Source organism: Trichosurus vulpecula, chromosome 1, assembly GCF_011100635.1.
Source record: "Trichosurus vulpecula isolate mTriVul1 chromosome 1, mTriVul1.pri, whole genome shotgun sequence".
Classification (NCBI taxonomy): Eukaryota; Metazoa; Chordata; class Mammalia; order Diprotodontia; family Phalangeridae; genus Trichosurus; species Trichosurus vulpecula.
In genome coordinates, this window is record NC_050573.1 from 557686522 (window position 1) to 557747469 (window position 60948).

Consider the following 60948-nt stretch of genomic DNA (forward strand, 5'->3'; position numbering starts at 1 on the left):
CAAAAAATAAAAAAAGCTAAGGAACGAAATAAAAGGTGGACCAGGAAAAAAGAAACCCTAAATGCACACTTGGGAGAAAAATGATGAGTAGGAGGAGTAGAGAAAACCATTTAGAAAATGTAGGGTGTTATTGTGATGGCAAAGACTTAGAAAACATATAAATTAGTCCATTGATTGAGGAATGGCTGACAAGTTATGATATATAAATACGATGGAATGCTATTGTGCTATAAGAAATTATGAAGGGGATAGTTTCAGAGAAACCTGGAAAGATTTGAATGAACTGATGAAGACAGAGATAAGCAAAATTGAGAGAACAGGATACAATAACAGCAATGTTGTAAAGACAAACAACCGTGAAAGACTTAGGATATCTTATCAACACAATTCTAGAGGACTCATTTTGAAATATGCTGCCACCTCCTGATAGAGAAGTGATGAAGTCAGAGTGCAGACTGAGACATTTTTTTTGGACAAGTGCAATGTGAGAATTTGTTTTGCTTGATTATACATGTTTGTAACAGAGGATTCACTTTTATCGTTTTCTCAATGAGTGGGAGTGGTGGGAAGGAGGGAGAGGAGGATCTTTGTTTTAAAGCAAAATAAAATTTAAAGAAAAAAAAAGAAAATATTGGGTAATCTAGGACCATACATCACACTCTGGTGACATTCCAAGCCTATAGGAATAGGGATAGTCATCCAGATAACTGAACTTTTACATAATGCTAAGCATCAACAGTTCTTTTGGTCATTCCTCATATGACATGCCTTTTAGTTGACATTTTTTTTTCATTTCTGTACGGTCAATGATTTGCACAAATTAAAATCTTGGTTTATTGGCCATGATGCTGAGTAGGGTTCATCTCTAAAGTCAGGGACGTGAGTTCTATAGGAGGGATATTCTTCTCCCGTCTGTTCCTAGCATTACTGATGTACTGTCATCAAACAGTCTACATGGTTGTTGTTGCTTTTAGCTGGACCAACAATTTCATTGGCATCAGGAACTCTGAGTGAGGAAGCTCCCTCTACCAATGAGGATATGCTTACTTTGTAGTATGAAAGGCTGAATGGACCAAGAGTATTTGTTGATATAAACACTTTAAGCAGCTTTCTAGTGGAATATACTCTTTCCAGGGTAGTTTGACTCTTTGCTAGTCAAAATTTTTATTAATGTAATTTAATAGGGATATATGGAAAGTGGCTTTGGAGTTTTGAAGTTGAATCCAAAAAAATCAACTACATAAGTACAGAATGGGGAAAGTAGGATTAGATAACAGTTTGTATGGAAAAGATTTGGGGGTATAAATGGACTACAAATATGAGTCAAGAGTATGGCATGGCAGCCAAAAAAATCTAATGTGATCCTAACCTGAATGAATAGGTGCATGCATGGTGTCCAGAATGAGGAAGGTGATCATGCTCTTGGACTTTTCACTGATCAGACCACAGCTGGATTGTAGTACTCAATTCTAAATACTATTATGGAAGTATATTAAGGCCCCCCTGCTCCCTCTTTAGAAATCTTAATAAAGCATTTTTCTCAGAATCCTAATCTGAAGTCTTTAGACTCATCTGAATGATTATCAATCTTCTTAAAAATTATCATTTCAAAAACAATGTTGCACACCAAAGTCCTTTTAAATCATTTCAATAAAAAGACTAATGAATTTCTAATTCCTCTACCCTCACCCCAGTCCCTTCTTTTTTTTTTCTTTTTTTATTTTTAGTTTACAACACTCAGTTCCACAAGCATTTGGGTTCCAAATTTTCTCTCTCCCCCTCTTCCCCCCAACTCCCCTGAGACAGCATGTAATCCAACATAGGTTCTACATATACTTTCATACTGAACTTATTTACATAATAGTCCAGTTGTAATGAAGATTTATAACCAATGGAATGAATCATGACAAAGGGGAAAGGAAACCAAATTTTAAAAATGGAAAAAAAAAAGAGAGTAAAAAGTTTGCTTCAATCTGCATTCAGACTCCATAATTCTTTCTCTGAATGTGTAGCTTTTTCCGTCATGAGTCTTTTGGAGCTGTCTTTGAACCTTGCATTGATGAGAAGAGTCAAGTCTATCAAAGTTAGTCCTTGAAGATACCGTGTGTCTGTAATCGTGTATAATGATCTCCTGGTTCTGCTCCCCTCACTCAGCATCAGTTCATATAAGTCATTCCAGGTTATAACAAAGTCCATCTACTCCGCATTTCTTATAGCACAATAATATTCCATTACATTCATATACTACAGTTTGTTTAGCCGCTCCCCAATTGACAGGCATTCCCTTGATTTCCAATTCTTTGCCACCACAAAAAGTGCTGCTATAAATATTTTTGTACATACAGGTTCCTTTCCCACTTGTATGATCTCTTTGGGATATAGCCCTAGGTGGTATTGCTAGGTCAAATGGTTTTGCACATTTTTATAGCAGTTCCAAATTGCTCTCCAGAATGGCTGGGATCAGTTCACAACTCCATCAACAATGGCACAATGTTCCAATTTTCCCACATCCCCTCCAGCATTTATCATTTTCCTGTTTTGTCATGTTAGCCAATCTGCCAAGTCCCTTCTTGATCAGCCTAGGAAGGACTCAAGTAATTAGGTTAAAGGTCAGACTAAGAGAAGGAAGAAGTTTTTAATTTCAGTTAATGGAAGTATTTCTTGAGTTCATCGTTGACCACGTGAAAAGGAGAATTGTTAGAGCATTGGTTCTTGACCTGGGGTCTGTGAACTTCCTTTAAAAAATATTTTGATAACTGTATTTTAACTTAATTTCCTCTGCAATTCCTATGTATTTTATTTTATGCATTTAAAAAACATTCTTCTAATATGGCCAGTGAGATCCACGACATAAAAAAGGTTGAGAATCCCTGACTTTGAGCAGTCAAAGAAGGATTGAATAGTTTTAGGAAAAGAAATCTCTAGAGTGTGCTCACAATTTATTACTTTTTGAGACTGTTTCCTAAATTCTGAGCCCTGGTTCAATCTTGCCTGTGGAATTTTACCTATTATTTGAGAATTTTATAAATTTTAACTCCAAAATGGCTTATGTTAGAGAGATTTTTCAAAGGCATGGAATATTTCAGTCTTTGGACCTCTTTCAATCAAAATAAATGTTTAGAATTAATCTACATTAATAAAAATTGTCTCTGGCAGGCTTGTGCCTAAAACACAAAGCATAGGAACATACATTTTAGGAAGGAGACTGACCAAAGGAATACAGACAGGATTGTGAAAAGACTTGAAACTATGTCATATGGTCATCTGTTGAAGGAAGTGGGACTTTTTAGTTTGGAGAAGAGAAAACTTAGAGGTGTCGTGACAACTACCTTCAAGTATTCGAAAAATGTTGGCAGAGCTGTGGAGAAAGAGGCACACTATTATATTGATAGGGTTGTAAATAGGTGCAATTTTTTGTAAAGCAATATGACAATGAACAATGAAAGCTTTGTCCTTTGTCCTAGTGGTCCTACCAAAAGGACTATGCCTGAAGGGTGATATTAAAGGGGGAAGAAGGCTTATAGATTCACATATATTCAACAGTAGCTTAACTCATTACAGAAAAAACTGGAAACAACCCACTTGTCCAAAGCTAGGGGAATAACTAAATATTTTGTGGTATAATGAAACATAGAAAATGAAAAAAATTAAAAATATAGCTAGAAATATGTAGCAATAGTGAAGCAAAACCAGAACTGATACATCAATTATGCCTATACAAAAATATGACAGCAACAACTCTAAAATATACACACAAAAAAAAATCAGCAGGAGGAACAGACAAAAACAGGGTTTTCCTTTTATTGTTTTATTAAAGATGACATTTTTCTCAACAAATTGTACACTGGATATTGATGTATGATCTCATTTTTAGAACTGCGAGTATCTGAATATTTCTTGATGGATATTGAGTTTGTTCTGGTAGAACAAAAACTGAGGGTGGAGATCTCTTTGTTTTTGTGTTGTATTGGGAGCACCTAGGACAATACCTTGTACACAGGTGCTTAATAATTGTTTGCTGAATTTAGTTCAATTAGATTTCTATTTTAGAATGGCAGGAAAGGAAAGGAAAGGACTGGGGAAATAAGAGGGGAAAGGAAAGGGAGAAAGGGAGGGAAGGGAAGGGAAAAGGAAAGGGAAGATCTGTAAAAGCTAAGTTTGGTCATCCCATCAAATCTTATCTTAAATGAGAAAACATTTCTAAAGTGCTTAGCACAGAGCCTAGCACATAGTAGGTGCTTAATTAATGACTGTTTCCCTCTTCCCCATGTACCTTTGACAAAGGAAGCTGGGCTGCGAAGACAAAGTGAGAAAAGCAAAAAGTGTGGAGGGAAGAGCATTAGTCTTAGATTCAGAAAATCTTAGTTTGATTAAGAAGGCAACATGGCATGGGGAACTGAGGTCAGAAAACTAAGTTTAAATCCAGCTTCAGACATTTATAGCTTTCTGACTTTGGGCAAGTTATTTAATCTCTATTTGCCTCAGTTTTCTCAACTGCTAAACGAAGATAATACTGGCACCGACCTCCTAGAGTTGTTGTGAGGACCAAATAATATTTCTAAAGCACTTAGCAGGGTGCTTGCCACATAGTGTGTGCTATACATAAATGATGACAATGATGACGCCTTTGATATTTACCTGTATGACCTTGGGCAAGTCTTCTAACTTCCCGGTACCTGTAGTTTCTTTATAGATAAAATGAAAAGGTTACCCGCCTACCTCTGAGGTCCTTTTGGCAGCTCTAAATCTATGAACCTACGTCGTCCTTAGATCTGACACTTAATAGTAAATTACCCTGAGTAACTCACATAACTAATTACTTTAATCCTCCTATTTCTCCCAGGTAAAATGATGAGGATCTGTATAACTCATTGGGAAGAAAGCACTTTGTAGAATGAGTTATTGGTCTTACTGTCAAGGCATGGGTGTCACCTAGTGGCAAAACAAGTTAACGGCACTTACACAGAAAGTCCATTATGTTTTGGGTCTCAGAGCCCATATTGCTGAAATACCATTTTAAAAAATGCACAATAAAGATAATATATCAGAAGAAGTGATAGCTCCTGATTTATCAAACTATTTTAATGAAATTAAATAGAAACTGTAGGAGAAATACACATAACACACACACGCTACCATCATTCTCCAAATGGAGGAGGTTGGCTAGCCTTAACTGTCATACTTATTACATAAGCCTTAAATAGATGCAAAGCTAGAAGGGACCTCAGAGGCTAACTAGTCCAACCCTCTTATGTTACAGACGAAGAAACTGAGGCCCAAGAAGGTTAAGCAATTTGGTTAAGGTCATACAGACAGTAAGCATTAAAGATGGATTTAGAACATGTCCTCTGAATCCAGAATCAGAACTTGTAGCATGGTTACACACTGCCCTCCATCATGCAGACTCAAGGTGAGTTGAGCTGGTTTTGCATTATTCACTATCCCTATTATAATTTTCTTTTTTTCCCTGGTGCCCTTCCCTCTATTTACAGATGTTTACACCTTATTATTTATATTAGTATCATCAGCTTTTTAAAGATTCTTAATTTTAGCAAATAACTTTCTTACACTGCCTCTCCTACCCAGTGAGCCATCCCTTGTGATTAAAAAAAGTTAATCAAGGCTGATGAACACACCAAACAAGTCTAACAGGATGTGCAACGGTCCCTGCTTGCCTCTGTAATGGAGGGAGAGAGGGAATTTTCTCATCTTTAGGTCATCATAATTACACAACTTTCCATTTCAAAGGGATTTTGTTATTGTTCTTCCATTTACATTGTTAGTTATTGTATAGATTACTTTCCTATTTCAGTGCTCACAGTCATTGTTTCACAGTAATATTCCATAACGTACATGTACCACTATTTGTTTAGACATTTCCCAATTGATGAGCATGGAGTTTCCAATTCTTTGCTGCCACAAAAAGTCCTGCAATTAATATTTTCGTCTGTATGGGACATTTCTTTCATTTTATTTTGCTTCATGGTGGTATATTTCTAGTAATGTGATCTCTGGGTCAAAGGGTATGGATATTTTAATCACTTTCTTAGCATCTAAAACGACTTTCCAAATTACTTTCCAGATTGGGCCAATCCACAGCTCCACAAACCAGGAATTACTGTACTGGTCTTTCCACATTAACTCTGACATTGACTACCAATTTGCTGGATGTGAGGAGAAATCTCAGAATTGTTATGTTTTGCTTTTCTCTTATTATTAGTGATTTGGGACCATCCAATTCTTTTGGGAAATGTGTTCATGCCCTTTGACCATTTATCCACTGGAGAATGAATTCTTTCATTTAGTGGGGTGAAGAACAGTTAGGGGGCAGGCACACTCAGAAATGCTGGCATTCTATATTCCATTTAGGCAATTCTGCAAGTTCCCACTAAGGTTATCATATCATTCATATCATATCATCATGTCAGTTCCCTAATCCCAGGCAGAAAGTCTCAGCAGCTTAGGTGGTACTTTATATGTACTTCCCATTTTGTAACACCAAATATTAAAAGAAATTTTTAATGTCAAGGTTTAAATTTAATAAAACTAATCACTTTTATTGCTCTATCAAGGATATTCTTAAATGAAACTGGAATTAAGTTTTTCTACTTCAAGTGTCTGGCAGTAAAGAATATAGTGACTACTGGGTTCAGTTTGGTGCTACTGCCTTGATTCATGCTGAAGTGCCAGCAGCTTGACCTGCCATTTTTTTTTTTGGCACCATCAGTGCAAAGTTATTCCAGGATAAACCATGAGATTCAAAAAAAAGTTGTCATATTTTAATACCATTTGCATTTGTTGCCAAGTATTCACATAAAAGAAAATCTTGTTTGATGACTCATTGGTGCTGAGACTGGATGAATACAATCAAACCCAGCAAGTCTCATCCATTTGTAAGGCAAAGGTACAATTCCACAGGTGGAGTATTAAGTTTTTATGTTTACCACTAAATCTTTAAGAAGTCATGGAACCTCTGGAAAACTCCACTACATTCTTGTGAAAGAATTAGAGTGAAAAAGGCAAACGATATTTTAAGATTATTATGAGAAGAATTTTCATCTCAGACCCTCTAAAAGGGTTTCAGGAAACCCCAGACCACAGTTTATGAATCATGGGGCTGGACCACAGGATGTTTGAAGGTTAAGTTGTTATTCAGTTGTTTCAGTTGTGTCCAACTCTTCATGACCCCATTTGGCAAAAGATACTGGAGTGGTTTGCCATTTCCTTCTCCAACTCATTTGACAGATGAGAACTCAGGCAAACAGGGTGAAGTAGCTTGCTCAGGGTCACATAGTGTTTGAGGCCAGATGTGAATTAATGAAGATGTGTCTTCCTGACTTCAGGCCCAGCATTCTATCTACTGTGTCGCCTACCCCAAAGGGTAAGTGGTGTGTAATAATTAGCACTAATAATAGAACATAAATATGTCACTTTAAGGTTTGTAAAGCACTTTATATTGTAAGAAATGGTGGAAGCAGTTTTGTTTCCACAGAGTTGAAAGCATCTCCCCCTTCCCCCAGCTTTAGAGCAGAGACCAGGTTTCTGATTGGGTTAAAGGTTAAAGGCTTGTACACGTGCTTAAGGAGCTATTTGAAGGAAGCATGACATGGGCAGTTCAGGGGGTTGCATCTGGCCAATGAAGAGCCAGGCGGGAGATTCGAATTAGGAGCCAATAAAAGGACAGGCATTTGTCTGAGTCCCTTGTACTTCCCTTACTCTGTTCAGGGGACGTACCCATTTATTCAGGAGGAATAAATATAAGGTATAATTAAAACGTTCTTGGCCTTCCCACGAGTATTGTTTATTCCTAGACAATGTAAGTATGTTTCTAACAATATGTACTATCTCATTTGATCCTCTTTAACAATCCTATGAAACAGATGCTAGTGTTAGCTCCTCTTTGCAGATGAGGAACTGAGGCGGAAGGAGCTGAAATCACTTGGTCAGATACACAGCTGGTATCTGAGGCAGGATTAGAAGCCCAGTACTCTATTAACTATCTTGTCTAGTGTAGCTTATGCAGGACCTTAACTGCCACCTGAAGGAGTTTGTGTTTTCTCCTATGGGCAACAGGTGGTCATCATCTTTTTGTAGGACTTGTTCTAACAATGAAATGTTGAAATTTCTTGCTACTGATATTTTTCAGCTATTCATACAAGACTGCGAGTTTTTCATTTATGAATTTTACTGCAGCATTATTAGGCTTATAGATTTTAAAACTTAATCAAGGTCAGCCAGCCTTCATTTACCTCCCAGCTCAGTGCTTAGAGCCTCCTTGCCTTGAAACATTCCATAATCCTTGTGCCTTCTTACCCTGGAATATCCCTCCACCAGGCTGACCCTCTTTCTCTTATCTGTAATTTCTCCTAAGGCCTCCATTTTGTGGAGGGGCTGAGGCCTGCCAGCGTTTGTTCTTTTCCTGGCTTTACTCTGACTTTGAAGCCATGCTCCTATGCTTGGTACTTTCCTCCCCAAATACCCTTCTTAGCTCCCTTTTGTGGGTTGTCATCCCCTATATCTTTTTTTATGGTATTTGTATCCCCAGTTCTTAGCACAGTGCTTGACACACCCAATATGTACTCAACAAATCCATCCATCCATCCATCCACTTTTCCTTCCTTCCTGGTACACTCTAATTTTTAATAGGATCTTTCAGCATATATATGGACCTTTTAGCACATGTACTTGTTTGTCTCTTTTAAAGCTTCCTGTTTTGAAGTCAATTTTGCTTAAAATCATCATTGCAAAACCACCTTAGCTACATATAATCACACAAAATTTTATCAATAGACAGAACATTTAATTCATTTACAACCTTGCTACTTCCGTCTGCATACACAGAAAACAGATGAAACAGCTACCAGGGTCAAAAGAATAAAAGTGACAGGCCAAAGAAACAACTTCAGAAGTAACTTTGGTCTTCCCCTTTCCTCTCACAGAATGCAATGGACATGTATTATCCTCCAATACATGGTCCCATAGCCATGCAATTCTTTACTTGTTCTTTACTGTCAAATAGTAAACTTCATGAAGCTACTGATTAAAACTGAATTGTCTCCTTGTTTTACCACTCCAGCCCTAGTGACTTAAGCTAGTAACCACGCATTGAGTTTTTTCTGATCAAAGGCTCTAATATCTCGCCAAGAAAATGAAAAAAGGAGGCAACTAAAGACTCTCAGATTTTGGACCTTAACGTAAACCCTCTAAACTTCTGAAAGAATGTCATAGACTTATTTGGCCAAACCATCAGTGATTATAATGGTCACAACCAAGAGAAATGAAGTCAAGCTTAAGATCTAATTGATCCTGTTAGGTCCATGTACATACAGTATGTATTAAAAATATATATTTATATTTTAAAGGATTTTATGATTCTTATGGCAAAGTTCAATTCTTTATAACATTGCAGCTGAATTTTGTAGGTTTGATTATTGTTATTCATTAAGAAACACTGTAGCTCCTAAATTTGTTTTACAACCTTGTAAGCAGTCTTCCTGGTGGCTAGGTGGCACAGTGGATGGAGTGCCAAGCCTGAAGTCAGGAAGATTCATCTTCCTAAGTTCAAATCCAACCTCAGACACTAGCTGTGTGACTCTGGACAAGTCACCTACCCCTGTTCACCCATGAGCTGGAGAAGGAAATAGCAAACTACTTCAGTATCTTTGCCAAGAAGACCCCCCAAAGGGGTCATGAATAGCTGGACACGAATGAAAAACAACTGAAACAACAAGGCAGTCTGCCAGTTTAATGTCTTATAAGTACTCACTGAGCACTGTACAGAAAACTTGGGGATATAATATATCAGTAGAAGAAATATTCCCTGCAACCTAATGGGGGGGGGAATGATTAAGCACACATAAAAGAAGCATAAAATTACATACAAAGAAATCTACAAAAAGGATAAGGAAACAAAGAAGCTGGAGCTTGGTTCTGGGGGATGACAATTGCATCTGTTACCAAGCTTCAAATGAGTTAGAGTGCAAAAGCGCATCAAGGTTAAATACAGGAGTTCTTAACTTTTAATATCTGTGTCATGGATGGACTCCTCTGGAGATCCGGTGAAGCCTGCTGACCCCTTCTCAGAATAATGTTTTTTAAGAGCATAAAATTAAATATATAGGATTGCAAAGGAATTATAAAACTACAAAGGGTTGTTGCGAAGGTTGAAGGAGATAGCATTTGTACAGCACTTCGCACAGTGCCTCGCATGTAGTAGGCACTTAATACTTGCCCCACCCTCTGAAAACTATATTTTAATATGGTAAAAAAAAAATTTTTAAGAACAAGTTTACTGACCTCAAGTTCAGAAAACTGAACTCATCCAGTCCTCTTATTTTACATATGAAAAAACTGAGGTCCAGACAAAAGGACTTATCCTAGGGTCAACTATACCAGATTGAGGTCTCCTAACTCAAAAGGCAGTGTATTTTTCTGAGATACCATGTCACCTCATCCCTTGTGCGGACAAGTTCCTTCCTCATATCCCACGATTGAGGGTGCAATTGTAAGGGGGAGCATTTGGCTGTAATTTTATGAGAGCTATTTAGAGGCACCAGGTAGTAGTTAGGATATTGACATGAGTAGTTTTGGAGGGGTAAAGTGCTGTGTTTTTAAAAGGAAAAGGGCAGGGGCCATAATGAGTACATTCACATGAGACCGGAATATGGTTGCAGTTAGGTAGGTATTTCAGGTGTGGTCCAACAGATGAAAAGGAGAATGAGGGCAAAGGCTAGGAGCCCTTGGTACTATGGAACCACCTTCCCATGAGCTTCTCCTCCAAAATGGCCTCCTGGCATAGGTACATTGGGGTAGGGCCCGTGGTCTGGTTGTGAACGCACCCACCAATATATCAGTATGGGGTGATGATGAAAGCCAGAACTGTTTTAAAAATAAAACTAATGTGCATCATTGGTAGCTGAGATTGCCTTTGGGCTTGTGTCAGTAGGAGGTTGCCTGGGGTGGGTAAGAAGACAGGGGTGAAGTAACTTAAGAGTCAGAGGATCCAAAACTGCAGTTCTGCCATTTACAACTTATGTGACAGGGGACAAATCATTTAAGCTCTATGACCCTTAATTTCTTCTTCTATAAAATGAGAGGGTTAGACCAGATGACTTCTAAGGTTCTTTCTAACTCTAAAAATATGATCCTTTGCTGAGAAAGATGTTGGTAAGAATGAAGGGAACAAATCCAAACGATGAGAGTGGTCTACAGGTGGGATCCAAATTTGGTCATCTCCTTCCATACCTAATGATCTCTATGGAATATAGTAACATGTTTTCCTTTAAATCAATTTTAAATTATTTGGGATATTAAGTACACAAATTGTTGGAATGTTAAGTGAAAAGATAAGTTGGAGACCTCACCACTATTTCCTCCTAAACAGAATGTTTGTAGCTGGTTAGAGCCCTGGACCAAGATGAATGTCCTAAATCTGAACCCCAGGTTCATCATTTAATTCTTCTGTCTTCCACTGCCACAGATTATTTCTCTTACCTGACCCAGTGATCCATGTTGCTGGAATTTTCAAGATTGTAAAATCACCTGAAGAAGGTGCTCAAGAACTGCTTCAGGCAGGTACTACTACAGCAAATTCAGAGATAGCCTTACATAAAAGAGCTCAATTTCCTATTGGCACATTTTCCATTCTAAAATATGGCCACTACCCTGGCAGAGAAATTGGCTAGGAAGTCATGTTAAGCTTGTGACCTTGGATAAGTCACTGACCTTCTCTGAATGACCAATTTAGTGTAAAATATGAGATTAATGATGGACGTCTGAATTCTTCAAGTACCTACAGCCCATCAGGAAAATTTTGCTCAAAATACACTACAAAATTATGTAGAAAGATCTAACTCTAATTTTCATCTCTACCTTTAAGTAAGAAAAATAAAGAGGTAAAATTGGCATATTTAGCTTTAAGCGAGAGCTGGGACTTTACATTTAGTTCCTATGACAACAGCATTAGTAAATAGCATAATATACAACTCTCAAAAGTGTCACCAAAGTTATTGTCACAGTAACTTTTAATATCATGTGTTGACAATATTTACATAAATTTCATATTTAAGAAATACCAAAAAAATGTATAATACGAGTTTGTAATTTGGACTAACATCTCTGTTCTAGGATTAAAAGTGAGACTAGGAAAACCAGAGATGAGGCCACATAAAAGATTTCAGGATCATTTTCCAAACCAATATGTTCAAGAACATGAATTCTGCGGGTATACTAATAACAGTCTGATAAAACACCAAGAAGAATGGATGTTTTCTATAGCCAACCCTATTTGTTTAGAATGAAAAACGGCATTTCCTTAAAGTTAAGTACCTTTCGTAGTTTTTCTATATTCTAGTCTGGTCTCATTGTATACTTCATCCTACTTAAGAATAAAAAAAATATTTAAAGCAGTCAAACATGTTGGTATAAATAAACGCAGTGCATTACAGAATGGTTATAGACTGTGTACATAACATGCACCATTTATATACATTTCACCTGCATAGATGTAAAGTGCCTTTCTTGTAACAAGGCATGAAATACAAAATCTCACCAAAAAAAGTGAGTCATTGCTTAGCACAGAGTGAATCAGAACGACAGTAACTTTGGCAGTTCATTTTACAAAGTTATTTTCCCCAATGCAAACATTTTCCTTCATTCTGGGTCAAGCCGAGGTAAAACAGGAAGAATGAGATTTCCAAATGCAGAGTCCTGAGTTATGAAGTATCCCGAAGAATGTGCATGAGCATGCTGGAACAAAGAAAGGGAAGATTAACGATCATAGCTTCTCAAAACACGATTAAAATGACCCATCCTATGAAAGGAGCTCAGAAAAAAAAACATGGAAAGACTAGCAGGAGCTAATATAATGGAGGACTAATAATAAATAGTGAGGGAAACCTGAGCAGAAGAATATAGACAACGACCACAACAATATAAACAAAAACAGAAAAATTCTTGTCACAATAGTTTCTTAAATATGGTAACATTTATAGAGGTTTAATATTTAGATCACACTAAAAACTGTGTTAACAGTAGTAAAAGACAGATATCTCAAATTAAATGTAACAGTCAATCTTGGTGATAAAGAATTGATGACGACGAAACGCCTTTCCCTCTTCTCAGCAGGGACATGGCAGATTATGGGTACAGAACATGGTACACAGACATAGCCATCGCTGTTTGTTTTGCTTAACTTTTTCTTTGTTACACAGGCTATCTCAATGGCCATGGAGAGGAGGCCAGGGTGGGTGTATCAGGAAGTGACAATGGTGTAAAAAAAGTAGCCATCAATAACAGTTTTAAGATAAGAAAACAAACCCTCATCTTTTCTGAAATGAAATATTTTAAACCAGTTTTTGTGCTATTTATTTTGCCAATAAAACTTAAATAGACAGGAGAAATGTCACAATCTAGTCATAACATTCGTCAGCTGAACTAGGTACTTATCTACTTACCCTTGTAATCCCAATCACCAAAGGGGTAATACAAATGCTTTGTTCTCAAAATGGGGACAATTTTTAAACACAGATCTTGCAGTACCACCTCTTAGTGTGGCAGGCAAGTGAAAGATCCTGAGTTCATATAAAAAGATTCTGGATTTGCACAGCAAATTTCTAAGGCAACCTAGCAGTAGAAAGAACTAAATAAAGCAGAAAAGTGATGATTCTGAAATTAGGGAAGGAGAGAGGTCTGTCTTCAAACTCTCCTTCAGTCTTTGACTTCTCCTAATCTACTGGTTACTTCCCTACTACCTTCAAATATGATCAAATAATTTTTAAAAAGCCCTCACTAGATCCTACCATGTCCTCTCCTCCTTTTCTCTAACGTCTGAGAAAAAACTCTCTACCCTCATTGCCTCCATTATCTCTCCTCTCATTGACTTCTTAATCCTTTGTAGTCCAGCTTCCAGCCCCATCATTCAACTGAAACTGCCAAATCTGATGTCTTTTCTCAGTCCTCATCCTTCTTGACCTTTCTAAGGCACCTGACACTGTTGCCCACAGTCTCCTCCAAGATCTTCTCTCTCTCCAGGTTTCTGTGGTATTCTCTTCTTGTTCACCTATTCTCTGTCTGGCCATTTCTACTGTATCTTCTTTACTAATTCTTCATCTATATCACACCAAATTATGGGTGTACTCTCAGGTCCTGTCCTGGGCCCTTCTCCTCTGTCACTACACTGTCTTGATGACCTCATCAGCTCCCACTGGCTTGATGATCATTTCTATGCACATGATTCCCAGATTTAAATGTCCAGCCTCATTCTCTTATTTCAAATTGAATGTCCTAGAGACATGTCAAATTCAACATGTCCACAACAGAACTCATGATCATTCCCCTCCACACCCCCATCTCCCATCCTCCTCTACCAACCTTTCCTGTTTCGGTTAAGCTAAATGATTTATTAGAGGTCACAGGGCTAGTCAGTGATTGAGCAAGGACTAATGGAGTTGCCTAATTCCAGAACTAGTACTCTAATATAAAATGTTCATTGATGGCTTGTTCAATTACTTTTTCTGAAATGGGCTTAAGTATTTTATTTCCTCTTCTATTAATGTTGGAAATTTATATTTTTGTAAATAATCATCCATTTCACTTATATTGCCAGATTTACTGGCAATGTATGCAACATTTATATTGATATTAGATTCCAGATAGAAAAGTAAATTTATTGGCTAATATGCCATAAAAAAAAACCAGAGGAAAGGGCAAGGTGAAAAGCAACCAAAAACAGCACCTTCAGTCCATATGGAACATTTACAAAATAAAAAGAGTTTACATAAGCTGACATCTTTCTCTGAATATCCCACAAAAGTCTAATGTGTATTCAGAAGAATGTCCCCACGTGCATACCTTTAACCCAGCAATGCCACTTCTAGGGCTGTATCCCAAAGAGATCATACAAATGGGAAAAGGACCCACATGTACAAAGATGTTTATAGCAGCTCTTTTTTGTGGTGGCCAAGAATTGGAAATTGAGGGGGCATCCATCAATTGGGGAATGGCTGAACAAGTTGTGGTATATGAATGTAATGGAACACTATTGTGCTGTAAGAAATGATGAGCAGGCAGACTTCAGAAAAACCTGGAAAGACTTATATGAACTGATGCTGAGTGAGTGAGCAGAACCAGGTAACATTGTACACAGTAGCAGCCACACTGTATGATGACTGACTTTGATGGACTTAGCTGTTCTCAGCAATGCAAGGACCTAAAACAACTCCAAAAGACTCAGGATGGAAAATGCCATCCACATCCAGAGAAATATGGAGTGTGAATGCAGATCGAAGCACACTATTTGCTCTCTTTTTTTCTTTTGTTTTTCTTTCTCGTGGTTCCTCCCATTCGTTCTGATTCTTCTATACAACATGACTAATGGGAAAATATGTTTAATAGGAATGTATATGTAGAGCCTATATGAAATCGCATGCCATCTTGGGGATGGGAAGAAAATTCAAAACTTATGGAAGTGAATGTCGAAAAATAAAAATAAATTAATTAAATATTTTTTAAAAAGAGGAATTTCCCGCCCCCCCCCCTGCCCCCGCTCTTAGCAACATCTGCTCACCTGTAAGGCAGCTTTCTGCTGCGCAGCAATGTGCTGCTGTTCAGCATGATCACGAAAATCCTTATTAAGGGGGGGCCTGGAGAGGGCAATGCTGGAAAAAAAACACATTACTTAGCTACTTTCAAGGCATAGAACTAGTTATTATTTACAAGTCACACTTTTCATGACTACATATGGTGTGTTCTTTGTGGGGATGCAAAAGACCTTTCCAGAGCAAGGATTTGTTTTTCCAGTTTACCCAGCTAATTTTACTATAGTCATGAAATCAAAACCACATGAAATTTTAGGCTTTCAAACTATCACTAACTGTACTGAATTATTTTTAAAAAGCAGTTCATGAATAGTTCAGATAGAATAATATTCAGATAGAATAAAACCACATTTTTATTTGTGCATGTATTAAGCTGCATTTATAGTATGACACTGAATTCAGGTGGTGAAGATGGTGATCTATTAGGACTAAAAGCTGATGACAGCAAAACTCACCTCTCAGCAAAACTATCTCTATTATAGTGACTACAATTAAATTCCCACAAGCCCTTTTCACTTCTGAAAAGAAAACTGATAAAATGGCATATAATGTGATAAGCTTTTCTTCAAATTCTTCTAAAGGAAAAAACTCCCATCACGTAATTGTCTAGGTTAAAAAGCCAAATAATACTGTACTCCTGAAATGTGTTTAGAAGATGCCAAAACTGTCAGGTGAAACCAAATGATTCAATCAACCAGTACTCTGATTAGCGAAGGGCAAATAACCAGAATGATGACTTTTTCACAAAACTGACCAGTTGGCTTGGCACTGTATAAAATAGCCCTGTGATTTCTTCTTTAAAAATATGTGTGTTAAGCACAGCATCTTGTTTCTTAAAACATAAGTTTTTTTTAGTTCTGTGAAGGATCCCAATAACCTACTGTAGAACATGGCTTCAGACGTTGAGATACACTGGCATCCAATTAATATATATAGTACCTGGCTCCAGGATGATTTGTTGAAGATTGGTTTTGCATAAGTAATTTCCTTTTCTCCTTGTCTAGTTCTGCCAGGATTGCTACTCGGTTCTTATTTTGAAAACCTAGGAGAAATATGGAATAAGAAAAATTTCAATCTTATTTTATGACCCAAGGCCACCTATACCTTTGAAATTAAAACTTCTACTCTCTATGACATTGTGATGAATTCATTATTGTGTGTGGCTTGCTTATATTAAACTTGCTTTCCCTTGACAGGTATTATGTTTTCTTTCTTTAAGGTGTTATTAAGAAAAATTAAGAGAATTTTACCAATTTCAGTTACAAAACAGACATATTCTATACACACACACACACACACACACACACACACACACACACACATATAGTGCTCTGCTCTACTTTATTCTTCCACTAAACTTTCCTCTTCAACTTAAATTGTTTTTCTAAAATTTCTAAAAATTTTCTTAAAAAATCGATTTTCTAAAATCACCAAGGTAACAGTCATGCCTTTTGTGTCTTTAACGCTATGTAACTCTTACTAGACCTGCTCCCCACCCCCAAAGGGATCAAAGAAAGAAGAAAAAAAAAGAACCCATATATATAGAGAGAAGTATTTATGATACCTCTTTTTCTAGTGACAAAGAATAGGAAACTAAGAGGAATCCATCAAATAGGTAATGGGCTAAACAAATTATAGTATATTAATATAATGTAATGTTGCAAGGGCAGCTAGGTGGCACAATGGATAAAGTGCCGGTCTTGGAGTCAGGAAGACATCTTCCTGAGTTCAAATCTGGCTTCAGACACTTACTAGCTGTGTGACCCTGGACAAGTCACTTCACCCTGTTTGCCCCAGTTTCCTCAACTATAAAATGAGCTGGAAAACAAAATGCAAACCACTCCAGTGTCTCTGCCAAGAAAACTCCAAATGGGGTCATGAAGAGGTGGACAGGACTGAAAGGAATTAACAACACTATTATTGTTCCATAAGAAATGATGAAATGAACAGTTTCAGAGAAACCTGGGAACCTAGACTTATATGAAGTAAAAGTGAAGTAAGCAGAAACTGGAGAACAATATATAGTAACAACATTATAATGACAACTCTGAAACACTTAAGAACTTTCATCAACCAGCCATGTTCCAGAAGACTCACAATGAAGCATTCTAGCTATTTCCTGACAGACAGCTTATAGACTAAAGAAGCAGAATGAGACATACAGTTTTAGACATTGCCAATGTGGGAATTTGCTTTGTTCTACTGTACGTATTTGTTACAAGGGTTTTATTTTTCTTCTTTTTTTTGTCCCAACTGAGTGATAGAAGATGGGAGGGATCGGAAGAGTTGTGCTAAGCACCCCTCTCTCAGATCGGAGAACAAGAGAAAGGTCAGAAGGAATCACAGACAAGCAGGACAGCTTTGAAAGTTTATGTTGAAGTTATTTTATGCTTAAAAAGAAAAGCAAGCTCTATCTGACAGCCTTGTAGTTTCATGTATAATCAACCTCTCCTATTCCACAATGAATATGAAAAAGCTCATTTTATTTGGTGTATGAGTTCATTATTTTTAAAACGAAAAAAAATTTTAATGTTACATTCTATAATCCATGACTCTCTGTTAGTGGATAAAATATACTCCTCTTTCCCAAATCCTTGAGGACTAAGTTTTAATTTTGTTCTTCCTTGATTCCTTATTTTATCTCTATAACAATAAAAAAAAACGCCAATTTCAACAAATCTCTCAAACTAAATGGCATCTGGCTCACCTCCAGGAAGCAAACAGAATACTATTGGTTGTTCAGTTTATTTGGGGCAATCAGTCTATGTTGAAAAGGCTACTAACTGACATCAGAGACACAGGATTAGAGATTTAGAGCCCTCCATAAGACTTTCTAGATGAGGCATCTGAGGCCCAGAAAAGTGATGTAACTCAGCTTGACCATCTGATTAACTTTTTCTCAAACGCTATTATCCATCCATAATCAAATAGAGGCATCACTACTATTTGAAAATCAGCATTGAAAATGTGCAAACATCCAGTAAAGGAATCTTCTTTCTGTTACACGGAAACAGACCTTTATTAGAGTACTCCATTCAATCTACAATCACACAAACTAGAAGAAAACCACAGAAAGGGAGACTTTGTGACATGACCAATAAGATGGTAGATATTGTTTTCAACAAATGTTTCTAACCCAAAACAAAAAAAGGGAGGTAGAAGATAAATTCACAAGACACAAGGTCAGAGAAGTAACAAACAACTCAGCATCCCCAACCCCAGTCCCCAGATCATTCTGCACACAGGCACAGTGAACAGAAGCATAAGCAACTTTGTAGACTTTACTTCAAATGATAGCTATAGTCAGTCCTTCTCCTGCAGAACAGTGACTAAGATCACCCTACAATGAGTTGCAGACACTGATTCCACCCAATTACTGGAAGGAAGGAAAAGGGAAAGAGGAAGCAGAAAACATGAGAAACACAAAGCTCCAATCCAGAGGGAAAGCAGCTTCCATCCAAGGGAGAGGAGACTATAAAGCCAACTGGGGAAAGTATTTCCCCTGCCAAAGTATATTCTGGACAGAGATCTGTCCAGGCTCTCAGACTAATGAGCATCAGGCATCTGTGCAGCAATGAAAAGCGAAGGAGTCAAAACAAAAACTAAGACAAGTGACTGGGAATACAAGAAAAAGTCTGAAAGAACAAAAATTCAAGGAGAATGCCTAAATAAAAACCTAGCTCACAGGCAAATAAACCAATACAGAAACTCATAATGGCAGAAGGAACAATGAATAAAAAACTCAAAGACAGGCCGTGATGGTAGAATCCTAATAAAGCTGCCCCTAGCCTCAATATTCTAACTTCCTTATGGGCCTCACTGAACAGTAGGCATGCCCGGATTCAACCACACAATCTGGATTTAACCACACCCCTATCCCCAGATTCAATTATAGGCCTTAGTGAACAGCAGGCCCACTGCCCCTAACTAGCCACTGCCCCCAGACTCAATATAGCCACTTCCCCTACCTAGCCACAGCTCCTCTACCCCCTACCCTGCAACTGACCCAATACCCTGACTTCCTCATATATGCCTCATTGCCTCACGAGAACAGCAGGCATGTCTGTGAACTCACGCCACACTAGAATAGCAGGCATGTCCATGCCACAGCCTCTAGCTAGCCACTGCCCCCCAGACCCATTCCTCACATTTCTCACAGAAAAAGCAGGTGTGTCCATGCCCTCAAACCATAACCACATCCATCTAATTTGAGACAGGAACACAACAGCCAACCAATCAGAAAGCATCACCATCGGGATGCCTGAGCAGGGTGTGGACCCCAAAACAACAGAAGGGACTTTCCCTAAGTAGGCACTTGCACAGTAATACCAAAAGCTGTCATTCAGGTGACTTATGATGTATCATTATCATACGTACATGCCCCCGCCATGGGTTTTTCTGCATGCATTGTGGGTAACCGAATGCCTAGTTCCACTGAAGCTGGGACTCTTCGCCTATTACCTAATCTCCTGACAAATCCTCCTGTCTTTTTAATATTCATAATTTCTGTTGTGTAACATGTATCATTACACTATAAAATTTCCTGTCATGTCTTACTGAAATTGCAGTTCCTTCTTGGAACTCACCCCAATTCTGAGAGGCATCACTCAATAAATGCCTTTGCTTGGACTGGAGATGGTCTGAGTCTGAATTCTTTTGAGATGACCCCCACAACAAACCATGAAACCACAACAGCCAGACCCTTAGAACACGTGAGTTTTATTTTTCTATAAAGAAAAAATGAACCAAAATTCCTCTCTGCAGACTCCCCAAAGATCATGAAATACCAGTAAGAAAATCCAGAATGGCTTCAAAAGAGAAGTAAAACTATTACAAGAAGATAATAGGCATGCCAGTAGGTGAGAAACTGGAGCCTGACACACAGAATTGAACAAAGAAAAACAACAATATGAAAATGAACAAATGAAAAAATGTGAAGGAAAGCAGCCTAGCAGTTCCGGATTTTAAACTATATTACAAAGCAGTAGCCATGAAAACAATCTGGTACTGGCTAAGAAATAAAGTGGTGGATCAGTGGAATAGATTAGTTACACAATACAAAGCAGTAAATGGCCATAGTAACCTAGTGTTTGATAACCCAAAATCCCAAGATCTAGAGGCAAGAATTCACCATTTGACAAAAATTGTTGGGAAAACTGGTAAGCAGGTTGGCAGAAATTAAATACAGACCAACATTTCACACCATATACCAATATAAGATCAAAATAGATAGCCATGATTTGGCCATAAAAGAAGCAATTTAGGGGAGCACAGACAATTTTACCTGTCAGATCTATGGATAAGGGAAGAATTTATGACCAAACGAGATAGAGGATCATTAAATTTAAAAAATTTTGTACAAACAAAACCAAAGCAGCCAAGATTAGAAACAAAGTAGGAAATTGGAGGGAAATTTTTTTACAGCTAATTTCTCTGATAAAAGCTTCATTTTTCAAATACATAAGGAACTGAGTAAAATTTACAAAAGAGTCAATTGATAAATAGTCAAAAGATATGAATAGGCAGCCTTCAGAAGAAGAAATCAAAGCTACCTAGAGTCATATGAAAAAAATGCTCTAAATCACCATTGATTAGAGAAATGCAAATTAAAACAACTTAGAGGTACCACCAATCAATCAGATTGGCTAACATGATAGAAAAGGAAATGACAAATGCTAGAAGGGATGTGGAAAAATTGGGATACTAATGCACTGCTAGTAGAGTTATGAACTGATCCAATGATTCTAGAGAGCAACTGGGAACTATGCTCAAAAGGACATAAAATTGAGCATACCCTTTCACCCAGCAATACCACTACTAAGTCTGTACCCTAAAGAGATTAAAGAAAAAGGGAAAGGACTTATATGTTTAACAATATTTACAGCAGCTCTTTCTATGATAGCAAAGAACTGAAAGTTGAGGGAATGCCCATCAAGTGGGAAATGGCTGAACAAGTTGTGGTATATGATTGTAATGGAATACTATTTTGCTATAGAATGCAGTCAGAAAAACCAAGAAAACTTATATGAACTGATGCAAATAAAGTGAGAAAAACCAGGAAAACAGCAGCAATATTGTAACAATGATAAACTGTGAAAGACTAAACTACTCCGATCAAGACAATGATCCAAGACAACTCCAAAGGACTTAAGATGAAAAAAGCTATCCACCTCCAGGAAGAGAACTGATGAACTCTGAGTTCAGATTGAAGCATAATTTTTTCACTTTTGTTTTTTTTTTTGCATCATGGCTAATATGGAAATATGTTTTACATGACTTCACATGTAATTGATTCCATATTGCTTGCCTTCTCAACGGGTAAGACAGAGACTCTAGGGAGGGAGAGAATTCAGAACTCAAATATTTTTAAAATGATGCTAAACTAAATAAATTAAAAACTTTTTAAAAAAACACTCTAAAAAGAAAAAAGAAAAACAAATACAGAAATTAGAAGATGCAATGGACATTCTCTCCAAAGAAGCAGAGGTTCTAAAAGAGGAAATGACAAATTTAAAACAAACAAAAAAAAAAAACACAAGTGGAAAAAAAATTAGGCAAAAAGAAACGAAAGGGAACAATATTAAAAGTACACACGAATTCTATACAAGCCAAAACAAATGATTTTGAAGATAGGATCCAGACAGACAAGGATCATAGGTCTATAAGAAGAGCGTAACAAATTTAAAAAAAAGAAACAAAAGCTGAAAGTTGCACTGCAATAAATACATGAAAATCATGCATAACTTATGAATAAAAATAACAAAGTAATGATCAGTCAAACCTACAGAGTAATGGCGTAGGGGTGGGGAGGCAGAGGGACGCCCAGAACTCAGACTCCAAGTAACTATATTTCACAAGATATTTTCTCCCCTTTCCCCTTTCCTTCATCCAGAGAGCCAGTCATCCTTTATGACAAAAATAAAAATAACAAAGAGGAGAAAAAAGCATTTCACCAGAACCGATGCCTAAATCAATGCTGACGATACATTCAGGGCTGCAAATCCACAGTGGAACTTCACTGCAAAGAAGGGATGGAAGTGCCCTGTCACATTTCTTCTTCAGGGTCAATCTATCACATCAACATGTCTTCCTGCAGTCTTCATATTCATTGTTTCTTACAGTAAACAGCTCACTAAACACCACAAGTTGCTTAGCCATTCCAAATCGATGAGTATCTGCTTTGTTTCTACTTCACTGCTACTGTAGAAAAGTGATGTTTCAAATAGTTCAGTGTACGTTGACACTTTCTTTCTATCTTTGACTTCTTTGAGGTATACACTCAGCAGTGGGATCTCTAGGTCAAAATATAATTTCAACTAGGCTATCTTTTAAAAGTAAAAATGGATAAAGTGCTGGCCTTGGAATCAAGAAGATCTGAGTTCAAATCCTGATTCAGACACTTATTAGTTATGCAACCCTAGCAAGTCATTTAACATCTCTCATCCTCAGTTTTTTCATCCGTCTTCTCATTTGTAAAATGGGCGGGGGGGTGAATTTGATGGCCTCTAAGGTGCCTTCCAGTTCTAAATTTATGATCCTATCAACCAAAGGGAAAAAGAAAGATCAAAGAACCACTCCCCCCATCACACACACACCCCTTAAGGAGATAAATATTTAAGGAGAATTTAAAGAATTCGGTGGGAAAAAAAGTGAAGAAGAGTTGAATGAAGACTACCCGGACTAAAGCCATGTACTTGGGCTGGTTACATGCAGACTACATTTAAAACACAAGTATTAAATACAAATTACAGGACAGCAAGATGGAGGAGGCTGGAGAGCGATGACCCATAAAGAATTATATAAATGTGAACTATTATTATAAGAAGTGTAACTCATCTTATGTAATATATGTGGTCCTGAAAATTCATGTACTGGTAAACTGAATTATTCCTCAGTGTACTGGAGAAGCTTATTCTGAATGTAGTTGGAAAATATTCTATTTAAAAGAATCCTATAATTAATTCTTTGTATAAAAAAATCACTTATAAAGTAAATAAGCATTCCCTAATGTACCTCTTTTGTATGTATGGGTTTCCACAATAAGTTTCCTTAAAGTGAGGTTCATGATATGGATATCCCATGGATAATATTAAATAATAAAATGCCCATGTCCATGACTAGGTTGATCTTCTGATCAAAGGTCATTTTTCTCAGAAAATGGTTAAATGCCAAAGTCTTTAAGATTCTGAAAAAAAGCAAATCAAAAATGAAAATAGGAATTCTTTAACCCCAGCCAGAAAAAATATGCAGTGATTTCTAAATTAACGTACGGTCAGCAAAACACTAGAAACTAGTGATAATCTGAAGAGTATCAATTTTTCTCAAGATAATTTTGAGAACAATTATTCTGGAGGGTACCTTCAGTAATTAGCATATTTAGAAATTAAGTATTGAAGCATATCAAGAAGCGACATGAGAACTAAGAAAGCTACATAAAAAGTATTTGAACAATATTCATATAATCATAACCGAGATTTTTCAAGTAATTCAATTTATATGACATTATGCAAAAAAATTCTTAGCATGAAAATGACATTTCTGTCTTTGCAAATTTATTCTTATCAAATCTGGCAACATGGAAAAGACTATATATTCTCACCAAATAGTATTTTTTCCTCCTAGAGCACTTTAAAAACCATCAGGAAATACAAAAACTCATAAGTAAAATGAGGAAGTTTTCCACCTTACCAATATTCTTCAGTTCTATATTTTGAAAATACTAAGTCCAATTATGAGATCTAATGAAGGAAGATATAATACATAAAAAGGAGCGGAAACAGGGAGGGGAGAAGGAACCCATGCAGTACCAAGGTGAATAAGTCTAGAGAGTCTGGAGCAAAGCTGGAAGAAGAGGGTGATATGGATGGTGCCGATCCTTCCTCAAATGGAGGTTGCAGGAACTCACCAATGAAGAAATCACCCTGGCCATTTTCTTGACATCCACTGCACCTCTTTCTCAGGCAACAGTAATTAAATCAATATGATTGCTTTAAGAAAGAAACTCATCAATTGCACTACCCAGAAGTCCTGGGGCCTGGGACTTTCCAGACCAAAACAACCTTCCTTAACCATCACTTTCCTACATTCAGTTGTCTTCTCCCATTAAAATATAAGTTCGTTGAGGGCAGGGACTTTGCATTTGTATCCCCAGCACTTGAGCATAGTGCCTAGCACACAGTAATGACTTAATACTTTTTTTTTTCATTTACACAATCATTTATTCATGATACAAGTAAGAGGAATAGCACACAATGACTAGCAGAGTCAGGATCTTTAAAAAAATAAAAAGTCCTGAAAGGCCAGATTCCCGGCCTAATCTAATAATGTAAAACAAAAGTCGTACATGGGTTCAAAAATCAACTTCACCAGGTCTACGTAGGGGAGGCATGGCTAGATAACAGCTTGTGGGCAGACTGCAAATTAGCAGTGTGATGTGGCAACAAATCCAGCAAAACCTTTAAAAAGCAAATGTGATCTTGGACTGCATTAAAAGAGGCACTGTTTCCAGTGGTAAGAAGGTGGTAGCTCGCATTTTCTGACCTGGGTAAATTCAATTCTGGGTGCCATTTTAAGAAGGGCACTAATACAATGGAGAGCATCTAGAGGAGGGAAACCAAGATGGTGATGGACCTTGAGTCTACAACATATGAAGATCAAAAGAAAGAACGGGGCAAGCTTATCCTGAAGAAGAGAAAATGGGGGACATGATAGTTGTCTTCAAACATCTGAAGGGGCTATCATATAGATGAAGGATTAGACTTACTCTGTTTAGCCCCAGAAAGCAGAACCAGAAGCAATGGATGTAAGTCCCAGAGAAAAGTCTAGGCTTGATATTGGAAAAAGACTCCCTAACAATCAGAGCTGTCCAAAACTACAATGGGCTACCTTGAAAGATGCTGGGCTGCTCCTCCTTGGAGGGCTTCAAGTAGAGGCTAGATGATCATCTGTTAGGTATGTTACAGAGGGGATTCCTTTCTAAGTGTGGTTTGGACCACTGGGTTCCCTCCCAACTCTAACATTTTATGATTATGTAATTAAAAGTGTAAGTATGAGATAAGCAGCTAGATATGGCTTGTAGGATTAGTATCATTATTTTATTGTCATATTTCATGGCAATGGTATACCGGACATTTGTGTTATAACTCAGATGTGAGTTTTATTTAAAAGATGACCACCAATCCTCACCATAATAAATCAATCCTTCCCAGGATAGGGTCAGATAATAATGGCTCATACTTTAGGGCACACTGAGCTTTACAAAGTGAGATATGTATACACACACATGTAAAATCTCCTTTGATACTCAAAACAACCCTCAGTCACTCAACTAGCATTTATTAAGTACCTACTATGTGCCAGATAATGTACTAAGTGTTAGGGATACAAAGAAAAGCTAAAGAGTCTTTACCCTCAAGGAAGTCACAGTCTAAAGGGGGAGACAATATGCAAACAATTATGTACACACAAGCTACATACAGGATAAATTGGAAATAATCAACAGAGGGAAGGCACTAGATTTAGGGCAGATAAAGTAAGGCTTCTTGTAGAAGGCAGGATTTTAGTTGGGACTAGGAGGTAGTCAAGGAAGCTTAGAGGCAGAGATGAGGAAGGAGAGAGTTCCAGGTTTGTGGCACAGCCAGTGAAAATTCCTGGAGTTGGAAGATGGAGCATCTAAAGCAAGGAACAGCAAGGAAGTCAGTGTCACTTTATCACAGAGTATTTGGGGGTTAGGGGGCACATAATGTGTAAGAAAACTAGAGAGGTAGAAAAGGGCCAGGATACCAAATAGATTTTATTTATTTAATCCTAGAAGCAACAGAGAACCACTAGAGTTGAAGGAATAGAGTGTGACATGGTCAGACTTTCATTATAGGAAGCTGAGTGGAAGATGGACTAGAGAAGTGATTGGAGGCAGAGAGAACAACCATTACGCTATTATGATAGGTGTGAGGTGATGAGGACCTGCACCAGGTAGTGGCAGTGACAGAGGAGAAAAGGAGCATGAGAGATGTTACAGAGGTGGAAACAACAGCATTTGGCAAACTCATTGGATATGTCGGGGTAGGGGCAGGGAGGAGGGAGTGGTGACTAGGAGGATACATAGCAATAAGAAAGAAAGGTAGGGAGGGTTTTGTGGGAAAGATAATGAGCTTTATTTTGGATATGTTGAATTTAAGATGTTTACAGGACACCTGTACAGAGATGATGATTAAATCCATGAGATCTGATGAGACCACCAAATGAAGTAGTATAAGGGGAGAAGATGAGATGGCCCTATAGAATACCCATATGGTCAGAAAGACAGAAGAAGAACCAGGACAGCACAGCATCATGACAACCTAGAAAGAAGAGAGTATTAAAGACAAGAGGGTAACTGACAACGTCAAAGACTGAAGAGAGGTCAAGAAGGGTAAAGATTGAGAATATGCCACCGGATTTGGTAATTTTGGAGAGATTAATTTCAAATGAATAATAAAGTCGGAAGCAAGACTACATAGAGTTAAGAAGGAAGTGAGAGGAAAGAAAGTGGAGGGATCAACTGTAGACAGCATTCTCAAGAGTTTCACCAAAAAAGGGAGAAGAGAGAAAAGACAACAGACAGCAGGGATGGATTGACGAAGTTTTTTGAGGATGGGGGAAACACAGGCATGTTTGCATGCAGTAGAGAAGCAGCTAGTAGACAAGAAAAGACCAAAGATAAAATGGAAAATTAAGGACAACAGCAGGGGCAATTTGCTGGAGAAGATGGGATGGAATGGGATCGCTTGTGCATGTAAAGAGGTTTGCCTTGGCAAAGAGCAAGGTCACCTCTTCAGGTGACACAGGACTAAAGAGGAAAAAATTAAAGAATGAGAAGGAAGAGAGAGGAGAGAACCAAGCAAATGGCCTTAATTTTTTTCAGTGAAAGGTGAGGTAGGTTCTTAGCTGAGGGGGCAAGAGAAAGGGAAGCTATGGGAAATTTGAAGAGAGATGAAAAGACTTTGAAAAGCCAATGTGGTAAATGGAAAAGTGAGTTGATTAAGGAAGAGTAAAAGGACTGCCTTACAACAGCAATAGTCCAGTTGAGTTTATGTAACAGTCAGCAGTTTTGTGATTTTCTCCAGCATCATGTAGCAGCTCTGGAATAACCCAAGGCTGAGGCTAGATAGGGCAAGATCTTTGAAAGGGCAAAGGAGAAAGAGATTTGAGAGAAGAGGACAGTGTAGAGTTGAACTAGTTTACCAAGAGGTCAAGATGGGAAGGAAGGTCCCTATATCTTGTACAAGGGAGATAGCCTGGGAAAGAATGGAAATGGAGAGACTGGAGATCACAGTAAGGATGAAGAACAGGTTTGGGGGCTGCAAGGCATTAGGAAAGGAGGAATGACAACAGATAAATTAATTTCAGAGTTCATGAACATGGAAGGGGAGCATCTGTGAATGATGGCAATATCAAGGGCATGACCATCTTTGTGTGTAAATGAGGTGGGGTGGGGGAGTAGATCATGAGAAATGAATAAGCTGAAGAACTGGTAAGTTGGGGTGCTCGTGGAAGTATCAATAAGAATTCTTAAGTCCCCTAGTATGAGGGAAGGAATTGTGGAGAGAAGAAAGACTGTGAGCCAGGTACTGAACTCACTGAGGAAGGAAAGAGAATACCCTGAGGGCTGGTTGACAACAACCACCAGAATTGTTTGGGTGATAAATATGGAATGCATGAATCTCAAAGGTAGAGATATTATTAAATAAAGATGGTAGAGGAAGAAGAGACTGGAAAAGGTAATGAGGATCAAAGATTATTCCAACTCTTCCATCATGACCAATAAAGGGTATTAGTCTGACTGAAAATGCCACTAGTGTTGGAAAAGGTACTCGGGGAAGCTATGATAGGTGTGGTAGGTGCTACTGCCATCTCTATTTTATAGATGAGGAAACTGAGGCTATGAAAGGTTAAGTGATTTGTTCAGGGTCACATGGCTAGTATCAGTCAGAGTTTGAATGGAGACCTTACTGACTTTAAGCACAGCTCTCTAGCCACTAGTTACAGAAGGCATCTAAGATCCCTTTGGTCTCAATATCACAATACTCTCTGGGCACCTATCATGTCCCAGCTCTAACCCTAAATGCGCTGTAAGCGTCTGTGTCTGTCTGTCTGTCTGTCTCTCTCTCTCTCTCTCTCTCTCTCTCTCTCTCTCTCTCTCTTTCTCTCTGTTGTGTAATAGTGCAGGTGCATGCAGTGGTACCACCAATACACCTATGTTCCTCATATGCATATGTATGAACTGTTTGCTCTTTTTGTTTCCTTCTCTTTACTGTTCCATTTCATTAATATGCTTCCTAAAAATACTAACACAGTTCTGGAGGATTTATTGTGGTGGATCAGTGGAATAAATTAGGTACATAACACATAGTAGTAAATATCACAGTAATCTAGTGTTTGATAAACCCCAAAATCTAGGCTTTGGGGATAAGAACTTACTATCTGACAAAAATGGCTGGGGAAACTGGAAAGCAGCTTGGCAGAAACTAAGTACAGAACAACATTTCATACCATATACTACTATAAGATCAAAATGGATAAATGATTTGGACATAACAAAAACAAATTAGGGGAACATGGATAACTTCATCTGTCAGATTTACGGCTAAGGATTTATGAAGAATTTATGACCAGACAAGAGACAGAGAAGATCAAAAAAAGTAAAATGGATAGTTTTGACTTCATTACAAAATTTTTCTACAAAGAAAACTCATACAGCCAAGATTAAGGGGGGAAAAAACAAGAAAGTGGGGGGAAATTTCTACAGCAAATTCAAATATGTAAGGAACTGAGTAAAATTTATAAAAATAAGAGCCAACCTCAATTGATAAATGGTCATGAAAGTGAACAGGAAGTTTTCAGCAGAAAAAAATCAAAGTTACCTAGAGTCATATGAAAAAATGTTCCAAATCACCACTGAAACGTAAATTAAAGCAATTTAGAGGTACCACCAGTTTGGCTAACATGATAAAAAAGGAAAATGACATGCTAGAAGAGATGTGGAAAAATTGGGATACTAATGCACTGCTGGTAGAGTTGTGAACTGGTCCAACCATTCCGGAAAGCAATGTGGAACTATGCTCAAAAGGATATAAAACTGTGCATACCCTTTGAACCAGCAATACCACTTACTAGGTCTGTATCCTAGAGAGATTAAAGGAAAAGGTACAGGACTTATATGTACAAAAATATTTACAACAGTTCTGTTTGTGGTGGCAAAGAATTGGAAATGGGAGGGGCATGGCTGGACAAGTTGTGGTATATGATTGTGATGCAATACTATTATGCCATAAGAAATGATGAGTAGAATGCAGTCAGAAAAACCTGAGAAAATTATCATGAACTGATGCAAAGTGAAGTGAGCAGAACCAGGAGTTAATGTATGTAATGTATGTAATAACAGCAATATTGTAACGATGATCAAATATGAAAGACTTAGGCACTATGAGCCATACAATGATCCAAAATAATTCCATAGAGCTTATAATGAAAAATGCTATCCACTGAGAAAGAGAGCCATAAAGTCGGAGTGCAGATAGAAGCATACTTTTTTAGCTTCATTCTTCTTGGGTTTTTTTGTTCTTGTTTTTTGGGTTTGTTTTTTTTTTTTTTTTTGGCAGCATAGCTAATATGGAAATGTTCTGCATGATTTCACATGTATAACTGATATCACATTGCTTGCCTTCCCAATGGGTGGGGGAAGAGCAGCAGCAAGAGGGAGAGAATTATGAACAACTTTTTTTTTTAATGAGTGTTTAAAATAAATAATAAATTAATTTTTAAAAAAAGAATTTATTAAGTTCCTTTTACGTGCAATATACTGTACAGGAACAAAGAATATATTGAAAAAAAAATTACTCATTCTCAAGTAACTTAGGATCTAATCGCAGTAACTCTTTCACACACAAACTATGTCATGAAAAATAGTATTTTCACTTGATTATCTTAATTTGAAACATTTAAGTTCAATGAAAAACATAGGGAAGGGGCTATTTCATTTTTTTCTATGTATCACTGGTACCCTGCACATGGTAGGTACTTAACGAATGCCTGCTGCGAATTTGCTGAAGAAATATTCCTAACTCATTTATAAATAGATAACATATGTATACCATATGTATCAGAACAAGCATGATGGCCTGATTGGTAAATTAATGGCCTCATCTGAACCTCTGGGTTCCACTGCCAGTATGGACAAAAGATTGTGGAGGTAGTCTGGAGGTAAAGTAATGCTTATGTGTGACTACAGATTAGGAAATATTGGGTATCACTTAAGAGTTGAATTTTCATACATGAAATCACACATAATTTAAAAGCCCATAGCTAATTTAAACTATGGAATAGTTCATTTCCTTCCTTTTTCTCTGCTCTAATCATATTCATGTCTGCTGAGCAGGACCTGTAATGAAGTCATCAGGAGTGTAATCAAATTACCTCCTCTTTGTTTGTAATTTTATAAATTGGAGTTGCTAGCTGCCTTCATAATCCCTTCCTCAGTAGTTTCTAAGCATGTTCTATGAGTTTCTGAAATTGAAATGAAAGTATATTTCAATGGCGCTTCTATTATTTGTAGTTAGACGCCCATTTTATAGAAATATTTCAGGGCTTTACATGAATGTTAGGTTGCTCATTTACTTCTATGCCACTTTATATATGAAGGATTTAAAGATTATAAACACAAATCATCATAAAGCTTTATAAAAAGTTTCAACTACACCTAGATTTAGATCCTGCTGCTGCTATAGGCAAGCGATGATATGCAATAAAGTTTTCAAGTCAATAGAAGGCAGTATTTAAGAAAACAGAAATGAGTGTAGCATTCCAAGAACTCCCAACATCCCCAGAATTTATCAATTTTTGAAACATTATAACTACACAATCTAATTTATGACTATTTTTCATTGGTGCTTATAAGGCCAAAAGATGAAAATGAGATGTCTCAAACTAAAACTGAAAGCTGTAGTAAATCTTAATGTACTAACTAGGGTAGTAAAATAAAGATAAATGAACTACCATCTGTGCTTCTAAACGAGTCAAAATTAATGCCTGAAAAAGTCACAAGCAATCGTTCTGATATTAAACTTGGTTTTTATTTCATTTTTAAAGCATAATGCAACATGAGCTTCTAAGTAAATTCTGCATCAATAATCTTCAAAATAGTAACTAACTAGAAAATTCAGTTGGCCTGTTGGTGACTTGAACATCTGTCCAAAATATCTCATAACACAGAAGAATGGATTTTATCAATTTTAAATTTTAATTGAAATTATTTTAGAAATGTGAGCCTTTAAAATTCAGTAAGAAATTCAAAGGGGTCTCCAGTATATTGTGTGTCATAAATCAGGGCTTCTTAAACTGTGGGTCATGATAAGGGGTTGTGACCCACAGTTTAAGAAGCACTGAAGGGGTCACGAGTGGAAAAAGTTTAAGAAGTCCTGTCATAGATGATGCAGTGGTGGCTCAAACTGAAGACCACTGCAACAACGCTTTTCTTTTTTAATGTATGTAAAGAAATGCAATTTATTTTTTTCTTTATTAACAATAATTATTTTCTCTTGTTCCCATTTACCTTCAACTCAATTAAACAAACAAAAAAGGGGGAGTAAATTCGTAATTCAGGAAGGGAAAAGGAAGGAAAGAAGGGGAATTCTACCAATAAATATGCATAGTCAAGCTAAGCAAATTTCTCATTGGCTATATCCAAAATGCATGTCTCATGCACTACCAATAAACAGATGCAAATTCTCAACATTCTGACATTATTAAGAAAATATAATAAATTTTGGGTTCACTTTTAAGAAATAGTCACAATATGGAGACTGTAGTCTCCATTTACTTACCTAGGGAATGATGTTAACTCACCAGTGCCCTGAGTATTAGATTTCTCACTTAGCTATGCCATTTCATTATAATCAGATAAAAGCCAATATATCTAGGCAATTCTATTATTAATAAATGGGGCACAGTTTTATCTTGTGTGCATATACATGTTTACATAAATTTATAAACTTTTACATTATATGTACATATATTCATAACTTAACAATAAATTTCTTCTTTTTAGGTTATCTTATTTTTTAAAGGCACCAGCTACTAGTTTTGTTTTTTGAAGAGAGGGGCTGGATTAAATGACTCCAATATCCCTTCTAGATCTAAAGTTCTATAATTCATTTGCTAACTCATCCTAACTTCTTACAGGAAGAATATAAAATTAAAATCACATAAAATATGAATTTATCCTATGGGAGAAAACAATGAAGTTTAATTCAACAAGCATTTAAGTACATGTGAATGTGAACATATGAAAAGTTCTAGAGTTAAAGACTTCCTTTCCTCAAGGAGCTTAAAAACCTATTGGGTGGAAGAGTGGAATCAGAAATGTACATAAGTAAGTACTAAGCACATTTTATTCAAATATGATATGAGAGAGTGAAACAAGGACAAAAAAGAGACCCAAAACATTCTAAGAAAATTTGAATGGGGAAAAACAATTTTTAGCTTAACAAATGAGGAAGCTTTCAAAGAAGAAATACACCCTAGCAGGCAAATTTTAACATTTCAGGCAGGAGGAACAACCTGCACACAGGCACAGAAGTAGGACACTGAACGATGAGATGGATAAATGAACAGTCCAGCTTGTTGACATGTGTAATGTATGAGGACAAGTAATGTGAAGTATGGCTTGATAAACAGGTAGGAGACAAACTGTGGAAGGCCTTAAATGTATGGTTAAGAAGTTTTTACAGACCAATGGTCTCCAAACCCTTATCATTGCAAAATTTTGGCACAAACAGCCCCAAAATGTGTGTATTTAAAAGTACACAATATGCTACCGTTCTAATAATTACATACAGTACAAAGCTCAAAAAATGCAAACTTTTAGAAGGATATAAAAATGAAACAATATTTGATCCTAGAGTCAAAAGGGAGCCAGTAGGAAAGTGCCATGGTTAGACCTGTACTTTAGGAGAACCACTTGAGTAGATGCGTGGAGGACGGATTGTCATAGATCAAACAGAAAGCTACTTCAACAGGATTAGGTGAGAGGTGATGAGGCGCTGAGACTGGGGGCTATACATGGACAGAAAAAGGGTCAAATACAAGAGATGCTGTGAAGGTAGAAAAGACAAGGTCTGGCAATGAAATGGATCTGTAGGGAAATGTTCTCACTTATTTATGATGTGGCCTTTTACATCTAGGTCATGTATACATTTTGAGCTTATCTTAGTACAAAGTAAAGGTGTTAGTCTAAATCCAATTTCTGACAGATTGTTAACCAACTTTCACAGCACTTTTTGTTAGATTGTAAGTAAGGGTGGGACAGCGTGTTTCACAGGATAAGCAGACACAGATGGGTTGTGAGCTTCATTACTGATCTCATTATGTTATTTTTTGCCAAAAACTTACCCCTCTTTCTAAATTTCCCTTTTATTGTCAAATGTAAAACCATCCTTCCAGTCACCAAGGTTCATAATTTCAATGGCATCTCGACTCTTCTGCCTTCATTACCCCACAAATTCAAATAGAAGTTGCCAAATCCTGCTGTTTCTATCTTTGCAACATCAGACTTCTCTTTGGCCTTTCTGACTCACCTCTACCCTCATCAACCCATCTTTCACACAGCTGCCAAAGTGCTTTTCCTAAAGCTCAGTTCTGAACACGGCATTCTCCTATTCAAACTCCACTGGCTCCCTACTGGCTCTAGTGTCAAAGTTATAACAGCACCTTTCATCCTTTTACCAACGTCTATTTCTTGTGTAAGTTTTATAATGCACATAATTATTAGAACAGTATGACATGTAGATAATTTTTTAAGTGTATCTGTTATTTCTTCATTACAGGAAGCTCTCAGTGAGGAATTTCTACCAATGACAATTAGCACCAGCAATAAGTAAATGTACAAATATTAGGGAAGGAGTGACAGTCAAGAATGTTTTATTGACAGGCATGCACAATCAAAAAAGTCTGGCAACTACTGCTAAAATCCAAGATCACTGCGTTTGATATCAGAAGACCTGGCTTCAAACTCCAACTATGTTGTTTACTTACTTGTGTGGACTTAGACAAGTCACGTAATTTCTCAGAGCTTCAGCTTATTAATATGTAAAATGTGGGGGGGAAGTTAGACTAGATGATCTTTAAGGTATTTTGTGCTCTAAAGTCCTTTGACACCAGGATTTTAGAAATTCACTGAAAGTCACTGAACAAGAAAGTGGCATAAATCAGGCTTGTAGATTTGGCAGGCATGTGAAAAAATGGATTGAGAAGAGAGGGCTCAAGGAAGGTTGACCTGTTAGTAAGCTACTAAAATATTTAATTGTATAAATTTCAAAACAGCACTTTCATGTCATCAATTGGATGTCTTACAATATGCTTCAAATTATCACATTCGTTTAACAATTATTTATTAGGTACTCAAGATATATGGAGCTTACTTTGTGCCAAATCCTTACCCTCAAGAAGATTAAAATTTAGTCATTGCACTCTTCTTCAAGTGTTAATATCTAAATATAAATCTAAGAAATCATAATTTTTGAAGAAGCATAAAATATAAGTCATCAAGCTATGTACGTATGTATGTAGCAGCTTGGGCTAGTACGTGTTGTTTCAAACTTCAGATATTTAAAGATACATAGTGGATGACGTAAAAGCATTGCTCTCTAAAGACATAAGATTATTTTCACAAAATTATTCCATTTTAAATCTAAGAGAGACCATCGTCTACTTTCTCAGCTATGACTAGTTTTAATATTAAATTTACAAATAATAGTTTATATTAATATAGCACACTCAAGTTATAAAATGCTTCACATAATATATTTCTTTTGATCTTCATAAAAAGGTAAGGTGGGGGGTAATAACAAGTATGGTCATTCTCATTTTACAGATGAAGAAAGAAAAAGACCTTATAAGGTTAAATGTCCACACCACTGATGGCAGAGTGAGGACCAAAGTCTTTATGGATAATTTTAGCCATTTGCCTTCTAAATATAAAATCTTCATTTTTTACTATGCTCACATGTATGCTAACTAGATATTAGAAAGACCTCACCTCTGAAGTGATTATATTAATTAAAGACTGTTACACTGTCAAAATGAATCATGCCTTCTTTCATTCTCAGCAGTATGGGGATGCTGAAGACAGATGTAGCTTAACATATTGCTCACACAAACCAAGAATTCTTTGACATTCACATGCAAGTGACCTGTTTAAAGTTAGCTTTTATAAAATGTTACTTGAAGCTATTAAGACAAAACAGTGCATACAAAATGCTTATCTTTTTTTAACGTGACTATTTGCTCATTTTATAAATCTAAATCAAAGCTTACATTCATAGTTATCTTTAAACTCCCACAATTTTTGTCTCAAATACTGATATCACTAATTCAATGAATTACAATAAAACTTAAAAACTTAAGAGTTGATATTAAGTCTATCCTAATATTAGTTACTTAAAAAAAAGATTTCATAGTGTCATAACAAATGACTGCAATTTAAAAAAGGCAATATTCTGGCACTGTCTAAATAGGTATTTATCCTTCTAACTCTCCTATTCATAATCTTGTAAAAAAAATCAGACTACCATCTGTAAGACACTAATGTTTAGTAGTAGAAAACTGAATAATAAATGAAAAATTTGTGTTTTAACGGAAATTAGATATAACATTCTCCATAAAGTCCTACTCGGATACCTTGGCATGATATGTAGGTGATGCAGGTTTTTGATGCTTTTTTTTTAAACCTGAACTTTAATTTCATCTGTATAAAGCAATTCTCAGTGAGAAAACTTCCTCTTCTAGCATAGATGAGCATCTACACTACTCTGTAACTCTAGTCTTAATTCCCTGGGGCACTGAGAAGGGAAGTGATACAGGGCCATCCAGGTTTTCCTGACTCCATCCACAAGGCTGTACTCAAGGTGGAAAAGTTTTGAGTACTAATACAGAAACAAATTCTATCTGCCACCTTTGGATGTGGGGGAGAAATGGTAAGGAGCCCTGGATGACTCGTAGGTTGCAAGCTTGAGAGACTGAGAGGACGTCATCTCTCTACAGTCAGGCCCTTATGCAATTACAAGCAGTCAAACTCTGGGGAAAAAAGGGAAAGTGAAAATCATAAAGACACTGACAATCACCATTTCTTAGAAGAGTTTCACTGAAGCAAAACAGTCACAGCAAAAAAGACCAAAAAAAGGACAGAAACCACCTGGATTACAATATGTAATAGGATAAGCAGCTATTAAATTCATCTATCAGTATAAATACTTTGGGCAGGTATTTGTATAGGAACAATGAACTGAGCTCAGACTTGAATATGAGGAAGAGATTAGGTTAGATCTCATTTGGGAAACTGTGCAGCCCTCATAATGATCCCAAGCAGCTCACACTGCTGCAAAAGGCCATCTCTTTGGTACCTGGTGACCCGACATATATGGCTGCAATCATACAATCTGTATCTCAAAAGTACAGGCTACCAGTGGCATAAAAAAATCACCAGAGACAGGCGTCTGTCAGACAATCTATCTATCCACATACCTATCTTTGGTGACTTTTTTATGCCACTTCTCATGTGCCACATACTGTTGGTAATATGCTTTAATACCTACCATACATTTTCCTCTTTCCATTTGGTTAACAATGCAGCAGTGGGAGTTGTTTGAAATCATTAAGAGGGCTGCACAGTTTCCCAAACTAGATCCACCTTGATCTCTTCCTCATATTCAATTCTGAGCCCACTTCATTGTTGCTAGACAGATATCATAACTAGGTGGTACAGGGGATAGAAGACTGATGTGGAGTCAAGGAGACCTGAGTTCAAATCCTGCCTCCAACTCTTAATAGTTCAGTGTTCCAGGCACGTCACTGAACCTGTTTGCCTCAGTTTCCTCGTCTGTAAAAATGAAAATATTAATATCATCTGCCTCCCAGGATTGTTGTGAAGATTGTAAGATAACATTATTAAATCACTTTGCAAACCTTGAAATGATATATAGATGCTAGCTATTACTAACATTCTCCCACTCTAAAAGCTTCAGTGAATTCCTCTTACCTCTAGATTAAAATACAAACTGCTCTGTTTGGAATTTAAGACCCTTCACAATCTGGCCCCAATCTCGTTTCAGACCCATTTCACATTACTCCCCCTCAGGCAATCAATGTTCTAACCCAAATGTCCTACTTAATGTCCTTCCGTTCAAAACATTCTGTCTCTCATCTCTGTGCCTTTGAACAGGCTGTCCTCCATGCCCAGAATACTTTCTTCATTTTCATCTCTATCTCTTGAGATCCCTGGTTCTTATTAAGGCTCAAGTACCATGTCCTACACAATCTCTCCTGACTCCCTTGCTCCACCCCCACCCTGGCAACTAGTCATTGTCTCAAAAAACATAGTTTATATTTACTTATCTGCCTGTATAGAAAGGTTAGAACTTTGGGTATATTTTGTTGTATATTTCATCTAAGGATACCTCTTACGTAGCTTGCCCTGCAGTCCATCAAAACTTTGACTCTTACCTAGCTTGCACAGCTGTCTATTTAAATATCAAGTCTTTTTCACCTATCTATTGTCTGGACACATATGGTCCCCCTCACCCAATTCTGTATTTATGCAGCTGATTTTCTGATTCAACCCAGAGAACCTTACATGTATTCTATTAGATTTTATTTTATTAAATTTGGATCATCATGCTCGCCTGTCAAAATCTTTTTTTGGATCCTGATTCTATTACCAAATAAATGGATTATCTATCCCTATTTCATGTCTTTGTAAACTTGATCAGCAAGGAACTTCTTTTCCTTTTTTTTTAATCTTTTATTACAAGGGATAGCTCTCTTGGAAGTGGAAGGCTATATTGGAAAACATAAGTGATAAAAATGAAAAAAAAGCAATAAAATGTTTATTTTTAAAAAATCCTTGATCAGCATAGCAACTATGACTTCATTCATGTCACTAATAAGTTACTGACTAGAACAATGTCAAGGTCAGCTCCTTGAGGCAATCTATTAGATAACTCCCTCCAGAGAAGCATCAATCTATTAATCACTACTCATAAAGAAATGTGGTGATCTATGAAGCCAAGTGATTAGCTCAGAACTGGCAAGACCCAGTCAAGAAATTTCTGCGTTAATAATTTAAGTTACACTGGTCACAGTCTCAGACTCTGGCGGCACTCTAGGCCTCCAAGCTTCTGACCAACAGATTGCCATATGTAGGTCACTATCTCCTCCAGGGTGGGGAACCTGCAGCCCCGAGGTCTTCAAGTGTGGCCCTGCAACTGAATCCAAACATAGCCCCACCCTAAGGCTAATGTTATAATAACAATCAGGGGGCAGCTGGGGGGCACAGTGGTCCTGGAGTCCTTGAGCCTCAGACACTTTGGGCAAGTCGCCTAATCCTGATCGCCTCAAACAAGTCATAATCATAATGAGCTTTTTACATAGTAATGGAGGATGTGCCAAATGTTTTACACTCATTGTCTCCCAACCTCACAACACCCATGGAAAGTCGACTAGGATTTGTCAAGTATCCACTACGTGCAAGACCCTGGGCTGAGAGCTGGGAATGTGAATTCATTGTCTTAAAGGCGAGACATCGTGCCAACGCTGTGTACAAACAAGATACACACAGGATGTATTGGGGCAGTCTCAGAGAGAAGGCACAAAGTTAAGGACAGGGAAAGGCTTCTTGCAGAAGGTGGGATTTGAGCTGAGATTTGGAAGGAAGCCAGGGAAGGTAGGAGGCAGAGAGAGGAAGGCAAGTGTTCCGGAGGAGTACCACCGAAAATACTCAGAGTCAGGAGATGGAGTGTCATGTTTGAGGAATGACATGGAGGCCAGTGTCACTGGATCAGATAGTTCATGGGGGGAAGGGGCATAAGGTCTAAGAAGGCTAGAAAGGTAAGAAGTGACCAGGTCATAAAGGATTTTAAAAGCTAGAGGATTTTAACTTTGATTTTTGAATTTCTTGAATAGGGAAATGATATGGTCAGAGCTTCACTTGAAGAGGATCAGAAGAGGGGATGACTGAGTAGAGGATGGATTGGAGAGAGACCTGAGACAAGGTGTGAGGTGATGAGAGCTTGCACTCAGGTGGCTTCAACGACAAAGAGAAAGCAGCATGCAGAAGAGGTGTTAAAAAGGTAGAACAGGTCTTAACAGCTGATTGGATAGATACAGGGAGTGAAAGTGAGAGATGAAGGTAGAAAAGATGAGTTAAGGCCAAACTGTCGAGGAATTTATTTGCCAGGCTACAGAATTTAGACTTTACTCCACAAGAAAAAAAATAAGCCAAAAGTTTAAAAAGCAGAAGTATGCAGGATGAAATGAACGCTGGACACACTGAAGGCAGGCAGTCAAATTAAGAAGCTATTTGAGCAGAACAAACAAGAGGCAATAAAGGATCAAACCAGTGTGGTATCAGTGAGAGTGGACAAAGGAAAGAACGGATTGAGACAATTTTTAAAAGATTTAATTACCTCTGACTTTTGTTCAGAAAGAACTGAAATCTGCATTTCAAGAAACTATTCTAAGATTAGGAAAAATGGTACTTTGGGCATTTTTGCTGCAAAATTCTTATTTTCTGACTTGTCAAGAAACACTGGGGTACTGCACAACATGGTCACTTGGTCATTTTCACTGCAATAATTATTATTTTCTGATGCCTCTAAAGATTCTGGGATATTGATCTAAATTAGTATTGATAAAGACTGAAGGCAGTCCTTCTGTGTGCCCAAAGAGGGCTTTCAGCTGTCCATATTTGTTGACTGCCCACCAGGTAATAAAAGAACAGGATATATTCTTGATGTCTGTAACTGGTAGAATAGGCATGGTTAGGAAACCGTCCCCTGGCTACATATGTTTTAGGTTAAGAGGGATAAGGGGCGTAACAGGGATGGTAGCAGAATATTAGTGTGAAAGCAAGAGACAATCAATAGTACTGTGAGCTTAGGATGACAAAAGCTGTCTGTAGGTGAGTCTAGGCTGAGCTTGCCCTTAAGGTGAAATTTGATGAACAGGGAGGTAAGAATTAGGACAATGTTCAGAGGTGGGAGTTGTTAGATGAGAGAATTCTGATTAGGTTCTGCCAAGGGAAGAGGAAAAGATGATGATGAATTGTGCTCCATCCTTGAAGGAGTCAAATTTTAAGATGGAGATGAAACATTAGAAGTCATCCAGTCCAACAACATAACCAAAGCAGGAATTCCCCACTGCAGCATACAAGATAGGTAATGTAAGTCACTGGGGTCAGAATCCAGAAGCATCTAGGACAGTGCCTTCCACCAACTACCCCACCCTCTATAACCACTCCAAAAACTATGGTTTTCCTAAATCAATTTCCAGTAGATTCCTACAAAGAACCCTAGAATCATTTCGCAATGCCAAATGTCTGCCACGGTAGGAGGAAAATCAACCAACAAACATTTACGGATCACCCATTATATGCCAGGGTCTGTGCTACAAATAAAAAGAATGAAACAATCCCTGTTCTCAGGGAGCTTACATTCTAATGGGAAAGATGATAAGTAGGTATATAAGTCATACAGAATATAAAGAGAATAAATGCAAGACAATTTGGGAAGAAGAGCACTCCATAGTTAAGGGAGTTTAAGAAAGGCTTCATGTAGAAATAAAAAGTACTAAGAGGTGAAGATGAGGAAGGGTTAATACAAGGAGGAAATGGGAGATGCTAAAAGCATTGCACTGCATAAAGACAGGAGATAGAGCATCATGTGTAAGAAACTGAGAGAAGGATCACAAATTGCAAAAGGAAGAAGAATGTAAAATAGGTTCCATGTATTGGGGTATGTTGGGACCAGGTTGGCTTTAAAAGAAAAATAGAAAACTTCCTATTTTATCCTAGAGGCAATAAGAAGCCACTGAAGTTTACTGAGTAGGAGTGACACAGGTCTAAGCTTAAGAAAAATCATTTGTGCAACTGAGCGGGAACTGGAATGGAGAGAAACTGGAAGCAGGAAGACCAACTGTGAGGTTACTATATTAGTACAGGTGAGGAGTGATTGAGTCCTCGACTAAGGGAGTGGCTATGTGGGTAGAGAGGAGGGGTGAAGAACTGGAGAGATGCTATGATGGTAGAAGTGGCAAACCTGGTAACTGACTATATGTGGGGTGAGGATGAATTAAAAGTCAAGGACAATTCTGAAGTTAGGAACCTGGGAAACTGGAAGAATGATGGTGCAAGCTTGACAGAAATAAGGAAATCTAGAAGATGACCGGGTTTTGAGAAAAAGATAAACTCATTCTATTATGTTTTCTATCTATAGATTTCATTATTGCTCTGGATACGTAGTGGGTGCTTAACAAATGCCTTTTAAGTGACTGACAAAAAATAAAGACAGTAGCAATTTTGATGGACTGAATATAACCATGAAACAGAAGTTTCATCACAGCAGTAGATTTGTATAAATTTACATTCAAACTCTGACATCATAACTGGTAAAAAAAAAAAAAATCAGGAAGGTCCTGCTGTTCCATGCTAGTAAGCAGATTCAGTAGCACGAATAGAGCTTTATTCCATAACGAATTATTCTGGAAAAAAACAAAACAAAAATCGTGTAATTGCTTTCTCAGCACACACGTGATGGTAGTCATTTCTGAGATAGCTAGACCATTCAGTCAATATTGAATAATCAATAAACATTTATTAAACACCTAACCTACTAGAAGCCAGGCACTGTACTAAGAGTTAGGGTTACAAAAATAAATTTGTTCAAAATTATTCACCATTCAGTTTCCACATCAAAACTTCCCATGTAAAAATAGTTTAATAGATTAAAACAAATATGGCGCAACTTGCCAAAGACTCTGGCAACAAATACATTTTAAAAATTTTATTTTCACATGACTAATTTGAAAATATATTTAATGTGAAGGTATTTGTAGAGCCTATTTGGGATTGCATGCCATCTTGGTGAGGGGAGGAGGGAGAAGAAGAGGGCAGGCGAGAAAGTTTGGAACTCAAAAGCCTGTGGAATTGAATGTTGTAAACTAAAAATAAAGTAATTAATTTAAAAGAAAAAAATTTACATTCTAGGAGTCCTACAAAAATGTGGCATAGGCTTCCCCTGCTGGTTACAAGTGGCAGTTCACTGAAAGTATTCTAAGGATAATGAATGAATGAACAACAAAATCTAGGCAAATGATTGTTAAATATAAACTTTATTTAAATAAATATAAATTCCCGATAAATAATGGGTAAATAATCAGACCAAATACAGGGTAAACTTTCCATTAAAACCTAGTATTTGAAATATTTACATTTTGATTAAAAAAGACAAAGATCCTGTAAGCACAGTTTCTAACAAAATAAAAAATATCTATATTCGTTCTCCTCTCATCTGTACATCTGGCTGTGCACTTCAGAAACTTTACTGCCTTTTTTCTTCACATAAGCCTAGTCACTGCATGCACTATTTTATGTTCTTGATCTTGTTTTCTTTCACTTCACATAGAACTTTTCACTTTCTTGTGTTCTTCCTTTTTGTTGTATTTTACACCATAATACAACATTGGTGGAATGAATAGAGACAGCCTCGGAGACAAAGAGTCCTAGGTTCAAGTATCATCTTTGGCTATTCTTTTGTTCTTGCTGCTGTTGTTGTGAAAGAAAACAAAGACAAAAAGAAACTCAAGAAAAATAAAGTAAAAAAAAAGTACGCTTCATTTTGTATTCAGATACCATCAATTCTTTCTGTGTGGATGGATAGCATTTTTCATCATAAGTCCTTCAGACTTGCCTGGATCATGGTATTAACTAGAATAGGTGCCATTCACAGCTGATCATCCGACAACAGTGCTGTTACGTTATACATTTCATTTTGTATCATCAGTCCATGCAGGTCTTTCCAGGTTTTTTCTGAGAGCATCCTGCTCATCCTTTCTCATAGTACAGTAGTATTCCATCATAATCACATACTACAACTTGTTCAGCCATACCCCAATTGATGGGATATCTCCTAAATTTCTAATTCTTTGCCCCCAGAAAGAAACTGCTAGGAATATTTTTGCACATACAGGTTCTTTTTATTTTTCATCTCTTTTGGCATACAAAGCTAGTAGTAGTATTGCTAGGTCAAAGGATATGCATGGTTTTATAGCCCTTTGGGCACGGTTCCAAATTGCTCTACAGAATGGTTAAATCAGTTCACAACTCCACCAACAATGCATTAAGGTCTCATTTTTTTCCAAATCCCCACCTACATCTGTCATTTACCTTTTCTTTCCTATTAGCCAATCTAATAGGTATGAGGTAGTACCTCAGACCTGTTTTAATTTGCATTTCTCCAATTAGAGAATTCTTTCACATGGCTATAGATAGCTTTGATGACTTCATCTGCAAACTTCTCACATCTTTTGATCATTTATCAATTGCAGAAAGGCTCTTATTTTTATAAATTTGACTCCGTTATTTTTATGTTTGAGAAATGAGGCCTTTATCAGAGAAACCACCTCCAAAATTTTTTTCACAGTAACTATTACTAAATGTATTTCTTTCCATCCTATTCCCCTCCATTTATCCTATCCTCTCTATCCTTTGACCCTATCCCTCTTCAAAAGTGTTTTGCTTCCGACTACTCTCTCCCCAATCTGCCCTCTCGTCTATCACACCACCACCACCCTTCTCTTATCCCCTTCCCTTCCTACTTTCACATGGGTTAAGATAAGATTTCTATGCCCAACTGAGTGTTTATGTTATTCCCTCTTTGAGCCTATTCTGATGAGAATAAGGTTCACTCACTCCCCTTCACTTTCCCCCTTCCCCTCCACTGCAAAAGCTTTTTCTTGCCTCTTTTATGTGAGATAATTTACCCCATTCTACCTCTCCCTTTCTCTTTCTCCCAGTACATTCCTCCCTTACCACTTAATTTCTATTTTTTAGATATCATCCCTTCATATCTAACTCACACCTGTGCCCTCTGTCTATATATACTCCTTCTAACTACCCTAATGATGAGAAAGGTCTTATGAGTTACAAACATCTTCTTCCCATGTAAAAATGTAAGCAGTTTAATCTTATGATTTCCCTTTCCTGTTTACCTTTTTATGCTGCTTTTGAATCTTGTATTTGAAAGTCAAATTTTCCATTCAGCTCTGGTCTTTTCATCAAGAATGCTTGAAAGTCCTGTGTCTCATTGGTTCTCTATTTTTCCCCCTGAAGGATTATATTGAGTTTTGCTGGGTAGGTGATTCTTGGTCACAATCCTAGCTCCTTTGCCCTCTGGAATATCACATTTCAAGCCTCCAATCCTTTAAGATAGAAGCTGCTAAATCTTGTGTTATCCTGACTGTGGCTCCACCAATTTTCTCCTTGACCTGGGAACTCTGGAATTTGGCTACAATATTCCTGGCAGTTTTCATTTTGGGATCTCCTTCAGGAGGCGATCAGTAGATTCTTTCAATTTCTATTTTACCCTCTGGTTCTAGAATATCAGGGCAGTTTTCCTTGATGATTTCTTGAAAGATGATATCAAGGCTCTTTTTTTTTTTTTCAATCTTGGCTTTCAGGTAGTCCAATAATTTTTAAATTATCTCTCCTGGATCTGTTTTCCAGATAAAGTTGTTTTTCCAGTGAGATATTTCACACTGTCTTCTATTTTTTCATTCTTTTGGTTTTGTTTTATTGTTTCTTGATTTCACATAGAATCATTAGCTTCCATTTCCTCCATTCTAATTTTCAAGGAAATATTTTCTTCAGTGAGCTTTTGGACCTCCTTTTTCATTTGGCTAATTCTGCTTTTTTTCTGTCCTCTTCTCCTCATTGGCTTTTTGGACCTCTTTTACCATTTGGCCTAGTCTGTTTTTTAAGGTGCTATTTCCTCCAGTATTTTTTGTATCTCCTTAACCAAGCTGTTCACTCATTTTTCATGATTTTCTTGCGTCACTCTCATTTCTCTTCCCAATTTTTCTTCTACCTCTCTTACTTGATTTTCAAAATCCTTTCTGAGCTCTTCCATGGCCTGAGACCAATTCATATTTTTCTTGGAGGCTTTGCACAAAGGAGTTTGATTTTGTTATCTTCCTCTGAGTGTGTGTTTTGATCTTCCTTGTCACCCTAGTAACTTTCTATCTTCCCAGTCTATTAGTTGACTTTTAACTTTTTGTTAAAGTAGGGCTCTGCTCCCAGGGTAGAAGGTGAACTGTCCCAAACTTCAAAGGTTTTGTGCAGCTCTTTTCAGAGATACTCCGAGGGACCTGTAAGTCTTCAGTTCTTCCAAGGTGGTTTTACCTAAGGAAAAGTGTTTACTCCTCTCCTGGCCTGTGCTCTGGTCTGTGAGAGACCACAAGCAGTCTTTTCTGCCCTAGAACTGTGGGGAGGGGCTCTACCCTCTACTGTGGCCACAAGCTCTGGTGTGCTAGTGCTCCTCCTCACCCTGGGACTGCCACCCAGGCCTGTGACCTGGATCCAAGTATTGGCAAAGCAACAGAGTCCTGCCTCAGTGCTAGCAAAAAGACCTCTGTAATCTCCCTCTGACCAGCTATTGACCCCTTTACAGTCTGTGGGCTAAGAACTCTAGAAGCATCCACTGCCACTGCTGATTCAGTTACTCCCAAGGCCTGCTCTTGGTTTGCTGGGGCCAGGGCTATGTTAGCACCGGGGCTGTGCTGGACTGCACTCCACTTTCACTCAGGCGCAACAGACCTTTCCTGCTGACCTTCTAAGTTATCTTTAGGGTCTATGGGCTGAGAGGTCTGGAAACCATCAATGATGCCAATGATTCAGTCACCTTGAGGCCTGCTCAGCATTTGCTGGGGCTGGTTGGTGCTCGTGTAGCCTATGATGGAATATGTTCCTTTCTCATCTTCATGAAATGGACCTTTCCTGCCAATGTTCCTAGTTGTCTTGGGCTAGAAATTTGTTTCATTCCATCTTTTTGTGGGTTCTGCTGCTCTACAATTTTTTAGTCATTTTTTAAAGACATTTGGAGGAGTCTGGAAGAGAGCAAAGGCAATTGTGTACCTTTACTCACCATCTTGGCTCCACTCCCTCATCTCTGGAACTTCTTAAATCATAGCCGGAGGACCATGAGTAAAGTTAGTGAAGAGTTGCCAATCTGCATTGGTGAAGGGAGATTCAACAAAGGGAACTCCCCACACTGTTAAAATTACAGGTCTTAACCAAAAAAAAAATACATATGTCATAATTTAATCAGCTACTGGTTATTTCCAAATATTCAATAATACAAATAAAATAACTATAGTATATTTTTGTATGGGTTGGTCTGTCTTTCCCATTTTATATTGACTTTACAATACCCTTGGACTGCTAAGTCAAGGGTATGATCAATTTTATGACACTCAAAGTACAATGCCAGATTGTTCTCCAGTAAGTCTATCACAATTTATCACCTCTAGGTGGTCTAGTGGGCTGAGTGTTGGACCTGAAGTCAGGAAAACCTGATTTCAAATTCAACCTCAGGCACTATGTGACCTGGGGAAAATCAATTTAACCTTTCTCTGCCTCAGTTTCTTCAAATGTAAAATGAAGATAATAACACCACCTATTTTGCAGGGTTGTTGTGAGGATCAAATGAGATATTGTCAAGTGCATAGCAACATGCCTGGCACGTAGTAGGTGCTTAATAAATCTCTCCTTCCTTCCACCAACAAAGAATTAAAGTGCTAAATTTCTTGTAGCCTTTCTAACCATGAATAACATTTTTTTCTACTTTGTCCCCAAATAGCAGGCATAAGGTGTTCTCTTAAGGTCATCTTAGTTTGTATTTCTGCAATTATTAAGGAATCTCAATCATGTTTCATTTGGTTACTAATAATTTGTACTTGGGAAGTATGAACTGACAGAGAGTTAAACGAGAAGAACTAAGACAATTTGCATAATTACCCTAATAATGTAAATAAAAACAACCATGAAGGACTACATAATTCTTTAACAAACCATGACTTAAGAAGACTGATGATGAAGCATGCCTCCTGACTCCTGGCAGAGACAATATAGACTAGAGGTGCATAATGAAACATACACATTCAGACATAGTTAATGTGTTGATTTATTTTGCTTGATTGTACTTATTTGTGAAGAGTGGGCTTTTGAGGTAGGGAGGCAGGGTTAGTACAAGTAATAATACAGATACAGAACATCAGTAAAACACCAGACAAATACACAGAAGAAAACAAGATTAGGAAACAAATGGCAATTTTCTTTCTATGTTATTAAATTTAATATGTACTTAAAAAGCAAGCCCATGATTTTATGTCCAGTTCTTTTTTTTGTGTTCTTTTCTATATATTGAAATGGTTGTGGTTTTTTGATGATTAAGTCCAGGATAGAAAAGAAAAGACTAAAGCTTGTATTTCTTCCTTCAGTATTTGGCCATTTTTCTAATGGGTAGTATGTTTTGTTCTTATGCATATCTACATATATCAATTCTTTTACAAAGTCTGGATGTTAGATCTTTATTTATTGCAAATATTTTCCTCAATGTTTCTTTTCTTTACAATTCGGAAATTTTGCTTTTTGTTGTACAAAAAAATACAACTGGGCCCAGAATTAAATAGGAGGAAAAAAGCAGCCTGGCTTGCCTATGGAAAACTGCAGGGCTAATTTAATGACTCTAAACTTCTTCCTGAAACAAAGGTTCATCTGTTTAATACTAGTATTTGGATGATTGCCAAGTCATGGAACACTACAGTCTCTGAAGAATTAAAACTTAGTATCACACTGAGGGTAATGAGGAAGATCAGAGTGGGAATGAGCAGACTGCAGTACATAACAAGCAACTCTGAAGAGCTACAGCAGGAGTGGGAAACCTGTGGCCTTGAGGCCGCACGTGGCCTTCTAGGTCCTTGGGTGCAGCCTTTTGACTGAGTCCAAGTTTTTTACAGAACAAATCCTTTATTAGGGGGATTTGTTCTGTGAAGTTTGGATTCAGTCAAAGGGCCACACTTGAGGACCAAGTCACATGTGGCCTCGAGGCCGCAGATTCCCCACCCCTGAGCTAGAGTAAAAAATGTTATCAAAGAAATGTATGAACAAAAAAGAATTTGGGCTACTCCTATGGTGAGACCAAGGAATAGCTGTTGGACTGCATGTGGGCTTCACTGGTATCTTCACAATGTCAAGAGAAAGTGAAAGATACGTAGACTTCTATTAGCGAACTTATGGGAGGATGTGGCCAAAAGCTGCACCGGATACACCAGGACATCCACATTAACGAGATCACAAATAAATTTGAGTACTTGAGTAATGCAAAAAAGATTTGTACATATAATCAAACTGTTTTTATCTCCAATAATTCTTTATTTCATAAAAACTTCTCTCCTCTCTAAAGTTGAGATATTATTCATTTTTAAAAATTTTGCTAAGATGCTCTTATTATACTCATATTACCGACCCAGTTTACTAATAGTGTATGTTGTGAGATATGGATCTAAATCCATTTACTGCCATGTAGTAATCCAATTTCCCCATATTTTTTCATCGAGTGATTCCATTTCCTAATATTTTTAAATCATTAATCATCTAACACTAATCTCTTATATACCTCAAGTCTTAGGTCTCTATTCTTTCTTGTTGATCTATTTCTGTGTTGTTTTTTTCTGGCAACAGACAATTTTTATCATCAGAACAATCTCATCATTATTATGATTATTATTAATGTAAAAATGTCAGATGTCAAAAAGCCGCACCCAAGGACCTAGAAGGCCACGTGCGGCCTCGACAGGCTCCCCACTCCTGCTGTCGCTCTTCAGAGTTGCTTGTTATGTACTGCAGTCTGCTCATGCCCACTTTGAGCTTCCTCATTACCCTCAGTATGATACTAAGTTTTAATTCTTCAGAGACTGTAGTGTTCCATGACTTGGCAATCATCCAAATATTGGTATTAAACAGATGAACCTTTGTTTCAGGAAGAAGTTTAGAGTCATTAAATTAGCCCTGCAGTTTTCCATAGGCAATTATCATAATAATAATCACCATCATCGGTCCTTGAAGACTCTCTGTCTTTCGTCTCTGTATCCCCAGACATGGTGCCTTACCCAAAGTAAGGACTTAATGTTTAGTGGACTGAACTGAATCATTACTACTTAACATACTCAGAAACCTGGTAAGGCAGTTCCCTCTCTGCCTATGCTTTTTTTCAGAGTTCCACTGAATATTTTGCCCAAATAATTTTCATATGAATTTTTAAGGCTTTACCTAATTCTATGAAGTTGAATCTTGGTATTTTGGTTGTATTACATAAAATCTTTAAATGAATCTGGGAAATCAAGGCATTTTCATTGGCAGGGGACCTCTGCATTGAGTGGATAGGATGATATTTCCTGGCAACAGAATAGAAGGAGCTGTTCAATTCTTACTTTGTTCTTTTATTTTCTGCAAAGGCGAATGACTTTTACACTAGAAATGTCAGGACTAAAATGAATGTCAAAGCTAATATCTAAGAAAAGTTGGGAGCTAGTAAAGAGAGCACTTAACTGCCCTTAATGAATTCAAGTCACTTGGACCACATGAACTACATCCTCAGGTCCTTAAAAGAACTAGCAGAGGGTACAGCTAGGTGGTTACAGTGGATGGAGCACTGGCCGTGGAATCAGGAGGACCCGAGTTCAAATTCAACCTCAGACACTTACTAGCTGTGTGACCATGGGCAAGTCACTTAACCCTGATTGCTTTAAAAAAAAAAAAAAAACTAGAAAAAAAAGAACTAGCAGGTAGGACTACTGAGTGACTATCCATGGTATTTCCAAGATTACAGAAAACAGAAGCAGTACCTTAAAGATGAAGAAGGGCAAATGTGGACCTGATTTTCAAAAAAGGAAATAAAACCAAGTCTGTACATTATAGGCTGGTGAATTTGACTTCTATTCCTGAGAAAATTCTAGGATAGGTCAGTAAAGAGATGGTTGGCAAATATTTAGAAAAAGAAGTGGTTAAAAAAAAATCTAACATAGTTTCATCAAGAACAGGTCAGACCAAACCAATTTCCATTTCCTCTTTACAGGAAAGTTAAATCTAAACTAGTAGATGAAAGAAATGCTGTACATAGAGATTACCTAGATTTAGCAAAGCTTTGTGATAAAGTATCTCAAATTATCCTTGTGGAAGAGATGACAGAATATGGATTAGGTAACAATACAATTAGAGGGATTCAAAACTGGGTGGATAGTTGGACTCAAAAAGTAGTTGTGAGTGGTCCAAAGTTAATACGAAAGGAGGTTTCTAAGAGTACTGCAGGGATTTGTGCTGCTTAGAATTTTATCAGTGACTTGGAAAAAAGCTTAGATAGAATGCTTATCAAATTTACAAATGACACTAAGTTGGGATGGAAAGCTCACCCAGTGGATAACAGAATCAGGATCCCAAAGGCTAGAATATTGGGCTAAAACCAATCAGATGAAATTCAAGAGAGATAAATAAAAATTCTTACAGCTGGTACAAATAAAAAAAATCAACTCTACAAGACATATGGTTAAATAGTCGTTTTTATGATAAAGAACTGAGAGTCTTCTTAGTGGACCGTAAGCTCAATGAGAGTTAGCAGTGTGATGTGGCAGACGAAAATGCTAATTCGATTTTGTGCAGGATTAAAAGAGGCACAGCTTCAAGGAAGGGGAAATACTATGTTCTCATCAGCCCTCATCTGCAGTATTGTGTTCTGTTTTGGGCACCACATCTTAAGAAGGACATTTTTATAAACTGGACAGCATACAGAAAGAGGTTACAGGTTGGTGAAAGGCCTTGAGTCCATGTCACCTCGGTGACATAGTAGATGGAGCACTGGGACCTAGAGTCAGGAACACCGGAGTTCAAATCTAGCCTCAGATACTTACTGTGTGACCCTGGGCAAGTCACTTAACCTATCTGCCTCAGTTTCCTCAAATGTAAAATGGGCATAATAGCACCTTCCTCACAAGGCTGTTTGTAAGATTTAAATGAGATGATATCTGTAAAGCACTTAGCACAATACCTGGCACACAGTAGGCATTTAATAAATGCTTGCTGCCTTCTCTCTAGCCCTTCCCCTCATAGGAGCAGTTGAGAGACTCGAACATGTGTGGTCTGGTGAAGAGAAAATTCAGGGGACATGACAGCTATAACAAGGCCTGTCATGTGGAGAAAGGCTTAGATTTGTTCTGTTCCGCCCCAGGGGACAGAACCAGAAGCAATGAATGAGGGGGAGAGTGACACCAGGAAACACTTCCTGACAACCTGAGCTGGCCAAAAGTGGAATGGAATGTTTTGAAAGGTGATGGGTTCCCATTCCTTAGACTAAGATCTTCAAGCAGAGGCTGGACAACCAGTTGTTGGGCATGTTATGGGAAGGATTCTTTTTGTGTAGGGGTTGGACTAAATGGCTACTGAGGTCATCTAAGTCTTAATCTTCCAACATTTAAATTATCTAATTCTGGTATGTGACTGTCACAAGACTAGCTATGAAATGAGCATGAGACTCTGAGCCTCCTGAACCAGTTAACAAGCCACAACCTCTACTGCTGTCCTCAACAATATTCAAGTGTTATTAATGAGTGCCCTATAATTTTCTCTTTCTCAGTTTTAGTTATCAAAACCATTTTGTCTCATAGAAGTAACTAGGAAACCTATCATCCTGTTTTGAGACATTCTACTACTTAAGAATGATGTGCTCTTTTAAAATTTGGTAGAATTCACTTGTGAATCTGCCTGGTTCTGGTAATTTTTTGCAGGGTGGCACTTTTAATAGCTTGTTAAATTTCTCCTTCTAAATTGTTCCATTTAGGATTCTACTTCCTGTCGTTGTGTTAATTTTGGTATTATGCGTTTTTATAAATAGTCTTCCATTCCTTTCGAATCCTGAAATTTGTAAGTGTAACTAAATTAGTATTTTTCTGATAATTTTCTTATTTTTTCCTCCCATTTCTCACTTCTAATTTTGGTAATTTGCATTATCTATTCTTTTTCTGATTATACTTGATAAGTTTTGTGAATTTTGTTTTTTTTCAAAAGTTTCATTTTATTTACCTTTAAAATGTTCATAAATTCTCAACTTCAGGAATCTCTTCTTACTTTGGCTATTTATTTTTGTTGTTTTACTCAAATACTATTTTGCTCCTCTTCTAAATTTAAGTGCAGACAACTAACAAAGGTTTTTTCTTAGTAATATAGGACTTCACTGTTACAGACTGGCCTCTTAGTATAGCTCTGTTTGAATCTCATAGATTTTAATATGCAGTATCTATATTTTCATTATCACTGACATAATTTTTAATCATTTCCCTTTTCACCAAGGTGTTATTTTAGTTTCCACATGGACCTACACATTTTATTCATATTATTACTCATTTTTGCTTTCTTGTATTATTACTTTTAAATGTAATATGTTTTATTGAATTTACCTCTTCTTCAGATTTAGTATATGTAATAAAATATATATTCGAACAAGAATGTATAATCATTGCTCTTCTCACTGAATTCTCTCTATATGCATATCTGATCTAAGTTGCTTGGTCTTTATCAACTCTAATTTTTTATTTTCTTGTTGGATTTATCAAATATTAGATAAGTGTGTTAAAAATTAGTAATACAGTATTGGGACATATTATCTATTCCTTTTTGTAATATTGTAAGACTTATCTTTCACTGCCAATTAGGTACAAATATATTTAAGATTGATAAGCTGTCATTTTGAATGAAACCTTTTAGAATTATATGTCCTCATTCATCTCCTTAATATTTAACTTTGTCCATTATCATTAATGCCACTCCTATTGTTCACAAATTAGCGACAGTATTAAATGTTAGGTCAACCTTTCAACATAGAGCTATGAATTTCTAGAACAAGTATGTGTACTGTAAATAACAATGTCATGGTTTTTTTTTAAATTTAAACGACCCTTTTTTCTTTGAGATTTCAGTTCCTTTACAATTTTAGCATGACAACTGTTAAAATTTATTTTTTACTCTACCATTCTTTACTAAAGTATTATTCAAACTAAAGGAAATATAATCTCTCTTATTCATACTACTAACATTATTAGCTCAAATTGAATAAAATAACCCTAAATAAAATATCCACTATTAACTACGGAAATTTCTTCCAGATTCTCTCTTTAAAATTTAGGAGGTTTGTTTTGTAATTTTGTAATTTGTGTCTTTCCCCCCTTCCTTACTTTTCTAACCTTTACGTGTGAAATTATCTAAAACATTAAGTCAAAAAATTAGTCTGAAGGTTCTTGAATATAATTTCCCACTAGATTATCTTTATTTAAAAAGTATAAATTGTTTTAACTACATATCTTTCAAACTTAAAATCCACCTTACTTTGAAGGGGCTCTTGGAAGATGACATCTTTGTGTTATCCTTCAAAATGTATACGATTCACACATATCTAGCTTCAAATAGCACACTTGCTTTTTTGCTAGACAGACTAATTCTGGGTTCATAATTTGTATTTCTAAAGTGTGTCATACTCTAGCTTCTCTAGATGATCTTAATACCCCCTAGTAAAATCTGCTGTGATCCAAATGAATGCCCTTTGAGATGCATCTCTGCCCTTCTTTCTGTAGCCTTCTTTCCTCGTTCATGTTTAGGAGCGCACCTAGAAGGGTTCCAATTTTGAATTTTCTCTTCTCATGCCTGTGGATTCAATCACACGTTGCCCCTTGTTTTTGATAACGGGCATTTTTCTTAAATAAATTTCTAGATTATATTGCTAAGGTTTTTTTTTCTAAATTTCCAAGATATAGGTAATCCCAAGGTCTCTACATCTAGACTTCCTCTCCACAAAAAAAGGGGGGAAAGTTTAAAAAAAAAATCCCAAGGAAACATGGAACCAAATTGGCCGAAATGTAAAACATGCAGAACTAAGAAGAGTATTGGTAGAATGAAAAAAAAAAACTACTATGAAGCATCTGAAAAAGCTTGGAGAAAGAATTCAGGTGGGAAGAATAACATAAAATATTCTTAGAGATGTCCTAAAATGGATAAATGGCACCTTAACGCTGCAAAGAAAATCATGATCAGAAATAAAAGAAGAATTTGATAGAAATCAAACCACTGTTGGTAAAATTAATGGTCTTCTTATGGATAGAAAATAAGAAAGAAAATTAAGAATCAAATATAGAATACCTGAAATGGCAACAGAAACAAATAGCAATTATTACATCTAAAAAAATCCAATAACTCAGCTCTTAAGAGATTTGTACAATGACAGACCTGGAGTGGAACAGGACTATGATGAACGTGAGGAGCCTTCAACCTCTCCAGTCCCTTTAACCTCTCTACCACTTTGCTTGGAAGCCAAATGCTATGTTAAATTCTGTAACTAGTAAGATGTATTATCATAATAAATTAGACTACAAATATATCAAGACTATTTTTACTCATGGGTGAATATTTTAAAAAAAAACATAACTATGCCGAGAATAAACTGAAATTATAAATAGTGAGTTCTCGATTTCTACTAATGGAGGAAAACGTATAAACATACAAAAATTCTTTTTATTTGAATTTGAAATGCAGTGCATGTTTCTTTTTTTGCTTCAGCAGATTTACTTTCTTAACTAAGCTTCATTTTGGCTTGTATCAAAATTATTTTCATACCCTAATGTCACAGGGACTCAGGGTGAGGAGGAGTTGCCAGGGACCAGGCTGAGTTGGTGCTATGTATATTGCAGGATAGTACGGAACCTTGGATGAATAAACTGGGATTAAATATTTCTCACTGAATATTCCACACTGCAAATAATCCAATGTTGATTTCAAGAGGAGGTTAAGAGAAAAGCAAAAGAAACTTTTGCAATCAGGTGATAAAAGTGATATCAAAGATCAGTACTAGCAAAAACTAAATTGTCCTAAAATTTCTAGAGGCTTAATAGCTCTTTCTAATTCAACTGTTATCCTCAATAAAAAGATAGTAGGCAGTAATTTTCCCTATCCTATACCAAACTAAAATATAACATTCTAACGGTGCGTTAGGACTATGACTGCTACTTTCCAGGGTAGCACTTAGGAAAGATACTGATAACCAATGTAACTTTTAAAATGTAAATTATTACCCAACGAATGCTTCAGTATATTTCACCTAAACATAAGGTTCATCACAGAGCTAACAACAAACTAAATTTCTAACCACTCTGTTGATAACCCATGACATTCTACAAAAGGTTAAGTTGACCAAATTTCAACTACTTTATCTAGGCTCTGCCTATAATTTCTCCAAACAATATTACAATATGATTTTTCTTAATTACCTTCTGAGAACAGTTTGGTTGGTACTGAATGACTTCTTCTTGGGGGTGGTCATGAGCTAAATCGTCATTCATAATCTACAAGACACCAAGATCGCAGAATGAAAACTGCCACATCTTGTCATGAGTTTTCCAACCAACCCCTTCAATCAACAGCCATTCCACCCCCTTCTCTACACCCGCCTCATAATTCCTAATTTTCACCCAAACCAAAGAATAGTGATTAATGTATTAATGTCAATCTGGAGGAAGGTAGCCCTAGCCATTGTCTTGCTCTGTTCAACAACTGTATCCATGGATGCCATGGATGAAGACATACATGGCATGTTTATCAAATTTGCAGATGGCATAATGCTGAGACATATAGTAGATAATGGATAAGAGAAATCAGGATCCCAAAAGACATCAAAAGTCTAAAATGATGGGCCAAATCCAGTAAGATAAAGTTGAATAGGGATAAAAGTAAAGTCCTACCCTTGGGTTAAAAAAAAAAATCAGCTTCATAAGTATAGGATGGGGAAGACATGACTGGACAGTAATTACGTGAAAAAGATTTAGGGGCTTTAACGGTCTGAAATAAAAACTCAATATGAATTAACACTGTGATATGGCAGGCCTAAAATCTAAATTATTGATTTTATAGTCTAATCATCTTTTTTAAAGTAAATGTGTTGTATTCATAAGAATTCATTGCAAAGTAGATATACACATTTATAAAGCAACAAAAAACACAAAATGATTTTTTAAAAAGAGAATAGAACCCTCTGTAAGAAATCAGATTCCTACCTTCCCCAAACCTTCACTCTATTTAAAACTGAAATGCAAATCAATGATTCTATAACTACATGTCAAAATTACAAGATATCAAAAAGGAAATAAAGTTTCAGCCAGCACCAAATAAATCCTGACTTTCACATGAATAGGATAATGACGTCCATATTTTTGGTCCCAGATATCACTTTTACCAGGCCCAAAGGCCCCAGAAGGAAAAGGAGCAGGAGAGAAAGTTTTACCTTATACCTGCTCCTTTTCTCTCCTTCTCTATGCCCATTATCTTGTAGCTGGCTCTTGGACCGGATATCTAGTCTAGGAGAAGCAAAGAGGAGAAGGTTTGGGAATAAAAGGTGAACAAATTCAAGGATAAATTAATCCCTATTCTCTCACCCTCCTTTTCCAATCTCCTGGTATCATTTCACCGGGACTCCTTGGTCTATCAAAACACAAAAACTGGGAATTTCTACACTAACATTAAAGTATAGGTTTAGGAAGTTGAAATATCCCCAAAATGCATGATGACAAAGGATACAGATTACAAAGAATACTTATTAAATTAAAATCTAAAGGGCTACAATAAGGACCTGAACAGCATATGAAGTGGCAGTCAATGATTCAAGTGAGTGGTTCAATTAATTCATGAAATTCCAAATTAAAATCTAATGTGGCAGAAATTTTTGTTTTGTTTTTCAGATCAGAGCCTAAATTCTAAAAGTAAAAAAAAAAATGCACTGGGAAATTATTACAATCATAAAACTATATTTATTTCTCCCTTACCCTTCAAATTCAGATATCTACTTTCCTTTAAAAATAATAATAAATGGGGAAGGAGGAGACAGGGAGGAGGAAAGACGATTGGCCATCGAAATTTTAAGTAGTAATTTATTTCCAGGAATTATTTTCACTTAGATCATTTCCATCTTAGAATATATTTTCTTGAGAGCAGGGAACATGCTTGATTCAATTGGTCAATAGTCATCCAATGAGCATTTATCAAGTGCCTACTATGTTCTAGGCACTGTGCCAAGTACTAGGGATTCAAAGAAAGGCAAAAAAAAAGGCAAAAACAAAAACAATAAATCAGGACCATACAAATGTGGGAACTTAAAGATTATGTAATAATACTAAGGATCTATCTTCTCTTAATAGTGGAAAGAGTGCTGGATTTGCAAACAGAGGACCTGGGTTCAAATCCTATCTCTGCTATGGACTTAAGATTCATAAAGTTAACATTCTTAGCTCACTGGTAAAAGTGGAAATTGACAATGCTGAATATAATGTCACAATATTTAAGGGGCCTGGTATAACACTAAATCAGTTTTAAATGTAAAGTTTTATTTTGCCATGCCTTTTTTTCACCTTGGACTACAGAGGTAATTCTAAGTTCCTTTCCCCTTACTAAATATCTACATAGAAAGAGATTCAAATACAAATTACCTTGTCCAGGAGGATTTGTTGCCATGCTCCTATTTGCTGTTCAATTATCTTCAATAGCAATTACGGCAGTCAGGTTTAGAATGACCTGCAAACAAATACATAGTAAGTCACACTTCAACAAGTGAAGGCATCAGATCCGCTTCCCTTTCTTTGTCCACGTTTGAATGGTCACTGATGTCTTAGCCTCTTCCAACAACAGCAGTTATGTCAGCTAGTGCTTTGGGTTTTGTTTTTGTTCTTGTTTTTTAACTCACATCTGACATCCCGTCTGACAAAATTTGCATTCCTTCACTCAAATTTTTCACTGACTACAGACAGCAAGGTAATCACTTGTTTAAGCAGCTACAAATGTTTTATCATTTGGCGTTTACTTACATCCTTTCACCTTGAACATCAGGTACTAAGTATTGTACTACTGTATATTCTAAATTGACAATTACTCTAATAAAATTAAATGGAATTAAGGGGGATTGGGGAAGGCTTCCAGTAGGATGTGGGATTTTAGCTGGAATGTAAAGGAAGCCAGGGAAATCAGTACTCGGAGTGAAGGACCGAGAGCATTTCAGGAATTCAGAAGCCAGAGAGAATACCTGGGGCTGAGAAATGGAGTGTTTTGTTTGTGGAACAGCCAGGAGGCCAGCGTCACTGGATCCAGGAAGACTGTGAGGTGCACGCAGGAGGAGGGGGCTAGGTTAAAAGGCCTTTAAAAGGCTAATAGAGCATTTTGGATTTGCACCTGGGGGCCATAAGGAAGCCACTGAAGTTTACTGGGTAGGAGGGTGCCATTATCAGACCTGTATTTTAGGAAAATCATTTTAGTGGCTGAATGAATTAGAGTGGGGAGAGACTTAAGGCAGGCAGACCCACCAACAGGCTACCGCAGCGATCATGGCACGAGGTGGCAGCACCGGAGAAGAGAACGAGTTGAATTTGGGAGATGCTGCCAAGGAGAAATCAACTTGTCTTGGCAACAGCTTGGATCTGAGGAATGTGATGGAGTGAGGAACCCAGGATGACTCCGCGGTTGTGAGCCTGGTATCGGCTGCTACGATAATAAAAAGGGTTATAAGAGGAGGGGAGAATTTAGGGGGAAAGATAGTGAGTTCGGTTTCAAACATGTTCAGTTTGAGATGTCTACTGGACTCCCAGTTCTAGATGTCAGAAAGGCCGTTGGAAATCAGCAGAGAGACTGAGGAAAGGTAGATCTGAGAACCACCGGCACAAAGATGGTCATTAAACCTACAGAAGCTGATGAGATCGCTAAATGAAGTAGTGGAGAGGGCAAAGAGGAGAGGACCCAGGACAAAACCCTGAGGGTCACCTACAATTAGACGGCAGGATCTGGAGGAGGATCCGGCAAAGGAGACAGAGGAGCAGTGATCGGAGAAGTAGGAAAAAACCAGGAGACGGCAGTGTCCCAAAAACCCTTAGAGAAGAGAGTATCGAGGAGGGGGGAGTGATCCACAGCGTCAAACGCTGCAGAGGGGGCAAGGAGAACACGGGTTGAAGAAGGGGCCGCAGGATTTGACAACTAACAGGTCATGAATAATTTTAAGTTATTGTTTTAGTTATTAGTTATATGCCCCATCATTTGACATTCACTTACAGTCTTTACCTTGAACAGCAGCTAGGCATAGTGAGCCGTGTACTGCAAATCCACGATTGCTCATTTAAGAAGCTTAGAGGCCCATCACGTGGCATTTACTTACATCCTTCATCTTGAGCATCAGCTGCTAAGGGTGGTACTATTTTGTACCCTACACTGCAGGGTCGCCTCTCTATCAGTCAGTCAACAAGCATTTATTAGGGACTAACTGACCCGGGGTCCACCCACTCACCCTGGAGACCCTCTTTTCTATATTCTATCAACATCTGTGCAAGGTGGGAGAAAAAACTCAATTCAATTCGCCAAGCACTTATCACGCAGTAAAGATGTGCGGGGCACGGTGCGGGATGGCAGTAAATCTGGGAGCGCCCGCCCTCGAGGAGCTTACGCTCTAGGGGCACGTTCTCCTCTCAGACCCTGCGGACAGCGACAGGGCCCGGCGAAGCTGCCCGCCCCCAAGCCCCTTTGTCGGGGGCTCTTTTCCCTCCTCACCCGAGGCACGGATAGGAACGTTACACAAATACCGCGTCCGCACCGCCGCCGGACAAACGAAAATGAACGACGATCAATCAAGTTGTTTCCGGTTTTCAATTCCTTCTCCGGGCGCCCCTTACTCTCTTAGCTCTCTCTCCCCCTCCACACCCCACCGGGAGCTGCCTTTTTTCCCCCAAAGTTTGTGACAAACGACATCGACTCAAAGTAAGAGCGAACGGTGCCAACTTCCTACTTACAGGGCGGTGCACCGCGGGCCTCGGAGCGCCCGCCCTCTGGAGAGGCGGATGTCGGAGGGGCTCGCGGCTCTGCACCCGCCGCCGGGACAAGACCGGAGCCTCAGCGCCGCCCCACGCCTCCAGCCCCACAGCCCCGCCACTGTCCGGGCCCTTCCGGCTCCGGGCGGGAAACCGGTACTGGGCAAGAGACGGCCCCGCCCCCTCCCCGGCCGTGCCTGGCGGAGGCGACGTGGGCACGTAGCACGTTCTCACGCACGCACGTACGTTCTCACGTACGCGCGTGCGCGCACGGAGCTCCAGGGGTCGCTTGCGTTCCTGCGGCTTCGGGAGACGGCAGTCAGGCCTTGTCTACCCTTTATTTTTGTAACCTTTGATAGACCTGGTAAAATCTTCCGTGTCCGAGGATTCTAGAGCCGAGACTAGGATAGTCCGGTCTAGGACGCACCAAAGGAGGGAGCTGGGATTGGGGAAGCCGGGCTGCGGCGGCGGGCTCTGTGGGCCTCCCTTCTGGAGAGCTGCGTTTCACGCGGTGACCTACCAGAAATGGCCGCTAGGAGGCGCGCAGATGGAGCGCTGGGCCCGGAAC

At 37.6% G+C, this 60948-nt stretch overlaps 1 protein-coding gene across 8 annotated transcripts; it reads right to left on the reverse strand.

The window, feature by feature from the left end:
* Positions 1–12005: 12005 nt before the first annotated feature.
* Positions 12006–60632, reverse strand: LOC118834344 (INTS3 and NABP interacting protein). Of its 8 annotated transcripts, XR_005009348.1 has the most exons (7): positions 60363–60527; positions 58026–58110; positions 56828–56900; positions 55818–55892; positions 16536–16638; positions 15566–15656; positions 12006–12747 (listed from the first exon to the last, which is right to left on the reverse strand). XR_005009348.1 is itself a non-coding variant. In XM_036741796.1 (5 exons), the coding sequence occupies exons 2-5, from the start codon at positions 58048–58050 to the stop codon at positions 12652–12654; spliced, it is 315 nt and encodes a 104-aa protein (XP_036597691.1). In that variant the 5' UTR covers positions 58051–58110; positions 60363–60632; the 3' UTR covers positions 12006–12651. The 8 variants fall into 8 exon arrangements, 6 of the variants coding, with proteins under 6 accessions (XP_036597691.1, XP_036597692.1, XP_036597693.1 ...); XR_005009347.1 differs by lacking the exon at positions 56828–56900 and having other exon boundaries at positions 60363–60516; XM_036741796.1 differs by lacking the exons at positions 55818–55892; positions 56828–56900 and having other exon boundaries at positions 60363–60632.
* Between the last annotated feature and the right edge of the window lie 316 nt (positions 60633–60948).

Excerpts from the sequence above, each read along its gene's own strand:
- LOC118834344 (XM_036741795.1), bottom strand. The coding sequence starts at position 56,865 with ATGGGCATAGAGAAGGAGAGAAAAGGAGCAG. Across the intron at positions 15,657-16,535 it reads ACAAATCATCCTGGAGCCAG|CATTGCCCTCTCCAGGCCCC; the intron begins GTACTATATATA and ends TTTTTTTTCCAG. Across the intron at positions 12,748-15,565 it reads AGCAGAAAGCTGCCTTACAG|CATGCTCATGCACATTCTTC; the intron begins GTGAGCAGATGT and ends TCTTTGTTCCAG.